The sequence below is a fragment of the Hordeum vulgare genome, chromosome 6H, assembly GCF_904849725.1.
Source record: "Hordeum vulgare subsp. vulgare chromosome 6H, MorexV3_pseudomolecules_assembly, whole genome shotgun sequence".
In the NCBI taxonomy this organism is placed as follows: Eukaryota; Viridiplantae; Streptophyta; class Magnoliopsida; order Poales; family Poaceae; genus Hordeum; species Hordeum vulgare.
Genome location: NC_058523.1, coordinates 196,066,389 through 196,138,477, shown reverse-complemented (window position 1 = coordinate 196,138,477; position 72,089 = coordinate 196,066,389). Strand labels below are relative to the sequence as shown.

At 44.0% G+C, this 72,089-nt stretch overlaps 1 protein-coding gene and 4 pseudogenes across 1 annotated transcript in view; 1 reads left to right on the top strand and 4 right to left on the bottom strand.

Moving 5' to 3' along the window:
• The window catches only part of LOC123401573 (putative cytochrome c biosynthesis ccmC-like mitochondrial protein), a 750-nt gene extending 502 nt beyond the window's left edge, over positions 1-248 (bottom strand). The window contains exon 1 of the mRNA XM_045095402.1: positions 1-248. This exon is cut by the window's left edge and continues 502 nt beyond it. Within this exon, the coding sequence (XP_044951337.1) occupies positions 1-248 (248 nt within the window).
• Positions 249-13,807: 13,559 nt separating this feature from the next.
• On the top strand, positions 13,808-23,395 carry LOC123405296 (annotated as a pseudogene).
• A 626-nt stretch (positions 23,396-24,021) lies between these two features.
• LOC123405295 lies at positions 24,022-24,506 on the bottom strand (annotated as a pseudogene).
• Positions 24,507-27,502: 2,996 nt separating this feature from the next.
• LOC123404085 lies at positions 27,503-29,615 on the bottom strand (annotated as a pseudogene).
• A 25,570-nt stretch (positions 29,616-55,185) lies between these two features.
• LOC123400972 lies at positions 55,186-55,755 on the bottom strand (annotated as a pseudogene).
• Between the last annotated feature and the right edge of the window lie 16,334 nt (positions 55,756-72,089).

Here is a 72,089-nt window from a genome sequence, read left to right as displayed (position 1 = left end):
TGTTTTGTTAATGGGAACAAGAAACTGTTTATAGCTGTCGCGACATAAATAACTATACTCATCCGAGCCGCAGGAACATGTACATATGAAATATGAGAATTTCCACCTTGTTGAAGATCTGGTGGTGCTACCCGAAGACTTAAATGAATAGCCATCGCTGTTAAGAACAATCGAGATCCAATGAAAATTTGCGCATAGCTTTTTGTCTTTGAGATAAAAAAATAAGGTTGTAATAAGGAAACTGACATTTTATTTTCCTTGCCTTGCAAGTGGAACAAGAAAGACTATATAGTTATTTTGATTCTATAAACCATCAAAGGATTTCACATGCTTTCCATGGAACGACGGAATTCCCCTTGCTTAGTTTTCGCTCCGCTCGTGCGTGGCACTCCTTGCTTGCGGAGCGGCATATCAGAAAAAGAAGGATTGAATTTCTATACGGGCCCATCCCCTCTTACCGCTAACTAACAATTATGCTGCTCTCGCCTTTTTGTAATTTATCTTTCAAAAATGCACTACTAATTTTTACGGCCTCCTTAGTCACCCTATCCACTCTCATCCTGTTTTTGGGTTCCCTTTCAGGGGATGAGGATATTACGATGATTTCTCCCTCCGTAGGTGGAAAACACGTGGGTGGGTAGAGTCTGTGCTTTGCTTTTGGGGGCACTGGCAAGAAGCTTCTCGGTCACCCTACTCTGACTTGATTAGCTACTAGTAACTAGGATCGTTCAAACAGTCAGTCAGCAGTGCGTACTTCTTTCCTAGTTGAGTGGATCTGTGTAGCAGAGCCCAATCTTCTACCATACGCTCTAACCTGACTTGTTTTACTTGATTCACCCACGTAAATAGATAAATTGGATAATAAAATTCATCCCATAAAAGAGAAGTGAGTCCGCATGTCGGCAAATGATTGGGAATTGAAACTGGCTACAGAGAAAACCGAAGCCCTAACTCCCAATTCTTTCTATCTTACATCGCCATCGAGCCCTCGTTGTAGAGTCACTGATTTCTAATCGCAATGGATTTATGTTTTCTTTGGCTTTTCCATTCGCCTCGTTCAACCTTGATCTGGATAGATAGTTCGGCTTCTATTAGGTGAGAATGATTTTGTCAAAGAAAGGTTTCGCTATACAACAACGATGAACTTACTTCTGATCAAATTGGATTGGATGAATCGGTAATCTTTCTCTGTCTTGTGAGAGAGAGTAACTTTCTGTATTAAGAGCGAGCGGGTGACATGCATTAAGCGAAATCAATTGTTATGTTTTTATCTTCTTTGGCAAGAAGACCCTTGACTTAGGAGACGTGTTTGGCTTGGATGATGTCGCTATGCTCCTATTCACTTTCAGAGACTGCTCTGAGTTAGCCAGTTTTGCGGCAACCCTTTCACTAAGAAACTTTTAGCCATTAACAAAATGCCACTATTCTACAATGCTTCTTTGATTTATGTGTAGAAGCGGTAGTAGTGAAGAAAATGGAGGGAGAAGAAAGAAAGCGATGTGACACGAGAATAGATCACATCCGCCAGCCAGCCATGCCATTATATAGATCCGCTCTGAGTCTTCTATAGGATGAGATCCGCTTGGTCTTGTGATAGGGGCTTGAGGAGGAAGAAGAGGGGATTTCTGAAAAAAAAGAATGAATCTCCTTATTTATAGGGAACAAGACGTGTGACTTCCTCAAACGAAACGAATGTGGCTTTCGTGATAAGGCAAATCCTTCGTTCTGTACAATCAACATATTGAATCTACGCTCGCTCGGCTCGGTGCTGAATGAACTCCTTCATTGATTCCGGGCTGCTCGTAGGGGACTGTAAAAGCAAGCGTAGGAGATCGAATTGTGAGTCGAGTCCGATGGGTAAAAGGGGGAGGCAGGAAAGGGTTCTGTTGTGAATTCTTCTGGTTTGTCTATCTATCTCAGCCCTTCCTTGAAAACCTAAAAATTGACTTGCGTCTTCCCTTATCCCACTACACTTTCTCTTCCTTATTCCATTTCACTGAGCTAAGCAACACTTTTTCACGAATTCACCCGAGATATTATAGAAACTGGTCATATTGATCTGTCGTCTTGTTCTAGATAGGAACTTGCTGCTGTCTTGGTTCGTTTGAGAGCATGCATTGTCTATATATCCAAAACCGGAGGAGAGTTTGGGTTTGGATCACAGACGATCAGAGATTTTGGATTGAGATGGATGGTTGTGCTTGAAGTTACGAGTCGGGTAATGCTAAGTTGCATCGGCTGATCCGTTTCATCCTCTTTCGACGACGGAAGTTGGACTTTAGTTAGCTTAAAAGAAATTACCAGCAGCCTGTCTATGTCCTTTGAGTCTATAGCCGCCAAATCTAAAGATTCCTTAAGTTCTCGTACGACTTCTTTTTCTTCTTTTGTCAATGATCAGTGACAATGAATGCTACGAATGTTCACTTCCACTAATATCGTATAAGAATTGTGAGGTGCCCATACCTTCCCGGAAAGAAGAAGAGTCATTGTCGCTTCCTGACCGATAAGAATGCACATATTTACCCTTGCCGCGGGAAATACCACCAGTAGAGTCTGCAGAAGGTGTTGTTCAGGAGAGATGCTGGGCTCTAGATATGCGAGTGAGATACCTGCCCTCGGTCATGACCTGGGTTGAAGAAGGAATCTATGTTCTTGGAAGAAAAGAAAGAACTCCGGTATTCCGACCTTATCTATTTGCTCAAAGAACGAATCAAACCCCTTGTCGAAGCCCTTTATGATATATAACCCTGGATCGAGTCAGATTTGGGGCGGCTGAACCCACTTAAGGTGAAGACTTAGTAGATGTCAATGGAAAGGTGAGAAGAGCTGATCGAACCTACCAAGCAACGGTTAGTTGTGCGGTGTACATACAGGCTGGTTTCGCCATTAGCGATGAATTGGATTTATTAGTAAGGGAATGAATGAAGCGGACCAGAAATAATATGGATTTCGGAATAGAAAGTATCTCTTCTAGGTTTCTGCTTCAAGTAGTAAGCAAAGGATCCTACCTGCTTGTCTAATGGTTGAACACCTTGGCGGCCTCTAGTTCTTCTATGTAGCGCGAACGAATAAGCTTAATCAAATGGTTTCTTTGGCAACAGTTTTTTCTAGTTGATTTGTCCTTATATATATTAGTTGTAGTATAGTTCAATAAAATGCTCATAGCTCTTATCATTCCTTTATCCATGCATAGACTGGGAATATATTAGCTCTTAGCTCTGGCACTTTCTTCTTCTTTACTTGCCATTGCATTCAATAGCCTATTTGAAGTGAACCAAAGCTTTATTTGCTAGCTCTACGAAATACGTATATCTTCTTGGCTATCTCTACAGGCTTTTACAACCTATAAGCAGACCTTTGTATACACCCTTGTAACTGAACTAGCTATTCACAAAGAAAGGTCTATACTGTACATATACCAACTACGCACCCCTTGTATCCTCCTTTTTCCTTCTCCCGTTCTTCATGTTCTGCCCGAGCTCACTCCTCTTTCCAGCAATCTATGTGGGAGCACTCGTTCAAAGTAAGTTGAGATTCAAAGTGTTCCCGTAAGCTAGTAAGTCAATCAAAGCTATAACTCTATTTGTTAGTTTCAGGAAACTGGTACGTATTTCTAATAATAATAATAATATGTATATATATTATTATTTGGTATTTACCAATTTTAGACTAAGCATAAATTCATTTGGAAAGAAAAGGGAAATCCCCTGAAATAAAGGATTTTTACTACGTTACCCTAAAATGGAAGAGGAAGATAAACTAGCCAAGAGACAGAAAAAGGTAGAGACCAACCACCAAAACAAGGGAGTAAGGTATAGGGGGATATGGGCCATGAAAGGTCCGATGTATCGGTCAGCTATACCTAATCCTTCACTCAAAAACGCATCACACCTTTTGTAGGTTCAAGCCGAAGTCAAGCATGTTCACCTACTGCAAACTCCAAATACCGTGGTCAGCGTACCTGGTTCTGAACTGCTTTTAATCTAGAATAAGTGGAATCTTCTCAGCACTCTCCTTCATCTTCTGTGGCCCCGTCGGTCGGTACGTGCCAACCCCAACAAATCATGGTTCGACAAAGGTTCCCGTAGAGTGCTTCGAAAGGTGCCATTACGATTGTAGAGTGATAGCAGTTGTTGTAAGCAAACTCTGCTAATGTATCTCTATGCCTATTTAGTAGGCCTGCTCATTGATGCTCTTCGAGCCGATTGTATGGGATGTGTTCTGGTGTACAGTGGGAGATGCAAGGATATCGATTGAAGTTTGATTTGTTGGCCATGGAGTTGGGAGCATATGATGTAGTCCTAGGAGTAGACTGGATAAGGAAATCCCCTATTATTTAAATAAGTCTTTCCATTGGTTGTAACTAATCTCGTACCCGCTGCTGCGGAATTCCTTTTACCTAACCGGGATTGCAGTAAAGATAAACAACGTTGGGCCTGCCTGCTTGATCATCACCACCCATTCCCATGGGAATATATGGGTTTTTCGGTCCAGTGGGAGGATCATTTTCCTTGGAAGGTAATTTTCCCAACCAATAAGTATTGGGCTCCCAAGTAAACAAAGCGAAGGATCAAGTAACCAACATGTTGCGAGAACCAAGTTAACCCAGAAATGACTCAAATAATCCAAGGGCAGAGCAACGTAATCCAACGGAGGGGCTACGTGATCCAACAGAAGAGCTACGTAAACAAGGAACACATGAACCTGCTAAGGATCCACTCCACCTGCGAAGTGGACCAATCACAAGAGCTCGGGCCGAGAAATTCAATGAAGTAATCCATATGCTGATTTAGCAAGCCAAGCATTGGAGTTGGTATTCAAATTTTCTTGAATAACCTAGCTGTCTGAAACTCGCCAATGGGATTATGTGTAAACCTATGGTCTACATGGTGTAGGTAAAGGGCAAAAAAAGTCGCTAATTAGTGGCACTAAAGTATGCACCCGGTGTGTAAACTTATTCTTTTTATTTACCAATGTCGCTATCTCACTGATCATACTTTGAGACCACGGAGAACATCATAGAGAAAGACACGTCACCTAAAAAATATTTACGCCCTGACTTATATGAGTCGGCTAGAAACTCAAGGCCCGGGCTTTTGTGGGAGAATGCTGAGTCCTTCCCAAAGTCTTCTGGATAAACGAAAGATCTGGATAATGCTAGGTTGTGATACTGATGTCTGATTTTACTCATATACATCCGACAGTGAAGGCCGTGAAGTTTGAACAACCTCACTTAACCCTGGTTCTGTAACATTTCTTGCGCCCAGGTATCCATGACCTATAAATAGAGGCCCACTTACCATTGGATACTCCGAATAAAAGAAGTAGTTACCCTGGTCTATACGTAAGATCTCCTTGCGTAGAGGTTAAGGCCAGACGGATTACTGAAATGTCGTTTTACTAACGTTTCCTCATCGACTGCGAGAGTTTGTGGTGTGTGTTCTCGGACCAAAGAAACCAAACAAGCATACCTTTCCTATAATGGAGTATCTTGGGTATGGTACTCCCTCTTTATCAGCTTAATGTTCAATCAACATTCCTTCATGTGGATCTTGACTGGATGTAAGTCAAGATTGCTATTATCTTATTAAAGAACATAAACTTCAAAGCTTCTAGTCTGTCCCAACTCTTTCGAGACGCTCTCCCAGTCAACGTTCCAAGGCATCACCAGACCATAGCACTTTTGAGCTTGAGAAATGCTTTTCTGGCTTCTTGTCCACACCTTCCTTTAACAACTCAGTTAAAGGCCTGCTGATAGCTGCATACCCTGGTACGAACCTCCTGTAATAACCCCTACAACCCTCGGAGTTCTCTAACATTGTCTAGTTCTGGCCAAGCTGTCATGCCATCTACCTTGTTTGTATCAGTAGATACCCTAATTTGATAAATAATCTATTTCCTTTATGAAATTTGGCTCACCCACAAAAAGTATTTTCTGCCGGAACACTTCCTCTAGCAACTTGAGATGCTCCACCATGGTAGAAATGTACACTAGAATGTCATCGAAAAATACCAATACCCCTTTCCAACATATCTCTTGAAAAACAATATTCATGAGTTGTTGAAAGGTTGCCGGGGCATCACCTTGAATTCAAAAAGCCGGTCCTTTAGGCTGTTTTGTAGATATCCTCTTCCTTTCATTCTTATTTGGTGATAACCAGCCCTCAAATCTATCTTAGTTCACACCTCATCCTAAAGTGCCGGTCTTCTATGATAAGAATGGGGTATTTGGAAAACATAGTTGCTGCATTTAGTTTTCGATAGTCGAAACACATTCTCCAGCTTCCATATTTCTTCAACACCAGAGCTACTTTGGGGCTTGTACCGGGCCTGATTACAACATTTTGCAACAACCCCTCTACTATCCTTTCAATATCTGTTTTCTGGGTGATAGCATTTCGTCAGAATACAAATGGTGGCCCACGTTTAGAAAACATTTTTAGGGTATTCTATTTCAACATAATAGATCAAACTTTTTATATATTGTGTTTCATCTATATAAACTAAACGACCCACTCAACTTTCTTAATTCATCCAGGAAGTACTTCCAGGTTTTGGAGGTTACACGGTTTAAGGCCCGGATCGCATAGTTGACTTGATCTTGCCTTTTCCCATATAAAATAAGATCTGCTGCCCGAGAGATGTCTTCATCATCATCTAGGCTAATTCCCCGGCTATTTAGATGCTCCCTAGCTTTAGATTCCAATATATTTTCCCTTTCTTTCGCTGTCTCTATTCTATTGATGAACGGTCGTAACTCTAATATAGGGCTTTGAAGCATAAAAATCAGCTACAATCTAGTTTTTTCACAAAGGCTGGTTGAGGCTCAGAGTCAACCATCTTTGCTTTGCAGATGATCTTTTTTTCAGCAGTGGTGATCAGAATTCTATCCAAGAGCTTACTAGTATCATGACTCATTTTAACAGAGTGTCTCGGTTTTTAGTTAATGCCAAAAAAGTAATATCTTCTTTAGTGGTATTTCCTTTTCTTTGAAACAAACTATTTTGTAGTGTGTCTGTAATGAAGGGATTTTACTAGTGAAATACTTATACCCTCCATTCATTTCCTTTTCTTTCCAGGCTAGCTCCCTCTGTAGCCGGTGGTTGATGTAGATGAGTATGGGAAGACAATGGTAGTTTCATTCTAGGTCCCACTAATTGTTGAACAATTGGTTTGAGATTTTTTTGATCCATGCAAGCTATTTCCAGTTGAAGTCATAAGGTACCATCCTGTTCCAGCCAGGAAGACAACTCTATCTCAGAAGTTAGTTGGATCTTTTATTTAAGCCAAAGGCTAGAAAACCTATTTCAAATGAGTTTGGCCTCCGTTAAGTTATCCTCATTTCCTGAGATAAGCGTAGTTCAACAAAACTAAAAGCTAGATATATCGTTGTAAAGTTCACCTAGACTGCATGATTGTATAGAAGGATAAGAAGGATTTTTAAATCCCTTTTTTTAAAACGAAATAAGAAAGAGAGTGGGATGAGATGAAAGTAAACGCAAAGAGCTGATTCGATCAAAGAACCTCGCAGCTTTAGTGCAACAAGCCAATCAAAAGCACTCATCTTTATTGACTAAATGCTTTTTTGTCTCTTCCTCACTAAACGCCCGCTTCCTGGCTCCTCCCTCTTTGCCTAATGGTTAAGTAGATAGTAGGTCCCCCTGGCCCCGCAACCAAGAGTCACTCGTCGAAAGCTGACTAGGAAGACAATAACTTCTATTTCAAGAAAGCATGATTGGAGTTCTTCTATTGACGAAGGGAAGAGGACGGTCTTACTTTTCAGAGATACCTGACTTATTAGTGGACTGGTGAGAAGTGGGAAACAAGGAAATAGAGGGAATGCTTACTGGGACATAGCCTTTGGTACGAGTTGAAGGGAAGAGGTTCGATTGCTAATAAAATGAGTGGAAGAGGTGCTCGGTCAAAGGCATTCTCTCAAGTAGCAAAGGCGAGACGGAAAAGGAGGAATGAAGGCTGCTAGGTACCGCTCCGTGGTAACATCTATCGATTCCGCTATCGGGAAAGTCTAGCAAAGGGAATATCTGGCTGAGGAATTAGAGGAAATTCGGTAGCACTCGGGGACGGAATCAATCGAAGAACTTAAGAAATTGCCCATACCGACAGTAGCTCCCTCTTTAGAAAAAAACCTATCTCATTAGGCAGGTATACCTGACCCTTTTTTAGCTAGTTTCGGGAAAGCGGTAAGTTAAGTAAGTCAAGCCCTTCTAAGGGAGGAATAGGGAGAGAAATGGTAACGTAATAAGTGAATTTCTCAGGCATTTCCCCTGCAGACGGAGGACAAAGGGTTTTCATCTCGCGAAGAATTAGCAGTTTCAGTTCTTTTGGCCATAGGCGAGATAGAGTTTTTTCTTGAAACCGAGTTTGGACCGATTACTCATATAAAATGACTACAAAGAAAGGCGAAAGCATGGGGAATTCAATATTGACGATAATGTATTAGTTAGTGGTGCAAACGAGCTTTTTTTCCAACCAAGCTAGCGTGTGATTGCGATGAAATATTTTTGGGCGGGGCATTACTGATACTAAGATGAAATTCGAAATGAGAAAGGCCTTAGAGCCTCATGCTTTCCTGTTTTATTTGGTTGGGAAATGGCTCTTTCCTGATCTACTTTTGAAATAATTCTATCTCTATTTGCTAAGTATGTTAATTTCTCCTTAGTAACAAGGCCAAAACCGAGGTTTTACAAGTTTTCACTCATTTCTGTCCCGTTTGGATCATCCCAGTCGTGCCGCTGTGGAGTCTTATCTTTGTCTGGCTCCGATCTCTGGAAGCGATTAAACTTCTTCTGCGGGTTATTCTTCTACTTCTTATTGCCGGACCCTTCTTTCCTCTTATACGGATTGGGAAATTATTTCTATTATACGTATATTCTTAAACACATGACACCTTAGGCGCACACTTTATTCGGACAGTGGGGCACGATGCTCTAAAAGAACTTACAGAAAAAAACTTAGCGGTAAAGACTGTTTTCGAAAGCACCTCTTCCTTTCAAGAAACTCGAATAACCTACTAGGCTACTAAAAGGCTGATCCAGACGAAGAAGATAGCGAGAAAACGACTCCTCAAGCCGAAGTAAGGGCGGGACCATCTTCTTTTCTGACCGTTTGGAGCTGCTTACAAGGCCTAAACCTTCCTGTAATCCGTGGAGCTTTGTCAGAGCCTTTTCCTTCCCCAAAGGACAGAGCTCAATTTACCTTTGCCAGAGCTCTAAAATAAGGAGAATCAGCTCAAGATAAAAGGGCTCAAACTCAATTGATCCGGGTCAACACTTCCTGTATCTGGTTTCGGCTTTATTTTGACTACTTGTAGGGGCTCATGACAGTCCTGTAGGGGATCCAAAGGATTTCAAGCAGTAGCAGCAGCGGGGCGGGAGAGTTGGTTATTCAATTGATCCTCTGATGTTGGCCGTTCTGCATCATCCAGCAAGGCTCGGAAGTCTGAGCTATTAAGGTGCGGTTTACGGATAAGAGGCCTTCGATATGTTAAGGGAGAGAAGGGAGAGTCATTCCAGAGTTGAGTGGGAATCGTTGATAGAAATTTGGATTTTCCCTGAGGTACGATAGCGTATGAACTAAAGAAAGGGAATATGGAAAGTGAATGTGGTAAAGGATACCAAGAGTAGGTTCCCTGAATGATTTTTAGGCGTATTTTCTTTGAACAAATAAATATAAATAAAATTGGATGGAGCTTCCACCTATGCTATGAGTGAATCTTATCATCACTCGCGAGTGGTATCGTATCACCATCTTTGTCCTAAAAATATCTGCAGAGCTAAGCCAGTGTAGGCTTTGACACTAGTTATATTCGCTACAAGTATTACACTCGCTTCGCTACACTCTTCTCTTATGCGTCGCGCTTCGCATAGGCTAAATAAGCCGCTCATCCCTGGCGAATCCTACCCACATAGGAATGCGGAACCATTGGGGAAAGGCAAAACATATTCAACCCCAGAAGAGAAGTCACTGTTTCGATAGGACCAGGGAGAGGACCCTGATCACCTTGCCAACGAATTCAAGGCCTTAGGAAAATCATCCTACAATGGACTGTATGGACTGAGAACGAAGAAGACATAAAAATAAGGATAGGGGGGATAAAAAGAAAACCTCCTCCCATTCAAAGTAGTCTTTAAGTACCTTTTTGATTCGGTAACGAGTATGGATGGATCAACTATAGGTTCGACTTTAGACAAGATACGTACATGGCTAAGTGTATGAAAATGCAAGAGAGAATCATAAAATCTAAAAGCTAGGAAGGAGAAGACCGGGTGATTGAATATAACTTGCTAATAGATCCTACTCTTCCTTAAGCGCTAGTTCTATTCACGATGGTTCAGTTTCGAGAGCAGCTAAAGTAGTTACCTAATAAGATAGATGAATATTCCATGAACTACGATTATAAAAATCTTCTTATAGAAGTCTAGTTCTTTCTTCTTTTAGAAAAGGAAGTCTTGCTATCCTTTCTTGCCGCTACTTGCATTGCGAGCCAATCTTCAAACTGTTATGGAGAAGTCGTTTACTGATAGCTGCTTGAACGTGGAAATATTTCGGCATATCTGCTCTTAGGTTAGTACGAGAACTCGATTCTACTCATGCTATAGTCGAGGATGTACTTATACTACCCGAAAGAGGGATCAATTAATGGGGTGCATTTTTCTTAGGGCAATTCTAGGCAAGACCTTGAATCACACGGGTTTATCCTGGCAATCCAACATTCTTTATCTCGGCGTAGATTGGTGTGATAGGACGGATGCCGTGAAGAAGCTTTTTTCTTTGACCGGAGTCAACAGGTGTGAACCCATCTAGGATGAGTCAAACATAGGGGGAAGTGCCTCCTGGCAATATCCGGCATACTAGTAATCGATTATTTGGCCTTTTGCGATCGAACAACCTATGAACAGCTGTAGCCTACATAACCTACCTACCCAGATCAAGGGAAGAAGGTATCAGATCACTGTAGTTCTAGACCTCTTTTTCAAATAAAGGAAGTGACAATGTTTGCCGTATGAAGATACCACCCAGGCACAGAATCTGAAATAACAATCAGGAATAGGACTAGGAGAATGAGGACTACTTTACGTAGTCAAGCTGTAATTGGGCTTAGTGCTCCGATTGCGCGATAGGACTAGGACTGATAGGTAAATGCCCCTTACTCAACCAATGAAGGCGGGTAGGCTTTTCTTTCTTTTGTTTAGGATTGGCAAGAGGATGGCTGCCTCGGCTTCAAACCTGTTCGAGAATGCGCTCTTATCACTACAGGGACGCGAGAGAAATTCCTCGAAGGTAGTATTAAAGTGATGGGGTAGTACCGGTGTTAGCGACGAAGGGATTAATTGCAAGAGAAGGTTGCCCTGTTAAGATACGAACAGGGGGCATGCCACGCATAATAGTAAAAAAAGGGTAGAGAAGAGGATTGAGAGACAGAAGGAGCTGGAGGCTAACAAGGAATAGAAGAAGACGTTCCACTCGTAGCTCTTCTGCTTTTTTTAAAGCTTAACTCACATTTCGGGAGCGGATGCTGCTCGACCTAAAGATATGCCCCCAACTCTTGGACATCTCTCACTTGCCTTGGCCGATAGCTTAGATGACCGACCGTTAGGCATGGTTACCAATGATATCACAGTATATATCTTGTTTGGTGAGCCAACCGGCTTCACCCGAGGATGAAGGTAAATCAAGCTCTCTCAGGGGTGGAAGCCAGCCCCCACGCTACTTGATGTTATCACTCTGGAGGATTCAACAATGGATTTGTCTTCCTCAGTCTCTTCAAACTTTTCCAATCCTGCTATTTTCCCCCAGTCTTCTTGAGTAATATGATCCCTGAGGGTCAATCCTTTCCCTTCCCCCCTTTGCCCTTTCAAATGAAAAAGAACTACCAATGCAAAAAAATGAAATGAAATGAACAATTTCTACTTCTTTATTAAACTACACCAAAAATAAAGTCTATAAAAAACAAGAGCCAACCTAAAACTTAACTACCACTTGCCCTCCCACTGAACCCTTCTTTCTATCGAAAAAAAGGAAGAGCGCACCAAAAAAAAAAGAATCCAGAAAAAACTCCGCAACTTACGCTCTCATTGCAGCGACACCTGTTAAAGTGGCGGCAAGAAAGAAAACACCAAAAAGAAGGTTTTTTTAATACCTCTGACGAACTGAACAAAGCAGTCTCGTCATCCTTGCCCGTACCCCTCTTCTCTCAACCGTTGAAAGAGCATAGCCCACGAATGAACCACATCGATCCAAGGTTGCAAGAAAAGAAGAAAGGTAAACCAGACCATATGATTCTTCTGATGAAGTCAATCAGAGAGGAAGGTTAGGTTCTTTGTTTCCTCATCTGCTTAGCTTATAGAATTACACAGTTTATCACGATAGACATTCCAATCAATCGTTGGACGATCAATACCATCGAACTATTCCATTCCACTGCTGAATGACGGAAATAGAAGCTTTTTCTTACTGATGGACTGGTCCTGGGAGTCCAGACTGAAGGTTAGATGGTTGTTCGTTTGTGTGCTTATTTTCCTTCCCCACTCAAAAACAAGTGCTACAGAATGTTCTTCAATTCAAATAGGTATGATCCCGTCAATCCTTCCAGAGCTAGGCACCTGCTTCAGAATGAGACTCTTCGACAGAGATCGTTCCTTCAGTTTAGCAATCAATTAGATCCATACTGACTTAGCTTGAAGCATGGCTTGCCGTTTTGAGGCTCGATGCTACTCTTGGGAACATTATTGATACATCGACTTTCAAGCATCTCGTAGTTGAGCGCTACTGCCATCAACAGTACCAAGATGGAAAGGGACTGCTGAACATGGATAGAACGAGAGTCGAACTCACATGTCTCTCTTTTCCTGTTAGTTAGGAAAGAAAGCCGATATAAACATCTCCATATTAGCGAATTGCCTCTGACTACTCTTCCCAGGATGGTCAAACTACAGGATTCCCATTCACTTAGTAAACTTATTGGACAGATGGGTCAACCACTTGACCGAGGAGAGTAAGGTTCGTCACCACAGTCCCGATAGAAGGTCGAGTTTAAAAACAAACCGAAGACAAAACAACGAATGAAAGGAAGGACGGCTCGCTTCGCGTTACAACCAGGACGGGTCTCGCTGCCGGATCAATGCACAGGACGCACGATCTACAAACAACAATAGAGAGATCCAACCAAGAACGAAAGAACCTGGAAACAAACACGCGAGCGAATACCAAATAGAGTAAGAAGGAGGAAGGGCTGCAGGCGGCTTACTAAGCGAGAAGGCTCCAAGCAATAATGCATTAGAAGGGAGCTTGCTGCTTTGCAACCTAAGCGGTATATCTAAGCTTAGTCATCCAGGGCCGATAGATAGAGCTGCTCTTGTTGCTAATGGAGAAAGATTGGAGTGAAGTTTAGTATGCTTTCTAAGATCAAAGGAGGAAAAGAATGAAGGTGTGGGCGGGAAGGAGGAGGCAAGGCCCCCTGAATGTGTATTCGACTACTCATTATGGAACCACCGATTGATCTGATTAGGCTTCCTGCGGGGTAGCACGGGGAAGTTGCTGAATCAAATCCTTAGAATCGAAGGCCTGACTGAGGGCCACTCCTCTGGTAACCTCAACCTAGGAATGCCTGTTTCACTTCCTTGACAGAGCCAACTGAAATGCTCTATCTCGATGTTGACCAAACATGGATTGATTCTAAATTATGAATCAAAAATCCTGATCTCGCAAAGGATCCACAATAGTTGTGTGTACACGAGGACTCTTAGGGAAAGAAAGGCACTTTTCTCTCTCAGCAGTTAGACCGGCTATGGGTGGGTTGGTTATATACTGCGCCTTCCTTCTTGGAACCTTTTGGTATGTATTGCCCCCTAACTATAGATCATATCCACCGGACCAGAAACTCAATTCCGCACTGCTGCTGAGTCGTCGGACTTATCCACCTTAGGGATTCGTGGAATTTCCGTTTTTGAATTGTGTTGGGGGAAATCTACCAAAGCTAGGTAGATAGATAGACTCCTTTTCCCGCTGCTAAGGGAGAGCAAGAAACTAAATCAAATGATTGTTTTTTTCACCAGCGCCCTTTGTTGCGGGTACTAAGAGTCCTCTCACTACCAACCAGCAGACATCATCATTTGGCTGGGTCTTGCGGGTATCAACAACGAGAAAGAAGAACCAAATGGAAACAACAACTAACTATGGATCTTGGCCAAGACAACGTCCTAGGCCCGTAGGGGAGATCAAAACAAGAAGTCACGCCTAGATGACGACGCCTGTCCTGGGCTGCAGTAAGTGTAGGAAATATGCCCTAGAGGCAATAGTAAAATGGTTATTACCATATTTCCCTTGTTCATGATAATCGTCTATTGTTCATGCTATAATTGTATTAACAGGAAACAGTAATACATGTGTGAATAAATAGATCCCAATGTGTCCCTAGAAAGCCTCTAGTTGGCTAGCTCGTTGATCAATAGATGATCATGGTTTCCTGATCATGGGCATTCGATGTCATTGATAACGGGATCACATCATTGGGAGAATGATGTGATGGACAAGACCCAATCCTAAGCATAGCACTAGATCGTATTGTTCGTATGCTAAAGCTTTTCTAATGTCAAGTGTATTTTCCTTCGACCATGAGATTGTGAAACTCCCGGATACCGTAGGAGTGCTTTGGGTGTATCAAATGTCACAAGTAACTGGGTGACTATAAAGGTGCACTACGGGTACCTCTGAAAGTATCTGTTGGGTTGGTACGAATCGAGATCGGGATTTCTCACTCCGTGTGACGGAGAGGTATCTCTGGGCCCACTTGGTAGAACATCATCATGAGCTCAATGTGACTAAGGAGTTCTTCACAGGATGACGTGCTACGGAACGAGTAAAGAGACTTACCGGTAACGATATTGAACAAGGTATAGGTATACCGACGATCGAATCTCGGGCAAGTTCTATACCGACAGACAAAGGGAATTGTATACGGGATTGATTGAATCCTTGACATCGTGGTTCATCCGATGAGATCATCGTGGAACATGTGGGAGCCACCATGGGTATCCAGATCCCGCTAATGGTTATTGGCCGGAGAGCGTCTCGGTCATGTCTGCATGCTTCCCGAACCCGTAGGAAACACTTAAGGTTCGATGACGCTAGGGTTATAGGGAAATGTTATACGAGGTGACCGAAAGTTGTTCGGAGTCCTGGATGAGATCCCGGACGTCACGAGGATCTCCGGAATGGTCCGGAGGTAAATATTGATATATAGGATGGATGGTTTTGGACACCGGAAATGTTTTGGGCGTCACCGGTAGCGTACCGGGACCACCGGGACCACCGAAAATGGTCCCGGGGGGTCCATCGGTAGGGGCCACCAGCACCCAGAGGTAGCATGGGCCAAAAGGTGGAGGGCTACCAGCCCAAAGTGGGACGGTGCGCCTCCCACAATGGGGCCCAAGGCGCAGGAGGTGGAGAGGGGGGAAACCCTAGGCGCTGGTGGGCCTAAGGCCCACCTAAGTGTTCGCCACCCCCTGCCCCTGCCCCGGCCACCGCACCTCCCATCTGGGGGGGCTACCGCACCACCTAAGGTGAGAACCCTAGGGGTGGCACTCCCCTCCCCTCCTCCTATATATACCTAGGGGTTTGGGGCTGTTTGGCACACCGTTTCTTCTCTCCCTCGGCGCAGCCCTGCTCCCCTCCTTCCTCCTCCTCCCACGGTGCTTGGCGAAGCCCTGCCGGGAGACCTCATCTCTCCATCGACACCACACCGTCGTGCTACCGGAGATCTTTCCCAAGCTCTTCCTCCTTCTTTCCGGATCAAGGTGCGGGAGACGTCACCGGGCTGCACGTGTGTTGAACGCGGAGGTGCCGTGGTTCGACACTAGATCGGAATCACACCGCGATCTGAATCGCCGCGAGTACGACTCCATCAACCACGTTCTAGAAATGCTTCCGCTTAGTGATCTTCAAAGTTCTGAAGATGCACTCACCCCTCTCTAGTTGTTGGTCTCTCCATAGGAAGATCTGAATATGATGTAGGAAAATTTTGAATTTATGCTACGTTACCCAACAGTGGCATCCGAGCCAGGTTTTCTATGCGTAGATTCTATGCACGAGTAGAACAAAAAAGGTTGTGGGCGATGATTTGTAAATTGCTTGCCGCTACTAGTCTAATTATTTTCTGGCGGTATTGTGGGATGAAGTGGACCGGACCGACCTTACACGTACGCTTAAGTGAGACTGGTTCCACTGACAGACATGCACACCGTGCATAAAGGTGGCTAGCGGGTGTTTGTCACTCCCACTCTAGTCAGATTGGATTTGATGAAAAGGGTCCTTATGAAGGGTAAATAGCTTTTGCATACCATCGTTGTGGCTGTCACGTAGGTAAGAAGGCGTTCTTGCTAGAAACCCAAATCAGCCACGTGAAACTTGCAACAACAATTAGAGGACGTCTAACTTGTTTTTGCACGGTTTAACATGTGATGTGATATGGCCAAAGTTGTGATGTTGCATGTATGATGTATGAGATGATCATGTTATTGTAATAGGTTTCACGACTTGCATGTCGATGAGTATGACAACCGGAAGGAGCCATAGGAGTTTTCTTAATTTATTGTATGAGATGCAATGCCATGTGCTTACTAATTTTACTTCATTGCTAACGGTTAGCTATAGTAGTAATGGTAGTAGTAGTTGGCGTGACGACTTCACGGAGACAAGATGATGGAGATCATGGTGTCATGCCGGTGACAATGATGATCATGCGATGCCTGAAGATGGAGATCGAAAGAGCAAAGATGATAATAGCCATATCATGTCACTATATGATTGCATTGTGATGTTTATCATGTTTTTCATCTTATTGCTTAGAACGACGGTAGCATAATAAGATAATCCCTCTTAAGAATTTCGAGAACGTATTCCCCTAAGTGTGCACTGTTGCGAAGGATCCTTGTCTCAAAGCACCACGTGATGATCGGGTGTGATAGATTCTAACGTTCGCATACAACGGGTGTAAGCCAGATTTACACACGCGAAACACTTAGGTTGACTCGACGAGCTTAGCATGTACAGACATGACCTCGAATACAAGAGACCGAAAGGTCAAACATGAGTCGTATGGTTGAATACGATCAGCATGAAGTTGCTCACCATGACGACTAGTCTGTCACACGTGATGATCGGACGCGGATTAGTCAACATGGATCATGTATCACTTAGATGACTAGAGGGATGTCGATTTAAGTGGGAGTTCATACCTAATTTGATTAAATGAACTTAATTTTCATGAACATAGTCCAAAAGTTGTCTTTATAAATATTGTAGATGGCCAACGTCAACCTCAATTTCAACACAATCCTAGAGAAAAACAAGCTGAAAGATGATGGTAGCAACTATGCGGACTGGGTCCGCAACTTGAAGCTCATCCTTGAAGTAGCTAAAAAGGCTTATGTCTTTGATGCGCCGCTAGGTGACCCTCCTGCTCCCGCAGAAGCCCCAGACATTCTGAACGTCTGGCAAACGCGGAGTGATGACTACTCTCTGGTTAGGTGTGGCATGTTATACAGTTTGGAAATGGGGCTCCAAAGGCGTTTTGAGCAACACGGTGCATATGAGATGTTCCAAGAGCTGAAACTAGTTTTTCAAGCACATGCCCGTATCGAGAGATATGAAGTCTTCGACAAGTTCTTTAGCTGTAAGATGGAGGAGAACAGTTTTGTCAGTGAGCACATACTCAAAATGTCTGGGTTACACGGTCGTCTAACTTAACTTGGAGTCGATCTTCCGGATGATGCTACAATTGACAGAATCCTCCAGTCTCTCCCAGAAAGCTACAAACATTTTGTGCTGAACTACAACATGCATGGGATGGAGAAGACCATTCCCGAGTTGTACTCGATGCTCAAGTCTGCAGAAGTAGAAATCAAGAAAGAGCATCAAGTGTTGATGGTCAACAAGACCACCAGTTTCAAGAAGGGCAAGGGTAAGAAGAACTTCAAGAAATACGGCAAAGCCGTTGCCGCGCCCGGTAAGCCAGATACTGGGAAGAAGAAAAAGAATGGACCCAAGCCTGAGACTGAGTGCTTCTATTGCAAGGGAAAAGGTCACTGGAAGCGGAACTACCCCAAGTACTTAGCGGACAAGAACGCCGGCAACGTTAAAGGTATATGTGATATACATGTTATTGATGGGTACCTTACGAGCGCTCGTAGTAGCTCCTGGGTATTTGATACCGGTGTTGTTGCTCACATTTGCAACTCAAAGCAATAACTGCGGAATAAGCGGAGACTGGCCAAGGACGAGGTGACGATGCGTGTCGGGAATGGCTCCAAGGTCGATGTGATCACCATCGGCACGCTACCTCTACATCTACCGTCGGGATTAGTTTTAAACATTATTAATTGTTATTTAGTACCAGCTTTGACCATGAATATTGTATCAGGGTCTTGCTTAATGCGAGACAGTACTCATATAAGTCAGAGAATAATGGTTGTTCTATTTATATGAGTGAAGTGTTTTATTGGTCATGCTCCACTGGTGAATGGTTTATTCTTGATGAATCTCGATCGTGATGTTACACATATTCATAGTGTGAGTACCAAAAGATGTAAAGTTGATAATGATAGTCCCACATACTTGTGGCACTTCCGCCTTGGTCATATCGGTGTTAAGCGCATGAAGAAGCTCCATACTGATGGACTATTAGAGTCTCTTGACTTTGAATCATTTGACACATGCGAACCGTGCCTCATGGGCAAGATGATTAAGACTCCATTCTCAGGAATAATGGAGAGAGAGACTGACTTATTGGAAATAATACATACTGGTGTGTGTGGTCCAAAGAACGTTGAAGCTCGCGGTGGCTACCGTTATGTTCTCACTCTCACCAATGATTTGAGTAGGTATGGGTATATCTACTTCATGAAGCACAAATCTGAGACGTTTGAAAATTTCAAGGAATTTCAGAGTGAGGTTGAGAATCAACGTGACAGAAAAGTTAAGTGTCTACGATCTGATCGTGGAGAAGAATATTTGAGTCACGAGTTTGGCACACACCTAAGGAAGTGTGGAATCGCTCACAACTGACACCGCCTGGCACACCGCAACGCAACGGAGAGTCTAAACATCGTAATCACACTTTATTAGATATGGTACGATCTATGATGTCTCTTACCGAGTTACCACTATCATTTTGGGGATACACATTCGAAACTGCATCATTCACTTTAAATAGGGCACCGTCTAAATCCATTGAGACGACACCATATGAACTATGGTTTGGCAAGAAACCTAAGTCGTCGTTTCTGAATGTTTGGGGCTGCGATGCTTATGTGAAGAAACTTCAACCAGAGAAGCTCGAACCCAAAGCGGAGAAATGCGTATCATAGGATACCCTAAGGAAACTATTGGGTATACCATCTATCTTAGATCCGAAGGTAAAACCTTTGTTGCCAAGAAGGTATCCTTTCTAGAGAAAGAGTTTCTCTCGAAAGAAGTAAGTGGGAGGAAAGTAGAACTTGATGAGGTAATTACACCCCCTCTCGAACCGGAAAGTAGCGCAGCGCGGGAAGTTGTTCCTGTGGCGGCTACGCCAACTGAAGAGGAAGTTAATGATGATGATCATGAAGCTTCGGATCAAGTTGCTACTGAATTGCGAAGATCCACAAGGGTACGCTCCGCACCAGAGTGGTATGACAACCCTGTGATGGAAATCATGTTGTTAGACAACGGTGAACCTTCGAACTATGAAGAAGCAATGGCGGGCCCGAATTCCAACAAATGGCTTGAGGCTCTGAAATTCGAGATAGGATCCATGTATGAGAACAAAGTATGGACTTTGGTGGACTTGCCCGATAATCGGCGAGCCATAGAAAATAAATGGATCTTCAAGAAGAAGACTGATGCAAACGGTAATGTGACCGTTTATAAAGCGCGATTTGTCGGAAAGGGTTTTAGACAAATTCAAGGAGTTGACTACAAAGAGACTTTCTCTCCCGTAGCGAAGCTGAAGTCAGTCCAAATCATGTTAGCAATTGCCGCCTTTTATGATTATGAAATTTGGCAAATGGATGTCGAAACAGCGTTCCTTAATGGGAATCTTAAGGAAGAGTTCTATATGATGAAACTCGAAGGTTTTGTCGACCCTAAGGGTGCTAACAAAGTGTGCAAGCTCCAGCGCTCCATCTAAGGGCTGGTGCAAGCATCTCGGAGTTGGAACATTTGCTTTAATGAGGTGATTAAAGCGTTTGAGTTCATACAGGTTTATGGAGAAGCCTGTCTGTACAAGAAAGTGAGTGGGAGGTCTGTAGCTTTCCTCATACTGTATGTGGACGACATATTATTGATAGGCAATAATATAGAGATGTTCGAGAGCATAAAGGCCTATTTGAACAAGAGTTTTTCAATGAAGGACCTTGGAGAAGTTGCATACATATTAGGCATCAAGATCTATAGAGATAGATCAAGACGCCTCATAGGTCTTTCGCATACCTTGACAAGATATTGAAGAAGTTCAATATGGAAAACTCAAAGAAGGGGTTCTTGCCAGTTTTGCAAGGTATGAGATTGAGTAAGACTCAGTCACCGACCACGGCAGCAGATAGAGAGAAGATGAGTACTGTCCCCTAAGCTTCAGCTGTAGGCTCTCTAATGTATGCCATGTTGTGTGCCAGACCTGATATAAACCCTGCCATAAGTTTGGTAGGAAGGTACAAAAGTGATCCCAGTATGGAACACTGGACAGCGGTCAAGAATATCCTTAAGTACCTGAAGAGGACTAAGGAGATGTTTCTCGTATATGGAGGTGACGAAGAGCTCGTCGTAAAGGGTTACGTTGATGCTAGCTTCGACACAGATCCGGATGACTCTAAGTCACAGACCAGATACGTGTATGTGTTGAATGGTGGGGCAGTGAGCTGGTGCAGCAGCAAGCAAGAAGTCGTGGCAGCATCTACATGTGAAGCGGAGTACATAGCTACTTCAGAAGCGGCTCATGAAGGAATTTGGATGAAGGAGCTCATCACCGACCTTGGAGTGGTTCCAAGCGCGCCGGGTCCAATGGCACTCTTCTGTGATAACACCGGGGCCATTGCCATAGCCATGGAGCCCAGGTTTCACCGGAAGACCAAGCACATCAAACTCCACTACAACTCCATCGAGGACCATGTCCAGAGTGGAGTAATATATATTTGTAAAGTACACACGGATCTGAATGTTGCAGACCTATTGACTAAACCTCTTCCTCGAGCAAAACCTGATCAACACCATAATGCTATGGGTGTTCGATACATCCCAATGTAACTATATTATTGACTCTAGTGCAGGTGGTAGATTATTGGAAATATGCCCTAGGTTATTATCATATTTCCTTGTTCATGATAATCGTCTATTGTTCATGGTATAATTGTACTAACAGGAAACAGTAATACATGTGTGAATAAATAGATCACAATGTGTCCCTAGCAAGCCTCTAGTTGGCTAGCTCGTTGATCAATAGATGATCATGCTTTCCTGATCATGGGCATTAGATGTCATTGATAACGGGATCACATAATTGGGAGAATGATGTGATGGACAAGACCCAATCCTAAGCATAGCACTAGATCATATTGTTCGTATGCTAAAGATTTTCTAATGTCAAGTGTCTTTTACTTCGACCGTGAGATTGTGCAACTCCCGGATACCATAGGAGTGCTTTGGGTGTATCAAACGTCACAACGTAACTGGGTGACTATAAAGGTGCACTACGGGTACCTCCGAAAGTATCTGTTGGGTTGGTACGAATCGAGATTGGGATTTCTCACTCCGTGTGACGGAGAGGTATCTCTGGGCCCACTCGGCAGAACATCATCATGAGCTCAATGTGACTAAGGAGTTCGTCACAGGATGATGTGCTACAAAATGAGTAAAGAGACCTACCGGTAACGATACTGAACAAGGTATAGGTATACCAATGGTCGAATCTTGGGCAAGTTCTATACCGACAGACAAAGGGAATTGTATACGGGATTGATCGAAACCTTGACATCATGGTTCATCCGACGAGATCATCGTGGAACATGTGGGAGCCACCATGGGTATCCAGATCCCGCGGATGGTTATTGGCCGGAGAGCGTCTCGGTCATGTGTGCATGCTTCCCGAACCCGTAGGGTCTACACACCTAAGGTTCGATGACTCTAGGGTTATAGGGAAATGTTATACGAGGTTAGCGAATGTTGTTTGGAGTCCCGTATGAGATCCCGGACGTCACGAGGAGGTCCGGAATGGTCCGGAGGTAGAGATTGATATATAGGATGGATGGTTTTGGACTCCAGAAATGTTTCGGGCATCACCGGTAGCGTACCGGGACCACCGGAAATGGTCCCGGGGGTCCACCGGGAGGGGCCACCAGCACCAAGAGGTAGCATGGGCCAAAAGATGGAGGGCTACCAGCCCAAAGTGGGCTGTTGCGCCTCCCACAGAGGGGCCCAAGGCGCAGGAGGTGGAGAGGGGGGAAACCCTAGGCGCTGGTGGGCCTACGGCCCACCTAGGGGTGCGCCTAAGCCCCACCTAGGGGTGCGCCACCCCCTCCCCCTGCCCTGGCCGCTGCACCTCCCATCTGGGGGGCTGCCGCACCACCTAGGATGGGAACCCTACGAGTGGCACCCCTTCCCCTCCTCCTATATATACCTAGGGGTTTGGGGCTTTTTGCACACGGTTTCTTCTCTCCCTCGGCGCAGCCTTGCTCCCCTCCTTTCTCCTCCTCCCACGATGCTTGGCGAAGCCCTGCCGGGAGACCTTGACTCTCCATCGACACCACGCCGTCGTGCTGCCGGAGATCTTCCCCAAACTCTCCCTCCTCCTTGCTGGATCAAGGTGCGGGAGACGGCACCGGGCTGCACGTGTGTTGAACGCGGAGTTGCCGTGGTTCGGCACTAGATCAGAATCACACCGCGATCTGAATCGCCGCGAGTACGACTCCATCAACCGCGTTCTAGCAACGCTTCCGCTTAGAGATCTTCAAATGTACGAAGATGCACTCACCCCTCTCTCGTTGCTGCTCTCTCGATAGGAAGGTCTGAATATGGCGTAGGAAAATTTTGAATTTATGCTACGTTACCCAACAGTAAGTAGATCGAGAGGTCGTTCCGCTCCTTGTCCCCGAAGATGGGTAATATGTTCTCATACAATGTTGCTCCAACTTTTTTCTAGAAGGCCTAGTTGGCGAGCGATCCCAGTCCGCGGTAGAGAACAAGACCGCAAGCAAGCGTACCTTTGTTCGCTTCTTTTCCACCGAGCACAGAAGTTTAAGGAGAACTGTAGGTCGGTGGCTACCTAAGAAAACTCTGATTCGATCCACCCCCCCCTCGGTTGGGAGGCATCTACATCATCCCAATCACAAGGAGAGGTTCACCATGATGGGGGTCGGGTAGTTCCAGAAAGAATGAAATGCATAGGGGACCATCTTTTTTTGTGGCATGCTCTCTGATTTACGGATTCGCGGGGGGCCGAGGGCCAACCTTAGTTGACTGACAATGACAAAGGGTTGCGAAACAAAGTAGAACCTTTGAAATGGAATCTTAATTAACTATCAATGGTGCGAAGCAGCTTAGCCCCGTAGAGCTAAAGGTTATAACTTTTGTAAGCGAACTATGGATCTTCTATGTAGGGTATTCCTCCTTTACACTCTTAATTAATGTCGAGCTAAGTGACTTTGTGTAGAGTAGTAGAATGAAGGCTACGTACGCACTGAAACTCTCTTATCCCTAAGACTCTTCGCTAACTCGCTCGCCTACAAAAATGAGTAGGCGAGGCTAGGCAAACTCAACCGCCGACTTTGACTGTAATGTAGTAGACTTTCTAGCCTTTTATCTTAGAACCCTTTCTCATGTTCTTTCATCCATCAAGTAGCCGAACCATCGGGTCCTTAGTAGCTTTGACAAAGAAGAAGAGCCGGTAAAAAAAGCTAGAATTTCCAATAGTGAGACCAGCTTGACAAGCTACCTTTCCTCTTGATATGAGGTGCAAAGAGAAACATCTCTTTTTTATGATTTCCACTTCTCGATCCCGGCCCAGAAAAGTGACCGACCCCTTGATGGATGAAAGAAAGGGTTTATGAGCCCTAGCCCTGTAAGCCCACACCTGTGTAGCGTAGATTGTTCAACACCTTCGGCACAAACCCATTTTGACCAATTGGTCCATATATCATAGGCGACCGAACGGCCGCCCCCCGTCTTACTAGACCAACATGCTATAATTATTCCATAAACACCTAGCGAAGATATGGCAAACAAATAAAGTAGCCCTATGTTCGGATTTGACAATACCATACCATAATCAAAAGGTACAATGGCCCAAGCGACCAGACTTCACATAAATGTAGCCACCGGAGCCATTCTAAAAAGGGAGATATTAGCACTACTTGGTGAAATAGGTTCTTTTATAATCAATTCAAACCATCTGCTAGAGGTTGTAATAATCCGAACGATCCCACTACATCAGGACTCTTTCAACGTTGCACAAAAGCCATTACTTTAGGTTCAGCTAGCACTAAAAAGGCTACTCCTAGTAGAAGTGGTAGAATTTAAGAAAGTATTTCCGTTGGAACAAGTATGTACGTTTTCGATATTCTATTCACTCATGATCGGGCCTGACCCGGTCGACCCGATCAAACTATTTCACTTATGATCTGTCCTGGTTGACCCAATCATGATATTGAAGGATGGGACCTTTTTATCGACAAACTCCGGATCCCGAGAAGTTTTGAAGATGGTGCTCCTGTTACGTTACTTCGAATGGAATCGTCACCTGACTAAGCATAAGCGAAAACATGGCTGAGAGTAAGCAATCCCCTTTCCTAGTGGTTGAGTCATGATCAGAAATATTGCGAAAGAAAATGAAATGTCCTATCGTCGTCCCAATTTGGGTAATCCACGATGTATCCATTTTATGTATCCCGCTTGACTCGTTTTCGGTGTATCGATAGCTCGTTGTATTACACTTTCAACTAACCTAGATGCCGTGTTTAGGCGAAAATCAATATCAGTGAAGTAATCCCGGAACTCTAGAAATCGTGAAGAATTTATTCCATTTTGTTAAATATCGCGAATATAGTAGAAAAACCATTTATTTAATCCTCTATAATGACCCCACCATTAAGAGCAATGTTAATTTCTGGCCCCATATTATATTGTCACTATTAATTTCTATTTTATTCATTCATCTTATCTTCCATTTTTCAAAGTAGCAAGCAGCGAATAAAACGGTTGCAGCAAGAAGTTTCACACTCTAACTAGAAACGGATTTCACGCATTGAAAGTGTCATCCCTTGCTTTGTTCTAACCGTCCTTCCTTTAAGTTTAAGTATTCAAAACTCATCCTAGAATTAGATTTTTTATTTAGTATAGAATAGGAGAAGAAGGGATTCATTGCCCCAGTATTCCCGCATGTAGCTTTGAAAAGGGTGAGGTGTTGTTCAGGGTTCCCTACCCCATTCAATATTTTGCATTTTGGCGCATTATAGTATACCCCTTCCTTGGGGTACGGTACCATATCAAATTCACTAGGGCCTCTTTCCTCTCTTTTTGTTGGCAACCCCTGTTAATGTATGTTTGATTTGGTAGGCTAAATTCTAGAATTTTTTCTCGAGACATCCCCGTTAGTCAACTTTTCTTCGGGATGGGTCGTTAGTCTTTGTGGGAGATAATGTGTCAGCCGTGGTAGAAATTGCTCCCTAAGTAGGCATGGGCACCCGCCTAGATGAAGGGATTTTCTCATCTTGAGGTGTCGAGAGGAGTAAAGGAGATTGACTCTTCTCTATCATTAGCCTTTTTATTGACACTAGCTCTTTATAAAGTCAATTTTTTGGAGGAGTATCATATCGGTAGGCACAGATCATTGGTATTGGATGTATCGTTAGGTTGTGCCGAGTCAAATCAGCAGAGCTTATTTTTTCCATTGTAGAAAAGATATCTCTTACCCTTTCTTTAGAAAATGATGAATATGATGTCCGGGAGGCTGCGGGTACTATGGATCCTCTGACTCCCAATCGGGTTACCTACCTGGGTCTCGCCGGTGTTGCATGTAGGTCGTGATGTGCCTGGAAATGGCCGTCTCTTGTCCCCCTGATCGTGGGGAATCCGCTTCCAGGGCGTTGCTCTGCTGCGTCTGGTCTGTCCTCTAGGAACCTTTGGAGGGCGGGGAGTGTGACAACGTACACGCTTCCCTTTACTCCATAGGGGCTTTTCCTCAGTTGCAGGGTTTGGTGGCCCGAAAGTGACTTGGCTTCGCCAAAAGGCCTCATTTCCAAAGCTTGGCTCGCGAGGCGTCCCTCTCGCTGTAGGGCAGAGCCACCTCGCCTAGCTCTTGTGACATGCTATGTTTCCCTTCCTCCATTCTCAAGTCAAGCGTGAGTCTCATGCGTTAGTTTGTGGATCGCGGTCTCACGCACTAATCCCTACAAGTGCCCATAGTAGGTTGGCCGCCCTACCTAAACCAATCATCATATCGGTCTTTATGCCCCATTGCTGCAAAGGCTCGGCTTCAAAACTATACGTGGAGCTTCCGCCCCATACGGCTCCTCTAGGGATGGGGGTAGGACCAGCCCAGGCTTGTACGGTAAGGTTGTTGTACATGACCTCAGTTGAGCATTCAGTTAGAGGCGGCGATCGCAGGTTCGCCGGAGGAGAGGGTGTTGCGAGAAACATTGCACAAACAAAGTCCTCCTGCCCGTAGCCCTATTCTAGAAATTAGGATGGCTACGTTACTTATAACCGCAGAACGAGCAATGAATCCCCAACGACAAACGAACAAGGGGCGGGGCATTTTCGGGGAGTAGCCCCCGTCAGAAGAAACTTCCTGGCACATACATTAAGGGAGGCATCGAACGGTGACTCAAACACCTGAAACAGGGACTACCCAAGCTAATGATAGAGGCAGGAACACTTTCCGGCCAAGTCCCATTAATTGATCATAACGATATTGTGGAAATGCTACACGGACCCATATATATAGAAACAGAAAAAGAAGAACCTTGATACTAAACCAGATCGAACAAGGGATCTTCTTGGAAATGGGAAGATCTAGGATAGGCAGCCAACCTCGTGGAAAGAGCGATGTGCATAGACCGGGTGTGTAGGGATGCAGCTCCGTGGACCGCTCGTCGGGCCTGATAGGTGGTGGTATCACACCCTTCTCAAAGGAACTGTACGTGAGACTCTCACCTCATACGGCTCCGTCCTGGAATCTGGACCCCCCTTTTCCTTTGACCAACGGGTCCTCGAACCCACTGGGGTTACGAATCATTCATTCATTGATTGATTGAAGGTAGCTTTAGCCATTGTGGGTAGAAGCTAGTCGCCAGAAGCGAAGCAGCGGTCTTCCGGGCCGGAAAGGTTCTATTTTTCTGACACGTAAGCTACCGCAAAATGAATGAAGGAAAAAGGCCTCACGATTAGAAAGACTAAAGAGGCATGGAGGGCCGACTACAAGACTACGACTACAATACAAGCCATGAGAGATAGCGAAGCCTTCATCTTTTTTTTTCAAAAGCCCCACAACTAGCTATCTTATAGCATATAAGGCAAGCCTACTCAACTAATCTCATGTAAACGCCTGTTCGCTAAAATCCAAATAGAAAAATACAACTACGTATTAAACATGTAGTTGAGTGCTCCGTCATTGTTCGGATCTTGACCGAGTCCGAGCTTCCCAAGCTCTATGCTTTTTGGGAACTCAACAAGGGTCTTACCACCTTCTTGATTGACTATATTTGAGTCTTTGGGGTACTTTAGGATTATATTCCGCACCGAAGATTTGTGCTTGTGGGCTAGGGTGAATATCGCAGACTAGCAGATCTGGTAGTTGACAATCGTTCGGACTTGGAAAAGGTTGTCGCAACACTTGTAGTAGTACAAAGGACTTATGGCGATGCCCGTGGACCAATTTACTATGTCTGTGTCACTAACGTTGGTCAAAGAGGCCATGTGGATTATCCTGGGTCTTCTTCGGCTAATGAGACCTCGATCCCGAAGCCTTCGGAGTATCTTTTTGATAGGCGCCTCTATCTGTATGGGGAATTCGCTGCTGAAAGATCCCGCCCGTTGTCCTCTTGCTTCCCCCGCCGCCTTCCGACCAAAGGGAATATACAATTTCTTCTTCACGTCACTCATGCCCGATCGTGAGACTGCCTGTTGAACGCCGGATGGCACCTTGCTCTGACCTGAGCTACGCAACAACGAGATCCCCCTCGATCTTTGCCGGATGTGCTTGACGGTCCCCCATAATACGCTAACTTTGGGACTTTTTAGTCCATCTTTTCCAAGAGTCTCCGCTAGTTGAACCGCGTTCAGTAGACGACCTCTTCCGCTCATCTCCTTCGTCAGCTCTTTGATAGGGATACTATAACCTAGGTCCCTAAATTTGGAATGAATGGCGGGGCGTAGGTGGTAGGCAGTTATATGGATACATTGCTTTATCTGTAGACGCTTCTCCATCTCTCGCAAGAATTGTATGAGAGTCATCCTCAGGGGGACTTCCCGAATGACCGTATGAGGGAATTGTACTTTACTCCATGCAGCTATGCTTGTTGATCCTGTGGAGCCTACCCAAAGGTTCAGGCCGGATTGTAGGAAGTGGGTGATACGTTTTTGTATTTCTATGAGAAGAAATATGACACCCACGATTCCCAGTAGTAAGTCGTCGGCATATCGCGCGTAACAAATCCTTATTAAGAAGGAATGGCTTTTAAAGGGGGCCAGCTTACAGGCCAAGCCTCTCTCTGACCTAATAACTAGTATCGCCTCCCCGCCCAGCTCTATCAGCATGCCCCTTATTTCGCAATACTTAAGAAGGTCTCTCATGGCCAAATTCTTATTAAAGACTTCTCTACCGTTGAATTCGGCTTTCGGGGTCAACCCAGCCGCTCGTATGAGGAAGGCGGTGCAAAGGAGGCTCGAGGGCTTGTTAAGGAAGGCGGCTAGGGCCGCTGAAGGGGGGAAACGAAAGATGTTTTCTGGTCTCCCCTTCGCCTGGGGGTGCTTGTGGGGGGGGGGGTGTGCCGCGATGAAACAAGGGAATGAAAGGTCGCTTTGCGTTGGATTCTCTTTACCCTCCCCACTATGAGGGCTCTGTTGTCTTGGGGAGTGTTGAAGCTTGCTTCTTTTCCATACTTTTCTTGGTCACCAATACGACGACCTATTCTTAATAGAACCGATCTTATTTTCACTACAAGAGGAATTTCGTGCTTCTGCCGGATCCTCCCTATCTCCTGATTGAGCTTGTGTAGGTAGATGTTGCCTGGTAAGGCGGATAGTAGTATACTGTTTGGGATGAAGTCAGGGCCCTTCTCACCCCCTACAAGTCATACGGCAGAAAACTTTTTCTAAGTGGGGTAAAAGAACTTGGAATCGTCGATCTCTTCCTTCAAGATTGAGATGAATCGATGTCGGTCGATGGTGTGAAAACACTTCCTGATGTCGAATTCCAAAAACCAGCGAGAGGTTCCCCAATCTTCTTTGATCCGTCTGAGGGCCGAGTGGAAGCCTCGACCCGAGCGGAAGTGCGATGTGTGTGAAAACTAGGGATCGTAAATGGATTCGGGTACCATTCTGATCGCCTCTTTCATGATCTTTTATATGGGTCGAAATACTGTGAGCGGTCTAAACTTCGAACCTTCTTTCTTTCTTCATTTAAAAAAGGGGGAGAAAAGCCTGCTTTTTGCTCCCTCGATTGATATATCAGGGCCCCCCTACCAGCCTGAACGAAAGGCTCTTTAAGGAAGTAGTCCCATCACTCTCGGGCCCGACACCAACCAAGAGGAAGCGGGGCTCTCTCCAATCATTCCGAAGAGCCGAGATCTCGTAAAGGAAAAATTAGCTAGCTCAGTAGGTTTGGACCCGGGTGAATCAGTTTAGTGAAGGACGGGAGCCTAAACATAAGGCTTTTCCAAGCCTTGCCGATAGGCGCCTCATGGCTCGCTTAGTTCGCTCGCGGAGTTATTAGATCAGTAGATCTGGATAGAGTCTCGTGGAGCTTGCTGCTGTCTTTTTAGCTTCAAAACTAGAGGGCGTGCGTTAGCACTATGGCTTTTCAGCCTCCCTTTGCTAGTTCCGAACTATCACTGATCCCAGATATCAACCTTCAAACCCTTTTCTTTGAATCTAAGGAAGGGTTTCTCACGGAGAAAGCGGGTTGGGGAACTGGTAAACGACCTAAAAGAAAAAGAGGAGACTAACTCTGACCTTTCAAAGCCCTACCTCATCTGGTTGATAGTAGAAGGTACGTACGATGATACCATGGACATAAACGAGGTCGAGCATATCTTCAATGATTTCAAACTAAAGCATACCTAAAGAATGCATTGGATATGAAAAGGGGATTTGAGCCAAAAGAAGATGAGGATCTATCACGAGATGAGGAAATGGAAACAACTAAGTATTAGTTAGGTTTAGGTTCACGAAATGGAAATGGTAATAGCGGCCCAAAAATGGTAAGGTTTTCTTTAAAAAGAAAAAGGAAGGCAAAAGTTTTGCGAAATCCTTATCTTTCGCATTTTTAAAGAAGATAGGCCATTACAAAAAACAAGTTATAACTGTCGACTTTCATATCAGGATTTTACAACCTGAATACCAGGAGACCACTATTAGAAGAGAGCATAATAAGTAAATGTTGGCGCCATCTTTAACTTTTGGATGGTCGCCGGCGCCATAAACTCGATAACCAGCACTGCGGAGTAAAGAAATTCAACTAAATAGAATCCGAAAACAATCTTATTCGAGCACACACGGGACCCACAATAATGAAATTTACACAAGCGGCAATCATCCGAGCAGAGAATGGAGAAGGGAAATATACTTGAATTTTTTTTTCCGAATGAGAAAGCCTTTGGAAAAATCCTTGCAAATCTCATTTTGCCGGGAACAATAGACATATCTGCTTAGTCACAACATAAGGAACCCCCAATGTTCCTCAAAGCCTACCCGGCCTGACAGCTTTAGTTGAATGATCTCATCCCGAAGCAAGCTTTCTACTTAAATTGCTATGACTGGCCAACTAATGATCGGACTACCTATCTTGATGCTTTGAATCTGTATTCAGAGCTTTTTTACAACTACCGGGACTACTAATTTCAAGTACAAAGATCTCCAATGAATACACTACTACTCTTACTTTCTACCTGAATCCGAGCATTGAAGCAAGCTCTTTATCGCACCATAACCGAGTCTCTCCTTGCAGCTCTGATCAATCCACCCGTGATTTCAAATAGCTGTTGTTTACAATTTGATTGTATGTCCATTGTCTGGCTCACCGGATGTGGTACATGAAAAAGCCATTCCTTTTCGCTTTCCTTCAACCACTCAGTATACTCTTTTACTGGAAGAGTCAAGCGAAAGCAATTAGTTTAGAAGGAAGAGGAAGACCTAGGGGGCTTACGTCCTCATTTCACTCTTTTTGCTCCCGCGAGACACGACTCAACTACTTTTTACAATTGAAAGGGTAGCCCGGAGGTCAGATGAAGGGTCTTCCCCATAAATATAGATTAGTACCTGGAAGGTTCAGCTGAAGGAAGGGCTGAAACAAGGCAAAAACTATTCAATGGGGTAAATAAATATGAGCAATCCGTGAGAATAGAAAACCCCTATCTCTTAAAAAGAAGAAGATAGATAGGTCCACGAGTTGAGATACAGAAGTTCTAACTAATCAAGAAGGAGTTTACCCACAAGAGTCAGAGGCTCCGTCATCAAAGGGGTATATAAATAATTCAGAAGCACTATGACCTCAAGCGAAGGGCAGGAACAAATGGAATCAATGTGTTCCGATTTATCCGGAGTAAGGACAACACCTGAGAAGAGAAAAAAAATAGCGTAGACAAAAGGTAGGACCAGATCAGGCGAAAAAAACTATATATATTTATTATTTTCTAAGAACCATAATCCCGTTCTCCTAATCTTGTTATCTTCCAGAGGTTTTGTCACATCCTAGTTTGCCTACCACATTATCTGTATTGTGAAAATCTGAGCTTGTTAAAACTTTTTCAAAACTAATAATGTGAGTGCCATGATTTTCATTGTATGCATGTGTGTGTGATCATGAGATGATAAAAATCCATTTCACAATATTGAATTATTTCTAAAAACCTTTACTTGTTTCTGATCATGGTAAAAACCCTAATTTGAGTTGCACCACATGCTTTTGATGTCAAGCAATTTTGCTACCCAAAGTTGGTGATCTGATTTTAACTTGTCTTTATATTCCAAAGCCACAAAAATAAATGTTTTTATAATTATTTCCCTAATGTCCATTCTGAGGCCAGAATTGGTATTCCTACATGGGAAAATAACTCTCTGCCTTAGAAAAATTTGATTACATTTGGAGATGATTTGAAGGACATATATTTTCCATACATAAGATTTTAAACCGTATTTTATATTATAATTATTTGAATAAAACCCTAGAAACCATTTCTTTCTGTTTTGACATTTTGAAATATTTCCATAGGTAATATTCTCAATAAAATCCTAGAAAATTACAGTAGTATCCCTAAGCCATATTTGGTGTCCACATAAAGTTTCACCTTGATCCAAGGTGATTGAGGACCCCAAATAACCCTAAAACCCCATTTTGTCCATATTGAAGTTACAGAAACTCTACATAGAAAAGTTTGTCCAATGATGCTGAAACTTTGCACGAGTGCCTAATACCTCAAATGAGGGTTCCACACCAAAAATGGGATTTGTGGGATTGCCCACACTCTCTTTGGAAGGGACAAATCTGGTCAAATTGAAGTGTTTTCAAGTTTACAAAGCTAAACTTGTCCAATGGAGCTCAAACTTGGTGAAACCCCATGTTTTAGCACCAAACCCAATCATGTTAAGTTGTAGCACCAGTGGGGGGGGGGTGCAACTCCCTCAAACCAGTGTCGAGCACCTTTTGACAAATAGGAAAAAGGCATTTAGCCACAGCTAAACCCAACCACTTTGCTCCAAACTCATAGATTAGGTGGCCAGTATCCATATCTAACCCCAGTCAACTGGCCCCTCACTGGTACAAAGTGGAAAGACCTAAAACTCCAATTTAGGCTTCAGTTCAAGGCTAACGGCACCACTATTTCTTGTCTCCCTTGACTAGACAAAGCTCCCACGAGACCCAAACGGCTAGCCACACTCCCAGCCAGTGCCAGGACATGCTAGACACGTCCAAAGTGCCTCAGACCGCACCAGCAGTCCAGGGAATGCCGAAACTGCGCTCTGTTGCGCTACAGGAAAACACCAAGGTGGGGGTGACGCTCTCGGCCAGTTCCAACCTCCCCCGAGGTGTCCAACCTCTTCCCCGACAACCCCTCTGCATCGAGAAACCCTCAGGGCCCCTCCTTCCCCATGCTAGAGCTCGTGCGACGTGTGCCCGCGCTCACCAGAACCAGCCAAGGTTGTGCGGCCATGGATGCTCGACTCCTCCCTCTCTCCCTGTACAGAAGATGGTTCTGGCAGTCCAAAACCATGTCCCGAGACCATGGTTTCGACCCCAGCCCCTTTCTACACCCCCATGCACGCCACGGTGAGTCACCGGCGCTCCCGAATCAGCTCACCGTCGTGGGCCTATTTATAGCCCTCCCCTTCGCTCCAGCACCCCTCAAATAGCTTCACCACAACCACTAACACCTCCCTAGCCACCCCAACAAACCAGTAGAGCCCCGTTGCTCGAGATCGACCGAGGCCCCTCCGCCTTCGAGCTCCGATCGATCTCTGGCTACACGACGGCTCCTGCGCCCCTCGACCCACCAAACTAATCCCCTCAACCCCAGGAAGCTTTCCCCCAACTTGCCCGAGCATTTCCGTGCCCCTAGCCACCTCCTCGACCACCTCCCGAGACTTCCCCGCCGCTGCCTCCTCGTCGCCGGTGAACCCCTGCCTCTCAGATGTTGTTCCGACCACTAGCAGGTAGGAGACGTCATGGTGAAACCATTCCAGTCCTTGTTGGGGCTTGAGAGCGTCGGCAGCTTCGCCGGCATGCTCCTTCTCCTCTCTGGCCAGTGGTAGGAGACGACCTCGACAGGTGTGCCCCACCTGTCGGTGGCCTAGCCTCTTCACCCGCGTTGTCCACAGCCACTGACCGTAGGGCCCCGCATGTCAGGTTAAAACCTGACGGCATGCGCGCGTGGGCACTTTGTCGGCTGGCCATGGGCCAACCCAGTTCCAGGGCGAGCCAGGCTTAGCCCATTTTTCTTTCTTCTTAAATACCCGATTTCTAAGATTTTTATAAGAACATTTAACCAGTGTAAAAATATAATTTTTCCACTATTATTCTTCTAAAAATATGTAGTATTTATTGATATGATTGAATGAATTTTTTAACAACTATTCTATTTTACAATATTAAAAAGGACTAAATTGGAATTTTTTTGCTTTTGTTAGGTTACTTTTAAAAATATTCCTTCAAGAGATTTTGAGGCAAATATTTTTCAAAATGAAAACTTAGATTTATCAGTAATAGAGAACATTTTTAAAATAACTTTGTGATATGTTTCTGTGTGAGCTATTTCTCATTTATTCTTTTATCGACGATAGAAAATCCGTGTGATGAGGCAATCGGAGCGCAAGACCTCAAAGATCCCGGATACCTAGCTGACTAAGGCAAGTAGCCCTTTGACCATGACTGAGCATATGTTATATTGCATGTTAAGATAGAAAGTATTTCCATTGCATATGATCATAAGTGCCGGTAAAGCACTAAGGTGATTTTTACCGATGGCTGCTTCGGAGCACATGCAATGAGCTTGATCCTACCTCTTTTTGAGGATCGCTCTATTATCATGATGACAAGTAATGCTAGAATCTATAGCATGAGCATGTTATTGGTTCAATCAAAGAGTTTATGAAAACCCCGTCGGGTGCCACTAATGCCCGAGGGTGATGATGAGTTGATGGCCACTTTTGGTGAAGTTTTGCAACCGGTATTTGTGTGAGTATGGTTTCGGAAATGGGATTAGATTTATGATGTCTTGAACGTCCCAACCTTACCTGTATGACCACGTTACCCCTTATGGGATGGGGCTATGTTAATTACTCTAGTCGGTGCTAGCAAAGAGCCACATTACTTGTGGCGGGAGTTATGTGTGGTCACTCACGTGATGGGGTCGTGCTAGGTAGGACGACTATGCCATTTTTATGAGTTCCAGACACACCATTGGTCCCCGCATGGTTGATACTGTCCAGAGTCGGTGCACGTAAGACGTACGACATGTCGGCTGGGTACCAATCGAGTCGACCTCTTTGTCTACTATCGTCAGGGGAAAGGCATTGATTGGGTACTTACCTCGGGTATGTTATATACCGCGAGTCGTGGATGACACGGAAGTTTCCCGGATCTCATGGGTCCAGCTTACTACCCTTGAGAGTGTAAAACTATTCGAATAGCCATGTCCATGGTCAAGGACAGTTGGGTAATCTTGCATCAACTATGTCCAGTGGTTTCCGCATAAACCAAGTGTGCGTGAGTGGTGATAAACATGAGTTATTATGAAAGTAATGATATGACCAAGTTTGGTGACTTGGCATATAGGGTGAACCCGGATAGTTCGGCCCTCGACAGATATATTGATATCTGTAACCTGTTCTTCAAAAGTAGTTATTTAACTTGATGCATATTCATGATCAAACCACCATGATGAGTTCCACCGAGGATGCATACTATTGTTATTCTTCACTTTCATTGTTCATGTCATGGGCTGTTTGCGAGTACATTCGAAGTACTCGTTGGCTTGCCACTAGTTATGTTATTGAACAGACATGGAAGGACTAGAGTTTGGATATGAGTATGTCTTCAGAGCCGTCCCTGCGAACTAGGACGCTTCCAAGTCAGAATGCCTGTCGGTGTAGGCTTCATGTCATGGGCAACCGCTTAGCCCCCATGATTTCCGCTTCTAGTTGTATTTGAGTGATTTGGCTTTAGGCCCTGCTTTGTGAACCTGACTATTCGGTCTTGTGTTGTAATAATCAGTATTTGGATGTAAGACTCTCTTATTAGGTATATGTGTTCGGTGAGCATTGATCTCTGGGACCACTGAGCATGGCAATCTCGACTCATAAGTCGGGGTCCCCATAGAGCTGGTATCAGAGCCATCCAGACTATAGGAAGCCTTAAGTAGCATGGACGATAGCTGAGACGATTAGTGCACATAGACCCAAACCTAAGATTCTGCACCCACTATAAACTTGCTAACTCTCTCCTCTACATCTTTTAGATGGCCGTCGTACTTGAGATGGTTCTCGAGACGAGCTTTCCTATGCTTTTGAGTGATAGCCTCGAGAAGTGTCAAGTACGCCGCACGCCCATATTTCTCTGCCACCAAGGAATATCACCTGGACTTGATTGTGAAGGCTAACGACTCCCTGACTAGCTAGTTCTATGAAGGACCACAAATGGAGGACCTGATGTTGGCAGTGGAGACCGTAGCACGAGAGCCGCTCGTGCGACTCGGCGACATCCTACCCGAGATGGCTGACGAGCCAACTACTCGTCACCTACCTTTTGTTAAGGATGGGGTTGACGGGAGTTGGACCGTCAACCCATCTTCCAAGGACGGGACACCACTGATGTTTCAGACCTACTTCAGTCTCTCCTTCGATACTTTGACACACCTTTTGAACAAGGAGTCAACTAGGATTCACCAAGAGCTGCACCAAGTCAAGGATCTGCTTCGCACGGAGAAGATGAAGATGAAGATGAAGATGAAGACAAAGATCACGCAGAAGCCGCTTATGAGACCACGCAGTCGGGCGCTTAGCATTAGCAGCGTAGGCAATTAGGATGTACTCCCCGAGCGTAGGAGTTCTTGTATCGGTTTGTATGAACCACGAGTGTTGTGTAAGCATGTTGGATGCAAGTCACATTCTTCCTTAGGCAGCTTGTGAGCGACTACATCGCTTGTTTTTAATCTAATGCAGTAGCTCTTTCAAAACCATGGGCTTAAAATTTTCACACTAGCACAACACTAGACCCCCTCTTTACTAGAGCATCATCCATTATGATTTCAGCCAGTTCGGAAAATTGACCTGTCTACTCCCCTGAGAGGATGGTGAATGCAACTCGCGACAGCACCTTCGGCAACCCCGTCTCCGCCTCTTCAGGTCAGCAGCAGGGAACCAGAGGGGAAGCTCAAGCTGGAGATCACCACGAGCAGTAAGATGATCTTCCACCCCCACTGCCTCTTCCTAAAATCTTGACCATCGCTAAGTTCCTTCAAGCTCTTCGAGAGGAGCGTCAAGCCAACAATGCCGCTATTCACCAGCTGGCTCAAACCTTGGTGAACAACTCACCGCAGAACGGGAATGGCAATGGTCGCTCTACTCTCTCTGAGTTCATGTGGACGACGCCACCCATATTCACGGAGACGACTGAACCATTGGATGCCGATGACTGGATCCGTACTACCGAAGACCTCCTCGCGCTGGTCAAGTGCACTCATGATCGTGAGAAATTTCCCTATGCTTCTCACTATCTCGGAGGCACAACCAGAGCTAGGTGGGATGGATTTTAGATCATGCGAGAAGGGCAAGTCATCACTTGGGTTGTGTTCAAATATGGATTCGCACTGCTCACACTCCTCCCAGAATGATGACCATTAAGAAGCGGGAATTCCGAGCCCTAAGGCAAGGCAGTGGATCTATCAAGGAATATTTCCAGAAGTTCAACCTCGTGTCAAGATACACGCCTAAGGACATCAACACTGAGGCCGCCAAATTGGAACGCTTTTTGGAAGGACTGCAGCAGTCACTCCAGTATCAGCTAGTTGTTTGTGAATGCAGGACCTTCAGCGATCTGGATAATAAGGCCCTTATGTTGGAAGACAAACATCGTGCTATGGACGAGACCCGTAAGCGCAAGCTAATGGATAATGGAGGACCGAGTAACACGAAGCCACGCCCATGGAAGTCAGCTCCAGCAAAACCCAACTATCAGCAGCAGTAGTACAAGTATCCAACATTTTGCCAGAACTACCAGCCTCAGCAGAAAGTCAAAACCAAGCCAGAAAATAATCCGCCGAACAACGGTGGAGTCTAGACCAATCTTCCTGCACAAGTTACCTGTTTCGGATGTGGACAACCAGGGCACTATTCGAGGCAGTGCCCCAATAAGAAGCCCGATGCTCCGCGCCCCAATGCGCCAAATCCAGGCCAAGGAGCACCAGGCAGGAATCAGGCTCCCCGCAATCAGCAGTATCACAACAAGGGGCGGATTAATCATATTTCCGTATAAGAGGCACAGGAAGACCCGGACTGCATTCTGGGTACGTTCCTCGTCAACTCTACCCCAGCAACAGTACTGTTTGATTGTGGTGCTTCACATTCTTTTGTTAGGCAAAGGTTTGCGGAAAAATGTGGTTTAAAACCTTCCCTGCTTTGCGGGCAAATGGAAATTCAAACCCCGGGAGCAGTGTTGAGGACCAACCTAGGGTGTAGGAAGGTCGGGATAGTTATCAATTGGACGAGCTTCTCAACAGATCTCATTGTGCTTAAGTCGCAAGGCCTAGAAGTAATTCTCGGCATGCATTGGTTGGCCAAGCATCAAAGCATCTTGGACTATGCTAACAGGGCCATTACCATGACAAGCGACCAATGGGTCAAAGTCAAGTATGTCTCTGAGCCAGTACCAGCTCGAGTACCACGGGTTAACAGCCTATCAGAGAAAGAACTCGATCGAGTGCCAGTAGTCTGTGACTACCCAGACGTCTTTCCTGATGAGCTACCGGGAATGCCTTGTGACCGAGACATCGAGTTCATCATTGAGCTCATGCCCAGATCAAGGCCTATCTATAAGAAGCCTTACAGGATGAGATCTGAAGAGCTAGTAGAGTTGAAGAAGGAGCTGGATGAACAACTCAGGAAAGGGTTTATTCATCCGAGTGTGTCACCTTGGGGATCACCTGTCCTTTTCGTGTCCAAGAAGGATGGGACTATCAGACTCTGCGTCGATTACCGTTCTCTCAATGAGGTCACGATTAAGAACAAGTACCCACTCCCCAAGATTGAAGACTTGTTCGATCAGCTAAATGGAGCTAAGGTATTCTCCAAGATCGTCCTCTGATCTGGATATTACCAACGAAAGATCCGACCCGAGGACATACCCAAGACTGCGTTCGTGACCCAGTACGGTCTGTATGAATCCACTATCATATCTTTTGGGTTGACTAATGCCCCAGATTACTTCATGTACCTCATGAACAAGGTCTTCATGGAATACCAGGACAAGTTTGTCATCGTATTCATGGATGCGATATTAATCTTTTCCAAGTCCGAAAAAGAGCATGAGAAACACTTGAGGTTAGTATTGGCGAAGCTTCGAGAGCACCAACTTTATGCCAAGTTCAGCAAGTGCCAATTCTGGCTGAACAAAGTTGGATTCTTGGGTCATACCATGACAGCAAGTGGATTGGCAGTTGATCCCTCCAAGATTACTACGATAACCAACTGGGAATCCCCAATTGATGTGAAGGAAGTCAGGAGCTTCCTCGGACTCACGGAATATTACCGCAAGTTCGTAGAAGGATTCTCCCGCATCGATCGACCCATGACTCAGCTCTTGAAGAAAGGCAAGAAGTTCGAATGGACGCCGGAGTGTGAAGCAAGCTTCCTAGAAATGAAGAAGAGATTAACCACCGCCCCGGTATTGGCCACTCCAGATATCAGCACGGAGTTTGTGATATATTGTGATGCCTCCAAGACCGTACTCGGTGGGGTTCTAATGCAGGATGACAGAGTTGTGGCATATTTGTCATGACAACTGCGCCCGCATGAGGAGAATTATGCCACCCATGATCTTGAGTTGGCAGCAGTAGTGCATGCCCTCAAGATATGCCGACATTACCTTCTGGGAAACGATGTGAAATATACACTGACCACAAAAGTCTGAAGTATATCTTCACCCAAAGGGAATGGAATATGAGGCAATGAAGGTGGTTGGAGTTAATCAAGGACTACGACCTCAACATTCAATATCACCCCAGTAAGGCCAATGTAGTGGCTGATGCCTTAAGCCGGAAGACCAGCACCTTGAACGTCATGCTCAAGGAAAGGCAACCCGCCTTATATGAAGAATTGGAGAACTTCAGATTGGAGCTAGTGGAATCAGGATTCCTAGATAACCTCGAAGTCAAACCAACGCTGGTGGATGACATCAAGGAGGCCAGGAAGGGTTATAAGAGCATTGAAGGCATCAGGAAGAAGATTCAAGAAGGCAAGGCACCAAGATTCTTGGTGGATGAACAAGGAGTGGTGTGGTTTGGGAAACGTTTATGTGTACCCAACAAGGCCGAACTCAAGGACTTGATCCTACAGGAAGCACATGATACACCCTACTCTATTCACCCCGGTGGTACCAAGATCTATCAAGATCTCCGAGAAAGATTCTGGTGGCAAGCCATGAAGAGGGAAATAGCGTCTGACGTTGCGAAGTGCGACGTTTGCCAACAAGTTAAGGCCGAGCATCAGCGACCTGCAGGAGTGCTACAACCTCTCAAAGTGCCAGCATGGAAGTGGGACAAGATAGGCATGGACTTTGTTACTGGCTTACCAAGGTCTACCAGAGGCCATGACTCTATATGGGTTATTGTCAACCATTCGACCAAAGTAGCCCATTTCATTCCTGTCAACACCACTTATGATGGGAACAAGTTGTCTAGTCTCTATATTGAGCGTATTGTAAGCCTTCATGGAGTTCCCAAGGAAATTGTATCTGACCGAGGCACGTAGTTCACCTCAATATTTTGGAAAAAGTTCCAAGAAGCCCTCGGAACCAAACTCTCTTTCAGCACCGCTTTCCACCCGCAAATGGGTGGAGAAACGGAAAGAGTGAATCAGATACTCGAAGATATGCTCCGCGTATGCATCTTGGCGCATGGGGCCAAATGGGAAGACTGTCTGCCGTTCGTTGAGTTTTCATACAAAAACAACTACCATTTCAGTCTCTAGATGGCCCCATTCGAAGTGTTGTACGGACGAAAGTGTCGCACCCTGCTCAACTGGTCCGGAACCGGAGAAGGACTGATTTTCGGGATGAAATTTTGCACAAGGCAGAATAGAAGGTGCAACTTGTCAAAGAGAATGTAAAGGCAACCAAGTCGCGACGAAAGAGCTATGCGGATTCTTGCCGCAGGGATGTGGAGTTCATTCTCGGTGATCTGGTGTACCTCCGTGTCACTCCTCTCAAGGGAACCAAGCGTTTCCACGTTAAAGGGAAACTCGCTCCAAGGTTCATTGGACCTTTTAAGATCACGACAAGGCATAGAGAAGTTGTCATCAATTGGAGCTACCTCCAGAACATTCGGGTGTGCACAACGTCTTCCACGTGTCAGAACTTCGGAAGTATCTTGAAGCTCCGAATCCTCCCGATATTTACAAGGATATTGACCATCAGGCCATTGACCTTCAGCGTGATCTCACCAACCGCAAGAAGCCGATCCGCATTTTGGATGAAGTTGAGCGTTGCACTAGAAGCCGCACCATAAAGTATTTCAAGGTTCAATGGAGCAACACACTGAAGCAGAAGCAACATGGGAGCGTGAAGACTATCTCCGATCTGAGTTTCCGGACCTTTTTAGCACCTAGCCTAGGAATCTTGGGGACGAGATTCTTGTAAGGGGAGAGGTCTGTCACACTTTGTTTTTACTACCACATTATGTGTATTATGAAAATCTGAGCTTGTTAAAACTTTTTCAAAACTAATGATGTGAGTGCCATGATTGTCATTGTATGCTTGTGTGTGTGATCATGAGATGATAAAAACCCATTTCACAATATTGAATTGTTTCTAAAAACCTTTACTTGTTTTTGATCATGGTAAAAACCCTACTTTGAGTTGGACCACATGCTTTTGATGTCAAGCAATGTTGCTACCCAAAATTTGTTATCTGATTTTAACTTGTCTTTATATTCCAAATCCACAAAAATAATTGTTTTTATAATTATTTCCCTAATTGAAATTGTATGTCCATTGTGAGGCCAGAATTGGTATTCCTACATGGGAAAATACTTCTGTGCCTTAGAAAAATCTGATTAAATTTGGAGATGATCAGAAGGACATATATTTTCCATACATAAGATTTTAAACCCTATTTTATATTATAATTATTTGAATAAAACCCTGGAAACCATTTCTGTCTGTTTTGACATTTTGAAATGTTTCCAAAGGAAATATTCTCAATAAAATCCTACAAAATTCCAGTACTATCCCTAAGCCATATTTGGTGTCCACATAAAGTTTCACCTTGATCCAAGGTGATTAAGGACCCCAAATAACCCTAAAACCCCTTCTGTCCAGATTGAAGTTAGAGAAAGTCTACATAGCAAAGTTTGTCCAACGATGCTGAAATGCCTAATACCTCAAATGAGGGTTGCGCACCAAAATTTGGATTTGTGGGACTTAGTTTCTACACACTCTTTTTGGAAGGGACAGATCTGGTCAAAATTGAAGTGTTTTCAAGTTTACAAAGCTAAACTTGTCAAATGGAGCTCAGACTTGGTGAAACCCCATGTTTTAGCAACAAACCCAAACCTGTTAAGTTGCAGCACGAGTGGTGGGGTGCAACCCCCTCAAACCACTGTCGAGCACCTTCTGATAGATATGAAAAAGCCACCTTATCCACAGCTAAACACAAGCCCTTTGCTCCAAACACATAGATTAGGTGGCCAGTATCCATATGTAACCCCAGTCAACTGGCCCCTCACTGGTTCGAAGTGGAAAGGCCAAAAACTCCAATTTAGGCTTGAGTTCAAGGCTGACAGCACCAGTATTTCTTGTCTCCCTTGATCAGCCGAAGCTCCCACGAGACCCAAACAGCTAGCCACACTCCCAGCCAGTGCCAGGACATGCTAGACACGTCCAAAGTGCCTCAGCGCGCACCAGCATGCCGTAGCATGCCAAAACTGTGCTCTGGGCGCACTACAGGAAGCCACCAAGGTGGGGGTGACGCTCTTAGCCAGTTCCAGCCTCCCCTGAGGTGTCCAACCTCTTCCCAGACAACCCCTCTGCGTCGAGCAACCCTCACCGCCCCTCCTTCCCCGCGCTAGAGCTCGTGCGACGCGTGCCCGCACGCACCATAACCGGCCAAGGTTGTGCAGCCACGGATGCTCGACTCCTCCCTCTCTCCCTCTGCAGCAGATCGTTCTGGTAGTCCAAAACCATGTCCTGAGACCAGCCCCTCTTTGCACCCCCATGCGCGCCACAGTGACTCACCGGCGCTCCCAAATCAGCTCACCATCGCGGGCCTATTTATAGCCCTCCCCTTCGCTCCAGCACCCCTTAGATAGCTTCACCACGAGCACTAGCACCTCCCTGGCCACCCCAGCAAACCAGCAGAGCCTCAGTGCTCGAGATCGACCGAGGCCCCTCTGCCTCGTAGCTCCGGTCGATCTCCGGCTACACGACGGCTCCTACGCCCCTCGACCCACCAAACTGATCCCCCCAACCCTAGGAAGCTTCCCCCCACCTTGCCCGAGCATTTCAGTGCCCCTAGCCACCTCCTCGACCACCTCCCGAGACTCCTCCGTTTCGACCTCCTCGTCATCGGCGAACCCCTGCATCTCCGACATTGTTCTGACCACCAGCAGGTAGGCGACGTGATGGCGAAACCATTCCAGTCCTTGTTGGGGCTTGAGAGTGTCGACAGCCTCGCTTGCATGCTCCTCCTCCTCTCTAGCTAGAGGTAGGAGACGACCGCGACAGGTGTGCCCCACCTGTCGGTGGCCCAGCCTCCTCCCCGCGTTGCCGACAGCCACTGACCACAGGGCCCCGCATGTCAGGTTCAAACCTGACGGCACGCGCGCCTGGGCAAGCTATCGGCTGGCCATGGGCCAGCCCAGTTCCAGGCCGAGCCAGGCTTAGCCCATTTTTCTTTATTCTGAAAAACCTGATTTCTAAGATTTTTATAAAAACATATAACCAATGTAAAAATATAATTTGTCCACTATTATTCTTCTAAAAATGTGTAGTATTTATTGATATGATTGGATGAAATTTTCAAAAACTATTCTATTTTACAATAATAAAAAGGATTAATTTCGAATAGTTTGCTTCTGTTTGGTTACTTTTAAAAATGTTCCTTCAAGAGAATTTGAGGCAAATATTTTTCAAAATGACAACTTAGATTTATCAGTAATAGAGAACATTTTTAAAATAACTTTGTGATTTGTTTCTGTGTGAGCTATTTCTTATTTATTCTTTTATCCACGATAGAAAACCCGTGTGACAAGGGAATAGGAGCGGAAGACCTCGAAGACCCCGGATACCTAGCTGACCAAGGCAAGCAACCCTTTGACCATGACTGAGCATATGGTATATTGCATGTTCAGATAGCAAGTATTTTCGTTGCATATAATCATAAGCGTCGGTAAATCACTAAGATGATTTTTATCGATGGCTCCTCCGGAGCACATGCATTGAGCTTAATCCTACCTCTTTTTGAGGATCACGCTATTATCATGATGACAAGTAATGCTAGAATATATAGCATGAGCATGTTATTGGTTCAATCAAAGAGTTTATGAAAACCCCGTCGGGTGCCACTAATGCCCGAGGGTGATGATGAGTTAGGTGGGCACTTTTGGTGAAGTGGTGCACCTGGTATTTGTGTGAGTATGGTTTCGGAAATGGGATTAGATTTATGATGTGTCGACCATCCCAACCTTACTAGTACGACCATGTTACCCCTTATGGGACGGGGCTATGTTAATTACTCTGGTCGGTGCTAGCAAAGAGGCACATTACTAGTGGCGGGAGTGATGTGTGGTCACTCTCGTGATGGGGTCGTGCGAGGTAGGACGACTATGCCATTTTTATGAGCTCCAGGCACACTGTTGTTCCCCGCATGGTTGATACTGTCCAGAGTCGGTGCTCGTAAGACATACGACATGTGGGCTGGGTACCAATTGAGTGGACCTCTTTGTCTAGTATCGTCAGTGGAGAGGCATTGATCGGGTACTTACATCGGGTATGTTATATACCGCGGATCATGGATGACATGAAATTTTCTCAGATCTCGTGGGTCCAGCGTACTACCAATACAGAGTGTAAAACTATACGAATAGTCGTGTCCTCGTTCAAGGACAGTTGGGTAATCCTACTTAAACTACGTCCAGTTGTTTCCGCATAAACCAAGTCTGTGTGAGTGGTGATAAAAAGGAGTTATTATGAGAGTAATGATATGACCAAGTTTGGTTACTTGACATATAGGGTGAACCCGGATAGTTCGGCCCTCCACATATATATTGCTATCTGTAACCTGTTCTTCAAAAGTAATTCTTTAACTTGATACATATTAATGATCAAACCACCATGATGAGTTCCACCAAGGATGCATATTATTGTTATTCTTCACTTTCATTGTTCATGTCATCGGCTGTTTGCGAGTACATTCGGAGTACTCATTGGCTTGCCACTGGTTATGTTATTGACCAATGATGGAAGGACCGGAGTTCGGAGATGAGTATGTATTCAGAGACGCCCCTATGAACTAGGACGCTTCCAAGTCAGAATGCCTGTCGGTGTAGGCTTGATGGCATGGGCACCCGCTTATCCCCTACGATTTCTGCTTCGAGTTGTATTTGAGTGATTTGGCCTTAGGCACTGCTTTGTGAACCTGACCATTCGGTCTTGTGTTGTAATAATTGGTATTTGGATGTAAGACTCTCTTATTCGGTATCTGTGTTCAGTGAGCATTGATCTCTGGGATCACTAAGCACGGCGATCTCGACTCGTAAGTCGGGGTCCCCACAGGTTTGCTCGTTTCGATTGGAATAAGAAGTCCGCATTAGTATTTTTTGGTATTGGTAGCAGATGTTCAGCAGTAACAAACAATAGCTGCAAGTGGATCATCTCTCTTTCTTTCGTACAAGTAGATCGTCGGGATGAGATGTATAGTCTAAGAATCGGTTCATAGGAAAGCACGCCTTGCAGTTGGCATCGATAGAAGATTTCCGTCTTGTCCCTCAGAGTGGAGCTAGACTCACTTCCTTTTATTTAATACTTAGTTTGGAGCTCTTGTTGTTACAACAAAACTACCTTCTGCTTCTTTCTCTAATTGCGTATAGATAAGATGATGATAAAGCATGTTCACCCTTGGAGTGATCTAATTCGTGGTAACGCAAAAGTAAGGGGAAACTTCCTGCGCCTGATCTTTCTTAAAACTCACATTGTGGCTATTTACTAAAAAAAGTATAATAATAAATAATAGCTATTCAGGAATCGTTCTCATTAATTGGAGGAGGAGTATCCGCATCGATCACACTAAATACTCGAGTCAATGCTTAGTAGAGTGTCATGTCACTGAATGGATCTCAAAGGTGAGCCAATCTCTGCGTAAAGCATTATCCACTATAGCAGTTTCATGGTTTTCTCGATCCTTATTACATTACGAGAATTCTCAGTTTCTTTGGACATGATTTTATTCCATGATCGGACCAGTACGCGTGAATGCAACTAAGTCTACCTAAACGCGAATGTTTTCTATATCGTGAATGTTGAATAGCTCTTGCTTCCATGTTATAGGAAAATATCGGTATAGTCGTCGGCCTTACTACCTATTCAGTAGACCTTCTCGGTAAAACATATCGGAATTATATCGAAATGAATCCAGTTTGAGTGGGTATAGATTCAAGTCTGGATCTTGATCAGGGGACTACGTTCCATACTCATAAATAAGCCTTGGCAGTATGCCTTGTCTAGCCCGCAAGCAGATTGCTGGGAACAAAGGACTTACTTTGCCTACCCGTTGTGTGTGTATTCTAGGCATTCTCTTTGTTTTCCCCTAGCCACCGGAATTCATTTGTGTCTCAATTCGTCAAAGGTCTCAAGAATGGTTGAGTCAAGAGCACTCACCCCAAAACTAGATTACTGTTCTTATTCTTGATCGGTGCTAACATTCGTATTTGGCTCTCTGTCCCCTCTTCTCTTGTTATTATCTTGATGTGCCCGATCCTAGTGATGTATGAAACCATTAGAATGATAGCTAGAAGCATCTTAAAGAAGGTAGTTTGGAGCTCGTGAGGGAGATCTTTATGCGTCATGCCTTGCTTATTATTGAACAATCCAGATATTTACTATCTATACAAGTATTCTTTTCGTATCACTCCTTTCGACGGGGGAATAACTGGATTTCAGAGTCAATCATGAATATGCGAATGTTATAATCCCAGCATTATCATGAACCCTGGGAGATGTGAGAATAGGTTGTAGTACTTAAGAAAAACAGACCCACGAAAAGCAAAAGTATGTAGTTCCGACCGAGGAATATATGCTCCATCTCTCCATCATCCGGACATGAGATCTCTTTTTTGCCGTGCTCGTCTCGCCATTCGGGAAGGAATTCCAGATTGCTAATATACCTCTACCCAAGCCCATAGCTTACCAGGAACTGAAACGTTTCTTGTCTTTCTTCTTTTTTTCAGTAAGAAAACGTAGTAGTCTTCCACGACGGTGGGGTCTCAATGGAGGAGAACTTTCCTGTTCATCCTACTGCATAGGCAAGATCTCATCCTTCGACGAATCTAGGGGCTCAGAAGAGTGCTCCCTACGACGGGAAATCGGGGTCCAAAGACTATCTCTTCGATGACGTGGACACGGGGAGGCGATCCGACAAGAGAGATGCGAAAGAATATGCCCTCGTCAATGGGTCAGGCCCTCGCTCAGAACTAAATCATCCTCCGACACTCACTGCATGAGATCATAGGGAAAGATGAAGAGAAGGAGGAAGGCTAAAGAGATCGTCAGCTTCACCTTGGCATGCTTCCATCAGCGCTAAAAAGACAGCATTGAACGAGAAGTGAACTAAGGCAAGGCTGGTTATGTGGCACCGTATGGGGAGCTCACAGAATGTAGAAGTGCTTTCCTTCACGCTGAGCGTGAACTCTTGATTTCGCTATACGAGGAATATTTCTTATGACATCAATCAGCTAAGTCCATTTGTCGAAGAATTTTTCATTGCATTCTCTGTTTAGAGTAATAGTCTAGTGTGTTTGGTCTCGCTTTCAAATTGTATCGGCTTGCAATATGCCATAGCGGCAGGTTCTGAATCTCCCTCTCGCGAACCTCCACCCGGGACCAAGACTCCAACCGAAGCACAGACCTGAGAATTGGTAGTCGGAGAATGAGTATGTTGTAAATCGATTTTATGTTATGTGATGCTCATAATTCTCAATAGGGCCCTCTTTCTGTTAAGTGAAGTGAGGTGGCTTTTGCTTGCAGAGTTGGTTTTGAAGATGATCCACCCCATTTTCTCAGAAGAGAAGTCCGATCATGTGTTTTTCACGAACCGGACGATAGAGAGCACTTTCCAATAAAGCACTACAGACTGATCACATGGTACTCTCTCTAGGCCTAATGGACCTTCCTCTACTGCGCCAGGAAGAAAAGCTGGATCGACGTGTTATAAGTCGTCACCGTAGCACAGAGAAGCTAGATGGATTATCGATTGCTAGCTGTCAACATAGGTATTATTTTGGTACCAACATGCCAAGCTAGCGGAATTCTTCACATGAAAACAACATCTTGAACTTGGAAATGATCGTTTCAACGAAAACTGTCTATTTATGATAAATGCTATGTTATGTTTTTTCCGACCGGTGAGTAGACACGAATCGAGGTATTGATCTATTTTGATACCAGGTCGGGGGTTCGGTACAGTCCAGCTCTTTCTCATATAGCTAAAAAAAAGTTATTTTTTCTTGTCAAAGTAAAATACTCGGGGCAATCTATTCATATCAAGTGGGTCTTAGCGGAGTCCAATTTATCAAAGTTTCATTGTGACCTTTATTCTGGTTAGGGGCAAGCAAGAAAGGGCGAATACGGGAGTTTTATTGTCTTTGTGGGCAACTTTCCCAAGTCGTTCCACAAGAGATAAAAAGGATATAATGGTGACGAAGACAAAGCGCATAGAGCGCATACATTTACCTTTTTCATTTAATGAATTTCGTATAGAGAAGCAAGTTCTCATATCGGATCTGGAGATGCTTTCCTGTTGGTTAGTGGTCCTATCCGTATCGATCCTTCTATTGAGAAGCACCATCCGTAAAATGAATTACCCGCAGCTCGAGCAGAACCACTGCGAAAGTCATCTTAAGTAACTTAGGTCACCTAAAGTCACAGTAGTGCCTCCATCTCAAGGAATCTATAAAGATACCAGGAAGCCCCAAGAAGATATGGATGCGATAAACTCTCTGAGCCGAGAGGAGAAAGTTCCTGTGGTGATGGTGGGCGGGCCAGTCGATCCTTTCCGATGCTTATGTTCGACTTTTCTCCTATCTTAGCAATCCGAACTTACTATTCAAGATGGGCTCTTGGCAGGCTGGAGCCACCTACTCAATGCGATCTTCCGAATGTAGTGTATCAAGAGCATTCTTCCTTTGGTCACTCAGGTTAAGGAAACTATTCCTACTGTACTCGAGTCGAAAGTTGTAAGTGCTGCATGCGCAAGGTTCCCGTTCACTTCGTTTTACTTTCGGGCTGGCCAAGCTAACCGAACGGAGAAAACACCCGATCCGATAGTGGAAGAAGAGAAACTCGATGCAGCTTCCTGGTCATAGATCTTACCCTATGTATCTCCTGGGAACTAAACACCCATACAATAAAGATATGGGGAACGGAGACTTCAAAGACGAAAGTGATAATAGCAAGCAGGCTTATCGGCGGGCTAGGCGTCTTTAACTAACACAAGCCTGAGAAGGAAGCGTTCATGAATATCAATCATTAAGAAAGTTATAGCTGAGTGTGTTTGCTTCAACGCTTGGATATATCCATAGCTGAGGCGAGCAAAACTCGTCTCTTTGTTGTATCTGGACATCTCGGGTTAAGTATGCGTTAGACACCAGAAATGGGTTGTATATGAATAAGAATTTGGACACGTGCGGAAACACGTTCGCTCTACTTACGCCTAAAACTGAGGGGCCAACACAAGACCTATTTCGTTTCGGGGTGGACGTCTAGTCCTTATATTCCATGAGGCGAATCTCTCTATTCCAGTGGCTTAGCTTCTTCTTTCTTCTTTTAACAAGTGGATTCCTCCTCTTCTTAGAGGGTCATATCACTCTTTTGTGTTTATGGTTCATCACGCGCATAAGTGGGGACGCACACGTATTCGGAATAGGGGGTCCGTCCAACCAGACATCGCCGAAACCTCCATATTTTACTTAAGCAGAGTCCACACAAGAGGTTCCATTGCAAAAGCGAGATCCAAGGGTTCGGGTACTATGAGCATCACAGCCTCAGGATTCGCTCGGTTGATCACCTGCAAGATGTTATTTTGTTGGATTGGGCAACTACGGAGATGAACTAGTCTGAAAATCAAGCTCCATAATGCCTATTTCCCAAGAGCCAATGTGATTATGTAGGATTTTTATATAGGCGAAAAGGAATGACATTCATTATGAGCGACCGGGTTATAGAGCTTTTTAGTAAGGTCATGATTACCTGTGAATAGAGGAACACGATACGGATACGCAATGGTGACTGCAGAAGCTCTTTCGACGGAAATCCACCCTCACCAGTCATCTCCTCCCCTTCATATGTGCTCGTGCTCCCTAGAATAATGGCTTGCAAGCTCCAAATGGGAAGTCAATGAGGTAATAGGGAAAAGGAACCGCCTAGTTGCCACGAATAATGCATCTATTTTTTCCACTCTTGATAGATCTTATACAAGAAGCCGACTCATCCCCTTGCTTAGACATGTCGAAGCCACTCCTCATACCGGTAGTTGACCTCGTGTTATTCTTTCTAGATCCGTGCAAGCGAATCGGTTTGATCAATGAAAAGAAAACATCGTGATATTGTGATGCTTGGGTTCCCTCCCCACTATAGGCCCTCTCCCCGCCCTTATTGCGTCTCAGGATCCGCTATCAGTAGAACGTGTCAATCCGATGCTGAATGCACCCATATTCCAGAGGGTTAGTAGCTTGCTATTATCCGCCACTGAAACCCATTATTATTCAAAGATGAATCAATTGATGGTGTGTCCGGGAGCGACAATAGATAGACGGAGGAAGGCGCTTGCGACATAGGTGGTAGTGAGTGGGAAGTGCTGCTATGTTCAGCCATGCTTTCCCCTCTTGACCCAGAGCCTCCATGTGTAACCTCCGATCGAAATGAAATCACAATAGTTCTTCAACATTTAGAAAATAATATAGCTAGTGACAAAGTAAAGGTAAATCGCATTGCTTAGGGCTCGAGATGGATAAGATAGCCAGTCGCACCGTTACTCATACAAGGCTATGGCTCCACTCATGTTTGTTGATCCAGTTGCCCATATCACCCAGAAAACATCCATATTTGACTTTATTTTTAGATAGAAAAGAATTCGAACCAATGAATACATACCAGAGAAGCATTCCTGTAAGTTTAGTGCTCCTCCCCAGCACCAGTATCAGATCGATTGGATATCCTGAGAGCACTCTGCACTGATTGAGAGTATGAGTATAGGTGTTTTGTAAGTCGAGAGGAAACTGTCAAGAACCTGACAGTAGCGCTAGCTAATCACAATTCTGGATCCGGGGCAAGCATTGGATTGTTTGAATCATAGGCATAATTGGTCGTTTTCTCCAATTTTAAGCAATTGCTACGCTAAAAATAATAAGATGGTTCTAGGGGCAGCCAGGCCTAATAACTCATAATATAAATTTTCTTAGGTCTGCGTCAAGGCCATAGAAGCAGCAGTATCAAAGTCTTATGGTCTCTGAATTAAAACAACAACTCGAATTTGCCTACTAAGTAAGACCTTCACCTTAATAAATATAGTAGTTAAGGTAGTGAAGAATGTAGGACCCAAATCTGGCCTATAAGCTAACATGTGGTGCATTGCAGCTTCCACCACAAACGTTGGATTACTTAATGCACAATGGCAAAATGGGATGAAGAATGTGCAAATCTGGGGGACATAATAGGGGCTTTGTTTCATCATAGGGGTGATCGAGAGAGCACCAGTCTAAGCCAACTATTCTAAATGAATCTATCTTGCAACGTTCATTCAATTTTGGATCATGTCAATGAGCATTCGCCTAAGCTATGGTACCAAATTTGTAATCGTTTCTGATAAGTTTCATTCCAGTCCGCAATCGATTCCAATTGAGTGACTCCTGAAGCCAACCAACTCTTTTTCGATATTATGAATTCCTTAACTTTTTACTGGCTTGCTTGTTTGTAAGCTCCACGGGCGTGCCAATTCCTTGGTGGGATCCAACCACCATTTACTTTCATTCGGTTGAGCAGAGAAGATGCGATTATGTATCATTTCGCCTATGGCCAGACAGACTAAAAGGGGCTTTTGGATACGAAGAATGTTTTCACGTCCTCCTTTGGGTGGTATGCTTCCTCACTGTTGATATTCTTCCCTTTCCCGGTAGTCAACCACCAACGAACGTAGGCTAGGACTTGCATGTAATGTTACAGCCTAGCCAATATTCTACAGTCGTTACATCATCATGGGATTGCAAAAGGGAGGGAATTGAAAAAGGCGACTCCTCCTTAGTAGGAATAATAGCTGAGGTTGCTTCAACTCATAACGAAGCTATTCCAGCACATAAGTCCGGGATGATCTGAGGTCGCTGGTCTCACATGGAAGAGATACGAACCTCCGGTGGATAAACACCTCTTTTGCTATCGGCTTCTTTTGTTCGTAACGAACAAGCAACAGATTGTGGATTGCCAATAGAAAAAGATACAACCAACCTTGTCTTTTGGAAACCTGGATCACCCCCATTGTAAAGAGAACACGGCACCCCTTTCCGTAGGGGCTCGCAAAGGTATTATACTGGATGTGTGCAGAGAGCTAATGAAACTCCATTCCTTTTTCTCTATAATCAACGATCTGCGATATCTTGGTTTTCCGTAGCCAACGTATTCACCTGATTCCCCGGGAAAGAGTTGATGGCATCTCAACGCAAGAAGGTAGACAAGAATCCCTAGCGCAGATGTGCCGAGAGCGGGAAAGCCTGTCTTCCACAAGAAGACATTCTTCCTCTTATTTCTTATGTGAATAACTGAAATCAATCCTCACTTGTATTAACTTCATGAGTGAAGAGATAAAGAAACACTCAATACCGGCACTGCTCCTATCAAAATCAAATAATTGGATTTGTTTCCCCACTTCCTCCATGGGATTCGTACATCGGATGAGGATTCCTACAACGGTACAATGGATCAATCCATTCAAATCAATGAAACCATTAGGTACGCCCCGGGATCTACTCTATTTTGAGATTTGCTAATGCCGAAAGACTATCGAAAGCAAAGCGAAGGTTGTTATTCCATAGTTGTTGCTGGTAAAGGAACGGTTGAACGGGTATCTTTTGCAAAGCAAAGGCTCTGGTTGAAACGTATTGAGTTCCGGGTAGTAGAGTCCTCGGCTTCGATTCTTTCCAACAACGATATGGTTGACTTTTGAACAACAGCCACAGTGCAGGTTCGTACTCGATTGATTGGCTTCCTTCCTATTAGATTTCCATGTTTCTCCAATCTGTTTGCTTTCACCAATTTAGGTGCCACAAATGTTTCCTTTTGCAGACAGTTTGCTTTAAGTAGGAAATCTGGCATGTGACTTGCCTTGCTTCTAACTCTAAACTATTCTAAACAGATTCTTTCCGCATACTGATGTTGGCAGTTATGCCTAGGTGATAGATTTATGTTGCTGGATTGGAAAGCTCTACGATCCCTTTTATTCAATTATGGCAGCTGAGAGGAATTGGGGATGGCCCCGCTAGAGTTTCCAAAATGAATCGCATTGAACCCTACTGTTTTTTCACTAAAAATTCCGTAGTATCAATACAATAACCTTTGAGAAATTGTGAGAACGGGAAGATGCAATCATCTAGATGGCGAAAATAGCCGGGAGTTGAGCAACCCCTAAAAGCACTCATAATGAATGGTACTAGTGGATACCAACCAGATTGAAACATGTTGAGAAATCTCTGTTATAGCTGAAACTAATATACCAATCCTATCCGTGACCATTTCCACATTCTTTTCTTAGTCACCTAACCTATGACTGCTTTTTCTTTTAAGCTTTAATAACCTTAACATTCGAATCTGCATCTGCTATTTCAGTTCTGTCTAAAGATACTATACTATTCTTTGATCACTTGATACATAGTATAAAGCATATAAAACAGATATTTTTTTGGATTCCCTCTCCTTGTGGGATGGACTTCTTTTTACATGGACAGATAGGAAAGTGGAATATGAGGAATTAGCTGGAACAGACTCACCTTAGCTTTCAACGACTATATCCCCTCTTCTATCTACATATGGATATATATGGTCTTTAATAAAGGAAGATGATTTTAGCCGAGGACTAAAACAGCTTCCATTTTGCAGCACATCTCTCAGTGGGAATAGCATCATCCATGACTTCAGGCACAACTAGCTACGGGTAAGCACAAAAGGTAATGACGAGAGCGCCATCCTATGTACCCTGAAAGATAAACTATGTGATAGAAGCCCGCTTTCCCACTCTTCTATCCCACCGTACCACATAGGGTATCAGTGGCCTCGTGATCTCCATGAACTGAGATCACTACACAAAAACAACTATATGAAAAACAAACTTGCTTGCTTCTTCGAATCTTGAAATAACATAACATATAGAAAGTGTTTTTGTCATGAGACCATTCTCTTCCGGGAACCTATAGAAATATTATGAGACGTCTTTCATTCCCTGAAGGGGGGGTGTCCCTTCAGAGGGGGAGGTGTCCCTTCAGAGCAGTCCATATCACCACATGAACTACCTGATGAATCAGTTGATGAATCATCACTTGAATCATAATCAGTGTCGAGATCTGATTAGTCAGTTGATGAATCATCACTCTTCCCATAATCAGTGTCGAGATCTGATGAATCAACTGATGAATCATCACTCTCCCCAGAATTATTATCTTCTAAGGGCTCCTGCCTCTGCCTCCCCTCTTCAGGTCCCGGGAGGGGAAGGTTTAGATCGGGGAGGTTAACCTCAAAGGGGATTAAATGATGAAGACTAAAAGAACGATTTAAGGTGGCATTGTCGATGGAGAAACCACCCCAAAGCCAAGTCACTATGGTATCTCCTACTACTGGTATGCCGCTAGCTAAGCTTGTAACTATTGTTGCTCCCCAAAAGCTCATCTGACCCCAAGGTAGTATGTATCCCAAAAAAGTGCGTATTACAATCTTGATTACCCAGATTGCAAGTATTCCATTCATTTTCATAATATTATGCTTCCTTCCCCGTGTGGAACATGTGCGAGCATTATGTTTTTCCAACAAGTGATACGACTGGAAGAAGTGTTATATGAGGACTTCGAGATCAAACACAGAATTTGTCTCTCCATCCCTCGTGAGCCACTTATTTCGGAAAAATCAAAGATCAGAGTGACTTTCCTCCTTTTTCCCAAATAGTCGATGGTCTTACACCATTGGGATACTTCGGATAAATTGGAGTACATATATGATAGACCGGTGCTAAAACCTTTTCTCGAGATATCTTCCAGATTCTTAGGGTCCTTGGTCCGGATCTCACCCCCCACCCCGGCGCGAAAGCAGTTGGTTCCATAGTTCGAGAATTCTGCTAATTCCAAGTATTCCATTATTATTACTCCCTCTGTCCCAAAATAACTGTCTCAACTTTATACTAGTGCTTGTACAAAATTGTATTAAGCTTAAGACATTTATTTTGGGACGGAGGAAGTATTAAATAAGAGAATATAAAAAGTAAAGAGGAGAAGACATAACCAAAAGAATTGTGAGAAATAAGTCAATTTGTCAAGTTGAGGCATTTCGATTTGCATTTCAAATAATCAAGAAAAAAAGACTCCAAACCGTACGTTTTCTATTTTACGTCCCTCTATACAAAAATAGATTTAGTTTCCAAAATGAAATCTTTGCCATTTCTGATGTGAATCAGGGAGGTTGTCTGCCCGGGTAGGGGTGACCGAAACCCTCCCAAGTCATCGCTCAAGAAATCACCACAGTCACACGAGAAAGAGTTTGGACTATGACGAAGACGAGCAAGCCTTTGTCGGGGAGTGATCGGGGAAAAGTCGAGTACAAGAGGAAGGTGGAAGGAAGAAAGTGCCAGAAGCGCCGGGTGCGAAGGTAGACCATCAAAGAACTCCATAGGAAAGCAAAAAAGAGAAAGGCAAGGCTCGCAAAGAACAAAGGCTCAACCATCAGATCCAACACAAAGCCCTCAAGATATTTACAGGCTTGGACTACTCTCTAGTAAAAGAAATGAAGCAGGATGGGTGTTGCTCTATATCTTATGAGTGAGGTATTCTTCTTCATTTTAGTATTATGGGCATTCTTCCATTCTAGTCTGGCACCAACAGTCAAACTAGGAGCTCAACGGCCACCTGTTACTACGAACTTGTTTTCATCTGGTAGATAAGCTTTTGAGAAGAGACCGCTTTGATAATGAGCTTTCGGGTTGCCCTATTGATACCGCCCTTCGGGAGAACAGGAGAATAGCATGCACGGGAGAAGGATTTAGGGAAAGGTACCCACCTTTTAACGGGAGAAAGGGAGCTTTTGTGAAAACTTCCCTTGTGGTTTACAGTTCAAATAGATCAGGTGCCTATGTTGTTGATAGACCGAAAGGTACTAACGCTATGCTCCAATGCGGGATGAGGGCCAACGATTGTGATGAGTGGGGACCTTAGAGCTTAAAACCTACATATAGTGACCCTTATGGGCAGCACCCTAGGCCGGCTATGTACGAGGCATCAAACCGTCTCCCGAGTCCAAAGTTTCCATTTCCAGGACTGATAGTCTTCACGTGAAAAAAGTAGGGCGGAGAACTAGTAAGAATTGTGCCTGCCGTTCAATTCGTGATGTGGATGATCTGCCGACAGAATCAATAGGTGAAACGGCTCTACAAGGTTTGTTTGTTCATAAAGGCTGCATGCATCCATGCAATTTGTACTGCATGGCGATATTACTCTACCACTCTACAAATGGTATATAGATATATTCACTTCATCACAAAGAAATTGAGTACTAGCACACATTGCTATGGATGCGGCAACCGCAAACAGGCTTTCTGCAATTGCTACCGAAATGGAGCAACTGAAAAATGAGATTGAAGGGCACCGTAGAGTGCTAAACAACCAGTTGAGAAGTGTTAGAACAATGGATCCTGCAAAGAAAGAAGCGAGCATTCGTGCTACCAGAGAGTGCATAGAGGGTTTGAAGGAGAGGCAGGAAGCGCTGCGGTGGAGCAGCAAGTGCGCTTTATTCGTCTAACATCTCGCTAGAATAGGAGAGTCCGTAGGCTCTTTTTTGTTTTCTAAGGTTGGTTTAAATTCAATAAGTGCTTGAAGACATTTGTTTTCATGTCAGGTGTTCTTTGTCTTAGTTTGATTCCGATCTACTCCTATGCTAAGTGTCTTTGTTTGGTTAGATTTCTTGTGTTTGCATGTATGGGCTAGCCGTCAGTGTTCAATGCTTATGTTATATAATAACGCCAAAATGTGCTGCAAGTTCATGTTCAAGTTGAAATAAGTCCGAAGGGCTAAGTGTACTATTGGAGATTATATATTCCAGCTCTGAAGTTTCCTTTTGAGCCCCCGTTCTACTATGGTTTGGATTCTAGTTGAAAGCGTGCGACCATCTATTCAGATGAGGAGACCGAGTAAGAAACCACTGAGCGGAGAGCAAACAGATCAATCTCTATCTATGAGTTTCTCAACCAAGATCCACTATTCAACCAAGACCCGCTAACTAATACTTTTACGCGAGCTTAGTTATTGGAAGTAGTAGTCGAGGAACTCTTATCCCTAGCCACAGTTGTTGCAGCACAAGGCTTTGGCGCGATTGGGTCATATGTTAGTACTCTCACATTCCCCGTGGTATCCCTAGTATGCTGAGGTGAACTTAAGTGAAGTGAAGCAACGGGCGATGATGGACTGATCCCATGCTATTCAGGCGCCTGACAACGCTGGATCCGACGGTGATGAGTCTGACGGTGGCTCAGATGTTTCTCTTCCTGATCCTTCAAGGTCCCCCGTTCCTGACATCGTCCAAAGGCCGTTGGCGCTCTCCCATCTGACAGTGCGGTCTCTGCGTGTCTCCTATGGCAACACTACCCAACTGGTCTATTGCATAGTGGATCCACGGGTACCCCATCGCTGCTTTGTTTTTATCAACATCCGGTAAGCAGAACGGACGAAGAACTGTCCCGATTTCTCATAATGTCAGGCCCAAAAGTCCTCCATCCGCATAGCAGCAGAAGTAGGCATTTCTTTGATAATTATTCACGTGTGGCTATATTTACCACCATTCGAGTACTACTATCACGGGCTTCCTCGCACGGTGTTTTCGTTCATCAGATGGGCAGACGTTTTTCCTTAATGGGGAGTTGGATGAGGTAATTTACATGGAGCAGCCGGATCAAGAGTACCCACGCATTCGCCTAACCCCAGGTTTTTTGATCAAAATGAAGAATTTTGAGAAAACAAGCCCAAAAAGCATTTGACCTTGAAAAGAATCACCAGTAACTTGATCCATCCCTGCGATAAGTGGGAACGAATGTGACAGCTGATGATAGTAGGATTTCCACAGGTTGAGCTCCTTATCTTTTGACTTTTCTAAGGATATCCGAGTAGATATACTAGAATGGGATGAATCGAGCACAAGAAATCACTAGGCACACGGGAGCCATAAGGAAGAGGAGTAATATCGTTATAAAGTTCACGAATTCGATTCATTTTGGAATCGATAAGTGAACACAGAATCTCATCTTGTTCCCCTTGGTTCCGAGTAGATTTCGCTTGTCGAAATCATTCAATCCATAAGTTTTTTTTTCGATCCGAATTTGGGTCAGCTGAACATTGTTTTCTCTTTCAAAAGTGCTGATGGTGGGGGTAAATTCAATCGATATCTTGTTTCCCCTTTCCGAGGCAAATATCAGGGAAATCAATGATGAATTGTTAGAAAGAGGGCTGAGCTATAAAATCTATAAAATGGAGCTTGATCGGTAGCTTCGGCCTCCCATACCCAAATTAAGTTACCAACACGGAATGCCATTTTCAACCTGACTTCCTATTTGTCATTGGAAAGAACGGAACAACATTGTATTCCTCCTAGGAAATAATACAGCGGGTCAAAATAAGAACGAAGAACTTGATTCTTTGTTTTTAATATAATGATACGAAAAACTAATATATTTTCTTATTCATATATATTTATAAAATCCTAAATAGTGATACAAAAAATCGCTATTCACTCAGTTTCTCGTCAATAATAAGATTATGTAGGAGAGATGGTCGAGTGGTTCAAGGTGTAGCATTGGAACTTCTATGTAGGCTTTTGTTTACCTAGTGTTCGAGTCCCTCTCTTTCCATTTCTATTACTTCCCCCACATTACGGACCACAATGAAATTTCTAGTAAGAGCAAAATCCGTTGACTTTCTAAATCGTGAGGGTTCAAATCAAGTCCCTCTATCCCCAATGAAAAGCCCATTTTACTTCCTAACTATTGTACCAACCTCTATTTTTCATTAATGGTTCAAACAAGATTCACTATCTTTCTTATTCTACTCTTTCACAAACGGAACTGAACTGACTTTTTTTTACAAGCTACTGTAGGGGAACACCCCACAACTTTTATTTTATTCCATTAACAGATTATATGTACATGAGAGGAGGTTGGGATGTACAAGTGAGGAGGGGGGTGAGAAAAGTACAAACCTCAAGGAGGTAAGAAAGATATCCACTTAAGTAAGTCATCCCTAAAACTAGCCTTGATCCTGTGAGCTAATTGGGATATATCGTGCGGGAAACTAGATTTCCATTTACTAAAGCGTGGTCTCTCATGGTTGAAGATCTTGGCATTTCGAACTATCAAAATATTCCAATAGGCCGTAAACACAACTTCAGTGAAGAAAGGGTGATGAAACTCCCTTCTGGCTGCCAGTGAACTGGTCCACATAGAGTTACCCTGCCATGAGATCTGGAGATAATTCCAAACTCTATTGCTGAAAAGACACGTAAAGAAGAGGTGATCTTTGTCCTCTTTGATTCTAGCATGACAAAGAATACAGAGATTTCACTCATACACCTTCCAGTGCCTTCTTTCCAGCATGTCCTGTGTGTTGATCCTGTCCATGATGAGCATCCAGGCAAACATCTTGATTTTCATTGTGTAACAAATTTTCCATATCCATCCAAGGAGTGGGTTGGGAATAATGGGCAGGTGCACATAAATATAATATTTTTTGGCAATATAAGATTTACCATCACTATTCCACAGCCAACTATCTTTGTAGGTTGGATCATTATCAAGATTTTTAAGTAAAGAGGTGACTGAACCCAACTCCTGATGAGCCCTGTCAGATAAAGGTAGATGGAATAAATTGATCAAAGTACCATCTTGATGATCCTGGAATACTTCCTCAGCAGTGCAGAAAGTGTCAATGACAAATGAGAACAATCTTTGGTACCGAATAGCTAGAGGTAAAGTAGAGTCACCTACTGCCCAAAAGTCAGACCAAAAGAGAAAAGTATCTCCCCTGTTGGGTTGTATATATGTGACAGCTCTGTAGTTATCCAGTTTTTTGCAGATATCCCTCCACCAAAAGGAGCCACAGAGTGTGGTACCCCGAGGAACTGTGTTATGATATTATGTGTTCCAGATTAAGTGTACCCAGGGTATATCAACCTTATCCAAGAATTTGTCTGAATGTTTAAGCAATAGGGCTTCATTCTGGACAGAGAAATTCATAATGCCCAAACCCTTCATCTTTGGTCTGCATACTAAGTTCCAAGAAGCAAGGGAAGGGGCATGATCTTGTCCATTTTTCCTTCACACACACTATCTCTGTATCCTTTCCAACTGTTTAAGAATCCCTGGTGGTATATCCAAACTGCAGAGGAAAAAATGGGAACACAGGACAAGGCAAAATTTAGGTATTGCAGTCTCCTTTCCATATTGTCAACCAAGGGTATTAGATCAATAATTCTTGGTTTTGTTGTCCCCACAGGCAAAACAAGATAGGTGAAAGGTAAGGATCCAACCTTACAACCAATAGAGTCAGCAAGTGTTTGAAGTTGTCCCTGATCAATGTTAATGGGCATCAAAGTAGACTTGTGATAATTTACTTGAAGACATGTGGATTGGGAAAAAAGCCGGAGCATTTTTTTTGAACTCTAGAAGCTGAGACTCAACAACAAGCAAAATGATAAGGGTGTTATCTGCATATTGAACAATTGGGAAATCTTTGTCATGACAGGGTATTGGCAGCTGAATGACCAATGTTTGGAGGAAATCAACAGCAATGGAAAAAAGTAGAGGGGACATGGGATCTCCCTGTCTAACCCCTTTTCTGCACATAATTTTTTTTACCAGGGAGTCCATTAAGAAGAACAGAGGAAGAACCAACTTCTTTGGATCTTATCCCATTCATACAAATGGAAACATAGGCAAGTAATCCCTATTATTAAGTAAGTAATTCACAATCCATATCATTATCCTCATATTTACTAAGTCCAATTTGAGAATACTTTTTTCTTTTTTAGTCCCTGTAATTGACATAGATACAAGTACTCTACTAGGATGATGCACAATAAATAGTCAGGGTAACTTAGTTGGTAGAGCAGAGGATTGAAAATCCTTGTGTCACTAGTTCAAATATGGTTCCTGGCATAGAAAAAAGGATCTGAAAAAGAAGATAGGAATGGGGCACCAAGGAAGGATCGTAGGTAGGGATGCCCTTAGATCCACTCTCAATAGCTTGTGATATGGCAAGAAAGATAGTAGATGTATATTCGTTTCTCATGATAATGAGCAAAAAAGGTGGAATTGTGACCTGAATACCAACCCTTGCTATACATCCCGAGTGTGGTCTTCGATGAAGCATCATCTTGGTGGTAATCCCAAGCTGTAGTATTCCTAGATTCTGGAAACTTAGAAACCAGCTTGCAAGAAAAGAAGGAAATCAAGTATACGTTTGCTTGTTGACTTGAGCACTCTTTTCAGAAGAACCTTCTTTTGGGATAAATCTTTCACGCAATATCTCGCTGTGGCAGTAATAGCCCAATGGCTTCTAGTTGTTGTTTTACCCTTCCGGGCTCTTTTCCCCCGGCGACTAGTTTCGGCATAAAAGGAAGAAGTCGGGTCCGCGCGGTTCGCCTTTTCAAATGCAGCAGTGTTTTTGGCTTTGGCAATACCAGGTAGCTAGCTACTTAGTTGTGTGGGAGTCCTATAAAGAAAAGTAGGTGTTATAGACTGACTAAACAAATCCACCTAAGCCGTAAGTTTTTGTTGCAGCTGGCACACCTGCTTACAAACTAGAAAATCTGATTCTAGTAGAAAGTGGACTAAGTCTTAAGAGAGATAAGCCGGTCTTTATACACTGGCTCTATTTCGAATTCAGTCAGTGGCCAGATGCATTGTAAGCAATTCCAGTCCCAGCTGCTGAGGTGGCGTAGTCAGCCCTACCTAAGTATTGAACAAAACCAACCATTGTATAATATTATCATATCTTGCATATTAATTAAGACCACTTATTAGATCAAGGTTGGCGTACATAGCATAGTAAGGTGGAGATCTGAAGTAATCTATATGTCCCTCAGCCAATCATCCATTTCTCTGGATATGAAGTTTACAACATAAAAAAATGACCCTTTTCATACTGAAATCCATTACATGCCATCGAAAGAACTTTGATCTGGATTACCAGCTTTGGTTTGAAAGAACGGATCGATTGACCAAGCAACAACGATCCCTTTACGATGGTCAAGTGCAAAGGTCCCGATTGGATTGCCGATCTACCATTGTTGTTTGACTGATTTTTTTCATCTTAAAACCATTGATGCTGACCTGTAACTGCTCAAGTGATTTTCCTGCATGGTTCTAGGAACCAAAAGAAGACTTTGCGTAGGTCAACGATCGATTATATGTATATAACGGAAAGTAGGTTCTTTTTAGGAGGAAAGCTTGGACGGATTTTTTTCAGAGCGTAAGAACCATCGAAGAGCATGGGATTGGTATTGCTGGCAGGGACTTTAAAGTGAGAGCTTGATCAGTAAACCCCTGCTGCTTTCGCTCATTCCTGCTAAAGCAGTTGGCAATGACTCATTGGAAACTTCTATTGGATCTGCGAGAAGAAAAATCCAATCAATGGGTAGGTAGTCAATTTTTGGCAAAAGCACAAACCTTTTCTCTTACTTAAGGCGATAAAATCCATTCATTTCGATAATAATCTCTTTGAGATGTGTTTTACCGAGAAGGTATATAGTTTACGGTTCTAAGCCGTTGAGTTCGTGTTTTGGTAGTTGTTGCTTTGAAGGATGGCGGATCGAGAGTTGAAGGATGGCCAGAATCATAATTACAAGAAGGCAACTACACGATTCAACATCATTTTTGTAAGAATGGAAGCAATCCATAAAAAATGCTAAGCTACTGTGACCAGAGGTCAGGAGGCAAAGAAGAAAGGGATGCCCTTTCTCCATCTTGACCGAATGTGTTATCTGCTGTCTCTGTTCCTATTAATCCTTGGTCGCGTATACCATTATCACGAGGGCGATACACAGGAAAAAACCAAACCATCTGTGGAACCGTTCGATGAACGTAGGTCGGTCGGAAAGAAAGTGCGGTGTAGCTGGCATCAGCATCTCTTATCAGGTTCGCGCGCACAAGGGTTGTGGGTAGGTCTCTTTACGTGTCCCGCGAGGCAAGGAATTCTTCGACCAATGATATCATGGTATCAGAGTCGTCGATCGAGATTTCTCATGGCTACCCATTATTTTTGGTTGAAAGATCTTCACATGTCGGCCGAGCCGTCCCTTTTTAAAAGTGGATCTTTAGTCCATTCATTATAAGTACTTTATTATTTATTCTGTAGAATAATAAGGTTTCGCGGGCCTGTGCTTCATGGAGACAAGTCGTAAAGCATCGCTCGATCAAACAAAGGGAAAAATCATCAAGAATCTGATCTTGCTCTGAGTCATCTACCAAAGGTTCGCTGTCAATGCAATTTGAGTTGGCCAACTCCGGTGCCTCTAAGTCAGAAGTATCTCTATTGGCAAGCTCTCATTGACATAATCCAGTGTCGGTGTAGGGAGCTGACTCTCATGTGGATCAAGAAATGTCTCCGTAGTGCTCAGGACAGACTGTCAGCATCTTATCTGCTTGGATGAGGTAACAGCTTCATTTCTTTTCAGAAGCTCAAACACAGTGTTTTCCAATATAGAAGCGGAGTAGTTCTTGTGAAATATAGGCATAGGGCTACTAGAATCCATCACTAAAAGAGGAGTTTTCCGAGCTCTATCGACACAACAGGACTCTAGATATTGGCAACAAAAGGGCACTTACCCCTAAACTAGATTACTCTTCTTCTTCCTATGACAAAGCAGGGGCTGAAAGGGACTCTTTAAAGTACTTCAACGTTATCACTGGACTTTTGTGTCTATCCAACTGGAGGAGGGAAATCGGGAGAATAAAGAAGTCTTGCACGAGGGCGGCCTCTTTCCATGCCTTCAAATCCATTTGCCACACTTTCAGATCTAGGATATACAATGATGAATCCTAACGATCTACATTCACAGAACACAGTAATATGAATGTCTCTCATGAGCCCCAAAGAGTCAATCAAGTATGCCTGCTTTGTTGGCACAGGGAAAGGTAGAACGACCTTCCGCCATGTCAACCGCTCACTAGGCTTCTTGTTGCGGTGAAGTTGCGTCATCACCCGGGTCAACATCAACCTCATTCCCCCCATTTTAAGCTTTAGTTATAGTATCCTTTAGTTCCACTTATTCACCGATCTCTCCCGCATTCTTCTTTCCCCACTCCACATCCAAGTGAGGAGCTACCCGATATCATCGAAACCCACCACACAAACCCTAACTGGCAAAGCCGATCTACGAACACCAAGGGCTATTTAAAAAAAGAAGTCCAAATCTCTGTCTTCTCTGCCATTTGATTTCCTTCACCACTAGCACTAGCCCCGCCATCTACTAGAGTATATCAACTTTCGCTACCTTGACTCTTCTTGTTATTATCCAGACCCATCAAGTCATTTAAAAGCAAAGAAAGAAAGATGAATAAGCAAAGCGAAGGCCAAGCCTGATCTCCCTTTCCCTTGATATGGTGGACTCCTAAAATAGGCTTTCTTTGTTCGTATGATTTTGCAGAATACTATAATAAGCCACTCCTGAAAATGGGCTAGCTACTCAAACCAAATATTGATTTTGCTCTTTAGGATAGGTAGACTTCACTACCTGGATAGGTCAGCCTCGTTCCCACTTCTCTGGTCCTATATGTTTTTTTACAAGTACCATTCCTGCTATTCACATTGATTGAGTACTTTATAGTTTTATTCTTGATGAAAGTGTCAAATACTTAGTAGGATGTCCCGGTGGGTAATCACCAAATGTTCTAGTACGAGTACATCCAGTTCCGAGTGGTCATCTAGTATGGGACCTAAGAGAAGCCATTTTTTAATCCGTTTATTAACCCATTGCTAATCCCGTCAGGCAATCCTTCAACGTTGTAGAAAAGAGTTCAATACAAAAGCAGACAGAGGCTTTGGACTATGAAAGGCTACCTTTATCATGCATGAATAAGGCTGGGAGATTATGTCCTCAACAATCCTATCTACTACTAAATGACAATTAATGCTCAGCCGAAGAGCCATGGACCGACAGCACCTGCAAATGAAACATGCATGCCTTTCGCTATGCGCCTTTACTTGCTTCGGAAATCAAACAATGCATTTCTTCTCAGCATAAGCATATCCCGGTCTTTCTCTCTAGCCTATACTTGACCTTGCGTACAAGCCTATTATCCTATCGGTATGCCTATGTGACCTATATGTGCTAAACCGGTACTTGTTACTTACTTCTATCTACTATACGTTACCGGTACTTAGTTACCGCGACTTAATCATGCTTTGTACTAAACCTTACTACGTAGTTCAAGCTATACTGACCTTTCCATGTTTTGTACTCATCACTTGCCTATGAGCTTACCTGTGAATACTTTGTCCAGCATCCCTTGTTTCTAAGCACCCATCTCTTGCTTTTCTTAAACTCCTCCTTGCAACCTGAAACCTATCGCCCCTCTCTTTTCAAAACAATCAACGCGGAGCGCCTTGTGAAGTGAAAAGATGAGCTATGATGACTTGGCTTCCTTTCTTCTTTTCCATGTGCAAGTCAACTGTTCCTTGGCACACCTTCAGTTCAGCTGTGACATCTTGCACTTGTAAGATCACTTGCTTGCCTTTATGCTTGAGTTTCGACATTCCTTTAGTCCAAGTCAACTATCATTTGACCAAAACATGACAACCAGTCAATGCCTAAAATAAGATCATAACCAAGTACATTGTATAGTTGTTAAGCAAGTAGGGCTTTGAAGCAAGAATCAAGTAATTGTTAAAGAGAACCTATAGCAAGCAAGGAGAATCAAGCCTATTGCTCGCAACGAGAAGATTAGAAGAAATCCTATTGCTTAGAATCAATGCATATGCTTCATATGAGGAGAGACATGTGAGAAAGGATAGGAAAGCGTGCAGCTCTAGTAGTGCAAACTCTGATCAAGCTATCAAGTACTTAATCGTTACCGAAGAACTCCTTATATTATATAATAATAATAATGCTTATGCCTATCTATTGTTAAAGACTTACTTAGCTAGGGAAGTTCATTCAAAGTACATACCATTATAGCTAGCTAAAACGAAAGAATGAGAGTACAAGGTACTACGCTTCCAGCTTGCTCTAGAAAAACTTAAATTGGATCCCTCTCTGGTGGGAGCCTGCCAAGCAGGAAAGCTTGTTATAGTCGCGTTTTATTCATCTCTTCCCCTCTCCGCAGGCAATCACTATAACTACTTCAACCTTCTTCCGTGGTTGTGGTTCAGAAAAAACAGTGGCAACAAATGTTGATTTCCCTTTAAAGGGTGTACATGACCCGAGAAATATGCAGGTTTCTAATAGCGCTCACTCCAGGGGGGTCCCGGCACAGTCCGAATGGAAGTTCATTCATTGGAGTAGTGCCAAGCAAGAAAGTGCTCAAAGGTATCATAGTTCATAGGTATTAACATGATCCTTCTTGCATCAGTTGGATTGAAAATTGATGTGATTAGTTGCTCGTCCCAAGTACCCGAAGCAGGGTCAATCAACTCATTTACCTTTGTGAGAAGTGTACCTCCCCTTTCCGAAGTGATTTTACTATTGGGACTTCTTGGAACCCAAGGGTCGTTCCATATGTTAATTTTCTCTCGTGTTCCAATTCTCCTAATGTGTCTATGTTTATATGCATATCCAGCTTTACTGCACAAAGCCTCATCCCTAACCTCTTATTTTTGATTGAGTGAATGCATTAATAAGCCACAAGAATGTTATCCGTTATTAAACGGCTAGGTACAACAAGAGCACTCTCTGTTTGTGAAATTACCTCATCCAGTAATGTACGGAACTGAGATATTTCCTACGGGGATCTCACCTTTGGGATTAAAATAATAACAATTCTATTAATGATCTCTGGGAGGTAGCCGCCGTTTAGGAAACCAAGGACTGCATCCGTTTTCTCGCAGAGCCGAGTCGGGCTAGTAAGAAGTAGCTACTTTATGCAGCTTCGTATCTGGTCTGGGATCTCATCATAGCAAACCATCTACGCATTTTTTTAAACCAATGGTCAATCAAACAGCTTTCCACATCCTTCTTTTGTGGTTGATTGAGCAAGCCCCGAGACCGAGAGGGATGCACTCCTGCATGCAAAGGAAGATAGGTGTATAGAATAGAGCCGAGAATATCACCTAGAACGTCCTTTTGGTACCATGGAACGCAATCCCTGTGACCCTATAACCGGCGGATCGATCCTTGTAGGTAGCCACTCCATTGGTTGAGATGCATCTACTATCTCATCTTGGCTATCTACTAGCAAACCGCCCAAAGGTTCTTGCATAGAATCACGAGTCATGTTAACCTCTCCCTCCTGGTGCTAAAGAATAGAAAGAAGGCAAACCCACCAGGACTTCTCCTCATATCAGAAAGAGATCCGCCCACAGATTGGCAACACTACACTCCCCCGTTTCCAGCTTAGTGAGGGGATTCCTTTAATGTTTTTCCTTCAAGGGAAAACCTCTGAAAGAATTTCCATATTAACCTTGGACATATAAGTGTTCTGAATCTAATATCTTTAGAAAGAAGACCTTTTGTCTCATGGTAGTCTGCTCTAGTCCCTTTACGAAACTTTCATAATTAGGTCCTTCTCATGTTGCTTGATTCACATGGCATTATCAAATGATACAAGTCTTGGATAAGAATCTACAACGCAGTAGAATGCCCTTGTTGATGATTCTTTACTGCGACTGCATCCAACTCGAATAATGCGATATCTCATACCGAGTTCGAAGATACTTAACCCTTCCTCCTCTTACTAATACTACAGAATGTTCTTGTATGCCCAATACCTGGTATAAGGAGTGATTTCAAATCCAGAAGTGAATCGTACTAATTTCCTTTATGTTAGGCAGAGTTGGGTTTTGGGGGTTGATAGTGGAAAACTCGACAGAGAAGGATCATCATATCCTTCTTTAAATAGGTCCACTAGACCTTAGCTACTTAATTTCATGGTATTTAGCACAGACTATAGAAGATTGGAATGATCGTATCATGGTGCCGCATTGAAATGAGAGTGGCTATATCGCTATCAATCATGGTGGGACAGATCAACCATCTCCATAGATTGCTAGTTTGCTGAAAACAATCCATCTTTTGCCAAACTCTCATCCAGATGCATATCGATTCACATTTCTATATGATAATATGCACGACCGATTCTCGTATCCGCTGATACAAGCGATTATTTCAAAAGATAATGCTTACCCCTAACCCCTGGGTGGGCGAAAGATGGAGACAATACTGCCGTTGAAGCGCAAGAGTGAGCAGCAGTCTGGTCAGCCCTTGCTTTCTCAACTTGAGCAGGAAACTTCCAACCAAATAGGAGGGAGTGGCACTCTCAAATAGGATTGCAGTCATAAAACGCGTGCTCTTGAGTGCCAATTTCTCTTCTGACCGCAGTGAATAACAAACATCCCTTCCATCTGGACACTGAATAATGAGAGAATCGTAGAAGTTATCGGAATCCGAGGCTAGAGTCTTTGGCTGAACATCCACAGATGATCGATTCCCTGTGCTAGCAAGTATTGGATTGGAGTGGGGGTTAGTTGGCTCACCATATGGTATAGATCGACAGATATATTTGATACATCCTATAACATGGAGATGGATATAGCCAAGCCGCTTTCTCGAAAGGAAAACCCTCTTTATCATCCAACACAGGATCTCCTTATGGAATACCACCATTGTCTTTCTCCATCTCACTCGTATATATCGGTATAAATAGCTCAACTCATGAAATAGAGCGAGCAAGAGATCGAACTTGGTAGGAAAGTTCGGATAAGTCGACTCGACTCCTTAGTGCAGCGTACACTTGCTTTAGCAAAACGAGGCCCATCCATTTGTTTTGATCCGAATCACACCCTAGACCAGCTCTTCTTATAGAAAAGGAACTTCACTTTGACACCCATACGAGAGGGAATAGACTCAAAGTTGATGAGAATAGTCGATTTGACCGGTATCACGAATAGCAGTTTAAGTAGAAAAGGGTGTTGATGACTGAAAGGATATCTCCTCGAACCACTAGTAACTATGTCAGCTTTTGTCATTCTGATGATACTGAATCGGATCACTATTTGGAATAACAATATCTGATCTATCAAAACGATTCATCATCGAGAATGGAATATTATAACATAGGAATTTGATCCAAACAAACTCCGAATTGCGATTTCTTAGATCAGGAATCCCATTGCATTTTTCATCCTTTTCCATTTTTCTTCTTACACGCAGTTTTCGCTCGCAATAAAGCTAGGTTCGTGATCGAGCAAGACTACGTCCTATCAATCTACCTCTCCAAACACAATATCTTGAGTACCTATGATGGTGACTACATCTGGTGGCATGTGATGTTCGGACAAAGAATCGAGTCCTTGTGAATGGGCAAAGCCAGGTGCTCTTATTTTACAACGGTAGGGACGGTTACTCCCATTATTGACAAGAAAGACACCAAATTCACCTTTAGGTGCTTCAACTGCGGTATAGGTAGAAGGAGCTGGTACGAAAAAACCTTTTGTATAAAGTTTGAAATGGTAAACTGAGGTAGAGTAGACCGATGATCCGGTAGTCATTTGGCCGGCTATGGAAATAAAAAGCTTGCATCTACTCCCCCCAAACTATAACGGGTCCCATCTCTCTCCAAACCTAACGTGGTAGTTTCCCATCATAAGATTTTCAATCTATAGATTGAGCCATTACCCATGAAGGATCCCATTCGTTCAGAACTCAGTCGACTTCTTCTATAGATAAGGCGGAACGTCCTTAGTTCAGCATTATAGCACATAGTCTCCGACGCCACTACAGCGCTTCGCTAACTCGAAGCGCCTAGCTATGAGAATGACGCGTCACTAACGCTCGGCTAAGTCGTCGAACCCTCGCGCTGACCATTCACTTTCTCACTAGCGAAAGCTCTTCTCTTTTCCCCTTAACTTCATAAAGTATTTGGAAAGAAAAGAAAGAGATTCTTGGTTTTATTGCTCCCGCTTCCTCATATGCACTCGTCAAGCCAACTTTGATTTTTAGGAGGCGAAAGAGGGGTTGAAGAGGACAGGTCGAAATGACAGCATCGAAGATATCTATATACACAGGAACGCTTATTCCGGACTGCATTCCGGAAAAAGTAGCCTACTTGACCAAAAGGGCGGGCACTCTCGGCTCGGAGATAGGCACTCTCGTCTTTCAACCCCACCGTCACTTTGAATTTAGTGGGGCACTGCTTATTTACAGCCTCTACGAGTTGCAAGAGAATGGGGCCGGTGCGTGGTGAACGAAAGGGTTCATCAAGCCATTTCTCGCCTTAACCCCTCAACTAAATAGGAAGAGGGGTACTTGCTAATAGGGGGCAATTGCATTGCACTTGACTGTGAGGGACCTCTTGATACCTTATGTTCACTTCCTAACTAGTAGCCGGTTTCCTATCGCGGAAGCCTTTTCCCAGTGTGCGGCGCCCCAATGAGGAAGGTGTTAGTGCTTTCTCATGGGGTCAATAATGCTAATCCCTCCGTTTGTTCGAGGAAGAAGATAAGAAAAGGCGAAGCCTTCTCTTGGTTTCCAAACCTGTTACTTCTAAAGGCTTCCCTCTCTCGGCTGAATTTTGGTCCAGCCTACTGCGAGGATCCCATATCCCGTACATCGCCTTTTTCCCTCTTGGCTTCCCGTGGTTCCTATGCCGCCGCGTTTCCCGGTCCTTTTCTTTTAGTGCTTCAACCTGAAGCGGTAGCTTCACACGTTTTCCGCGGATAAAATGGAAGAATGGGACGGCAGTGGTCTGCCGACAAGCTCGTTCCGATCCTGGACGCAATACATTGGAATCCTGAACAACCATCGCGAACGCTACCACGCGTGCGCTTGCAGTGCGGTAAGGCACCACCCTGTTGTGCCAGCAGCCAACTCCGGCGTGTCAACTTAGTTATCCTCATCAATCCCCAACCTTGATGTCTAGCTTCCCAACTGGTAGACAGTTCCCTTTCCCCCGTATCAATGAAGAAGGGAGAAGTTAGTTGATTCTTCCGAAGAACCGGAAGCGAAGCGCTATGCTGCGGCGAGGGGACGAGAAAAGGAACTGCTCCGAAGAAAGATATTGGGGTTCCCAATGCTTCTCCACGCCCAACGAGATGCGCCAACCTCGGGATGCTTTACTCCTAACCCCACGGCGGTTCCGAGATGGAGCTTAACCCGAGTCTCGGTTAAGAACGGCGATGATCTACGTTTCACACGGCGCACGATTCCATGGATAGTTTCAGTTGAGATCGTGATGGAGGACATAGCTTACGATCATCGGCTTTGATCATGCCACTAGGAATTTGATTAGAACATTGCACAATGATCCGAACACTTTGTCGCATCTATTTGATACGGATACAGTAAGATCATAGTGATCTCCTCTGGTACCTACTGGTACATCAAGATCCGATTGGTCTATATATCGTAAGGTGCTGCTCTTCGCAAATCCCAGCATACCCCAGGTTAGGATGGGTAGGCCCACCACTTCACT